General features: G+C 39.0%; 1 protein-coding gene and 1 pseudogene across 1 annotated transcript; both read right to left on the reverse strand.

The window, feature by feature from the left end:
• Positions 1–8,361: 8,361 nt before the first annotated feature.
• Positions 8,362–9,306, reverse strand: LOC102965709 (olfactory receptor 1002-like). Its single transcript, XM_007088840.1, has one exon. The coding sequence runs from the start codon at positions 9,304–9,306 to the stop codon at positions 8,362–8,364; it is 945 nt and encodes a 314-aa protein (XP_007088902.1).
• A 9,147-nt stretch (positions 9,307–18,453) lies between these two features.
• Positions 18,454–26,740, reverse strand: LOC122231506 (annotated as a pseudogene).
• Positions 26,741–72,089: the final 45,349 nt, after the last annotated feature.

The raw sequence follows: 72,089 nt of genomic DNA on the forward strand, positions 1-72,089 counted from the left end.
TCATTCTTGGTTTTATTTATTTGAGTCCTTTCCTTTTTCTTTTTCATCAAACTGGCTAGTGGTTTATCAATTTTGTTAATTCTTTTGAAGAACCAGCTTCTGGTTTCATTGATCAGTTCTACTGCTTTTTTGGTTTTGATAGCATTAATTTTTGCTCTTATCTTTGTTATTTCCAGTCTTCCGCTGGTTTTGGGTTTTATTTGCTGTTCTTTTTCCCAGCTCCTTAAGGCGTAAGGTTAGGTTGTGTATCTGAGATCTTTCTTCCTGGATTGCTTTATACTTTCCTCTTATGACCACCTTTGCTGTGTCCCAGAGGTTTTGGGTTGTGGTGTTATCATTTTCATTGACCTCCATATACTTTTTAATTTCCTCTTTAATTTCTTGATTAGCCCATTCATTCTTTGGTATGACATTCTTCAGTCTCCAAGTATTTGTTACCTTTCCAATTTTTTTCTTGTGGTTGATTTGAGTTTTATAGCGTTGTGGTCTGAAAATATGCATGGTATGATCTTGATCTTTTTGTACTTACTTAGGGCTGGTTTGTGTCCCAGTATATGGTCTATTCTGGAGAACGTTCCATGTGCACTGGAGAAGAATGTATATTCTGCTGCTTTAGGATGAAATGTTCTGAATATATCTGTTAAGTCCATCTGGTCCAGTGTGTCATTCAAAGCCATTGTTTCCTTGTGGATTTTTTGATTAGATGATCTGTCCATTGCTGTGAGTGGGATGTTGAAGTCTCCTACTATTAAGGTATTACTATCGATGAGTTTCTTAATGTTTGTGATTAATTGATTTATATATTTGGGTGCTCTCACATTTGGCGCATAAATGTTTACAATTGTTAGGTCTTCTTGGTGGATAGACCCCTTGATTATGATATAATGCCCTTCTGCATCCCTTGATACAGTCCTTATTTTAAAGTCTAGATTGTCTGATATAAGTGTGGCTACTTTGGCTTTCTTTTGTTGACCATTAGCATGATAGATGGTTCTCCATCCCCTTATTTTCAATCTGAAGGTGTCTTTAGGTCTAAAGTGGTTCTCTTGTAAACAGCATATCGAAGGATATTGTTTTCTTATCCATTCTGTTACCCTATGTCTTTTGACTGGAGCATTGAGTCCATTGACATTTACAGTGAGTACTGAAACATATGAATTTATTGCCATTATGATACTTGTAGAGTTGGAGTTTCTGGTGGTGTTCTCTGGTCTTTTCTAATCTTTGTTACTTTATATATATATATATATATATATATATATATATATATATATATATATAAATTCATCTTTTCTCCCCTCAGAGAGTCCCCCTTGAAATTTTTTGCAGGGCTGGTTTAGTGGTTACAAACTCCTTTAATTTTCATTTGTCTGGGAAAATTTTGATCTCTCCTTCTATTTTGAATGACAGCCTTTCCGGATAAAGAATTCTTGGCTGCATATTTTTCTGATTCAGCTCATTGAATATATCCTGCCACTGCTTTCTGGCCTGCCAAGTTTCTGTGGATAGGTCTGCTGCAAACCTGATCTGTCTTCCCTAGTAGGTTAAGGACTTTTTTCCCTTGCTGCTTTCATGATTCTCTCCTTGCCTGAGTATTTTGTGAATTTGACTATAATATGCCTTGTTTATGGCCGGTTTTTGTTGAATCTAATGGGGGACCTTTGTGCTTCCTGGGTTTTGATGTCTGTGTCTTTCCCCAGGTTAGGAAACTTTTCTGTTATGATTTGCTCACATAACACTTCTACCCCTATTTCCTCTCTTCCTCTTCTGGGACTCTTATGCTTCTGATGTTGTTCCTTTTTAATGAGTCACTGATTTCTCTAATTCTTAAATTGTGCTCTTTTGCCTTAATCTCTCTTTTTTTCTGCTTCATTATTCTCTATAAGTTTGTCCTCTATATCGCTGATTCTCTGTTCTGTCTCATCCATCCTTGCCACCACTGCATCCGTCCATGATTGCAGCTCAGTTATAGCATTTGAATTTCATTCTGGCTATTTTTTTACTTCTTTTATCTCTGCAGAAAGGGAGTCTAATCCAGTTTTGACTCCAGCTAGTATTCTTATTATCGTGATTCTAAATTTTGTTTCAGACATCTTGCTTGTATCTGTGTTGGTTAAATCCCTGGCTGTCATTTCTTCATGCTCTTTTTTGGGGAGTGAATGCCTTCGTTTTGTCATTTTGAAGGGAGAAAAGGAATTCATGAGGTAGAAAAATTAAAATGACAAAATATTAAAATTAAAGAAATATTAAAATTAAAAAATTAAAAACACACACATACACACAAAAATCAAATAAATGACGCTAAATTCTATGTGTGTTTTGTCTCAGTGTTGAAAGTGATTTGACAGATTAGAGAAAAAGAAAAAATAAAGAAAAAAAGGGGGGGGAAGAGAAAAATTAAAAAATTTAAAAAAGGAAATGGTTTGAGAATTTGAAGAACGAATACACTGAAGTAGATGAAAATGAGATGATGGGAGTAAAATAGAATTTGAAAAAACATATGAAAAAGTAAATAATAAGGTAGAAAAATTAAAGAAAATTAAAAAAATTAAAAATAAATATGAATATTTTCTTTTTCTATATTCAAGAAAAGAAACAAAAGAGAGAAAATAGATTTTTAAAAAGAAAAAAAAGGAAATCGTTTGAAAATTTGAAAAAGTGATTACACTGTAGTAGACTAAAATAAAGTGATGGAAGTAAATAGAATTTGAAAAAATTTACATAAAACAAAAAATATCAAAAAAATTAAAGAAAAATATTTTTAATAGAAATTGAAATTAAAAATGAAGTTTTTCTCTTTCTGCATTCAAGAAAAGGAAAAGAAACAAAAAAGAAAAAAGAAGAGAAAAAAAGAAAAAAAAGGAAATTGTGTGAAAATTTGAAAAGGTGAATACACTGAAGTAGATTAAAATAAAATGATGGAAGTAAAGTAGAATTTGAAAAATTCACACAAAAGTAAAAATATGGTAATAAAGATTAAAGAAAAGTATTTTTAATAAAAATTGAAAATAAAAATGAGGTTTTTCTCTTTCTGTATTCAAGAAAAAGAAAAGAAGTGTAAAAGAGAAAAAAAGAGAAGAAAGAAAATTGAATAGATGGACCTGCTAACAGATTGAAGTAGGACTGAAATTATTTCATTTTCCCCTAGAAGTCAGTCTATGTAGCACTTTATAGTCCATAAACTAAGCCGGCGGTGAGACTTGTGTTCTTGAAAGTGAAGTTGGCCCAGGTGGACGGAGCTCAGTGTAACGGCTCTGCTCTCCACTAGATGTCGCTGCTAGCCTACTGGGGCAGATTGTTGCCCCGCTTGTAGATGCGTATGCACATGCGCGGGAGTGGTGAAAATGGCACCACCCAGCTACCCATTCTGTTTTCCCGGATCAGCAATCATGTACCCGTCCTCTGTCTTCAGCTTTCATCCACTCCCCGCTTTTTCACTCTCCATGACCAGGCCCCAGGCAGTACCTTCTCCCAAGTTTTGTCTCAGATGTGGCTGTTTTCTCTGGCCCCTTATTTCCGAAGGACTGCGGCTTTGACCCGTTCTGCCCCTGTGCTAGAGGGTCTCACCGAACAACGGCCGAATGAGCCATGGCCAAATTTTGGCTGCACCCAGGAACACTTGCTGGACCCTGCTGCTGCCGGTGCCCCAAAACTGCGGCCAGATGCCAGCCTGCCCCAGAAAAAGTTCATGAGATAATGTAGCAGCAGCGTTTGAGGGATTATGGAAAATCACAACACACATCTGGCACCAGGCTTCACCCTTAATGACCTTGTTCCAGCACTAGCGAATGTGGCCATTTTCTGGGGTCCGCTGGGGCCAGGTGGCTTCAACAGTCTCAACGGAATGTCCTTCCAGCAGTGGAACCGCTTTTCCCCCTGTGGCCTGAGAACCTCCCGGACCCCATTCTGCTCCTGGGGATTTGCCCTTCCTACCAGAGCACCGCCAGGTATTGAGCTGTGGAGTTGCAGACTGCTCTCCCCTTGTTTACAGTCTTAATGGAATTTAAACCCTCTCCTTTCTCCTTTCTCCCTTTTTATTTTAGTCACTGCAGCTGTTTCCAATTTTCCACTTTCTCTCCAGCTGCTTTTGGGGAGAGGTGATTTTCTGTATTCTCTCCCCCCCCCCAACCCCGTCTCCGTCCTCTCTCCATTCACTAAAGCACCTCCCTTCCTGTACCTTCTCACTCCCCAAGTTCACTTCTTCGTGCTGCATACCTGCTGAATTCTGTAGTTCAGGCTGTGCAGATTGTTGTGTTAATCCTCCAGTCAGTTTTCTAGGTGTGTAGGATGACTTAGTTTTGGTCTGGCTATATTGCATGGATGTGAGACACACAAAAAACTTCCATGCTATTCCGCCATCTTGGCTCTTCCCTCTATCATTTCTTGAAAGTGCACTCTAACTGAAATTTAAATAAAAACTTAAAGATAACACAAAATATGGGAGGAAATACAAAAAGAAAAAAGAAAAAAAAAGCCATAGTGAAATGTCATCTTGGGCTTGCTAGAAGGCTTGAAAAAGTCAATATTTAAGAAATATTTGTGAGGATATAAAGCAAAGGAAACTCTGTTATATTATTGATGGGAATGTGCATTTGTGCAGACATCTTGGGAAACAATATACAGGTTCCTCAAAAAATGACAAATAGAACTACCGTATATTCTGGCAATCCCACTTCTGAGTGTTTATTCAAAAGAATTGTAATAAGATTTCAAAACAATACCTATACTCTCGTGTTTATTGCAGTGTGATTCAAAATAACCAAGATAAGGGAACAAAATAAATGTCCATTGAAAGATAAAAATAAAAGAATTCTGTTTAAAGAACCAAAGGTTATCAGTTTTTCCAAGTTTTGCAGTACACTTTGGGAAGACAGTTTTTGCAGACTGGTTCTAATAAATATGTTTTGTGAATTTTAATGTATTTTTCTTTGGAAATGCAGGTACACTTTGAGTGGCTTGGTTGCCTGACAACAGGTTTCTCCCTACATAAGTAGCATCCTCATATACATGATGACTCAGAACATACAAGTATACACCTATAACTGACTTTGATAATGCCTGTTAAATCCTAAAATATGATAGTTGCCCTACCAACGTGTGGTAAGCAAAGGAAATAATGGAAAAACAGAATGATATACTATGGTGTCATTTCTAAGTACTACGTGGAAAACAAGTGGAATATTACCGCATTTCACAACACACACTAATGAACTCCTGCTGGCTGGAGATCAGATGTGAAAGGCAAGGAAGTAAAACAAACAGAAGATAATTACATGTATTTATGTGCATATATATATTATTCAGTTCAGATGCATTTTTAAATCTGCATATAAGCCATAAACTATGCAAAGAAACATGGCCAAAGTTGATAATTGAGCCTATGTCTGTCAAGCTATAGCATTCATGGAATAAAACAATATAGTTTTGACTATATATTTATTGTTCATTCAATCACCAAACATACATTGAACACCTATTACATGCCAGGCTGGGGCATCAAGCATTAAGTGATGACCATGAACATCCTTTTTCACTAATCTCGTCTACAGGGAGAGCCTGACACAGAGCCTGAACTCGCAAACCACAAGATCATGACCTTGAGCCGAAGTCAGATGCTTAACCAGCTGAGCCACCCAGGCACCCCAGTAGGGTTTGTTACTATTTTGCTGGGCCCTTTCTTCATTTATGATCCAAATAGTGACCTCTGGACTCCTTGGAAAGCCGTACTGTAAAAATAATTTCTTTCATCTTTCTCAATCCCTACTTTCTTTAAAGAGGCTTTTATTTTTTTATTACCCTGGCTAAAATATTCTGTTACATTCTCTCTTGGTTCCTTGATTATCTTTATCACCGAAATAACCATGGGTATATAACCATTTTTAATCTCTTTGTTTGTCTTTCAACTGCACTAGCCTGACCTTCAGGAGGACTTTGCCTCTCAATGTGAACAGTACCCAGTAAAGTGTCAGGCACGTGAGAGGCATATGTAAAAATTTGTTGAATTAATTATTGATTGTAACATTCTTTGAGTCCCATTTCCTATTTATTAAATAGCATCTTGACCCATGTCATAACCCAACACAGGCACAAAAACTGGCAGAAATCGTGATGAAAACAATAAAGACAAGCCAAAATATTCTAAGGTCTTAGAGGCAATTGACCTCCTTCAAAGTCAGTGTACTAAAATTAAATGCTTTTTTAAAGGTTTTATTTATTTAAATTCAAGTTAGTTAACATACAGTGTAGTATTGGTTTTAGTAGTAGAACCCAGTGATTCATCATTTATAGAAAACACTCAGTGCTCATCCCAACAAATGCCCTCCTTAATGCCCATCATTAAGCTCATCCCTCTACCCACCTCATTTAGCTCATTTAGCTCATCCCTCATTTAGCTCATCCCTCTACCCACCTCTCCTCCAGAAACCATCAGTTTGTTCTTTGTATTTAAGAGTCTCTTATTGTTTGCCTCTGTCTCTCTTTTTATTTTTTCATCCCTTTCCCTTATGTTCATCTGTTTTGTTTCTTAAATTGCACATATGAGTAAAATCATATGATATTTGTCTTTCTCTGACTGACTTACTTTGCTTAGCATAATACACTCTAGTTCCATTCATGTTGTTGCAATATCTTCTTTACCACATCTTCTTTACACATTTATCAGTCGATGGATATTTGGGCTCCTTCCATACTTTGGCTATTGTCAATAATGCTGCTATAAACATTGGGGTACATGTGTCCCTTCAAAAGAGCACACCTGTACCCTTTGGATAAATACCTAGTAGTACAATTGCTGGGTCATATGGTAGTTCTACTCTTAATTTTTTGAGGAACCCCCATACTCTTTACCAGAATGGCTGCACCCCTTTGCATTCCTACCAACAGTGCAGAAGTGTTCCCCTTTCTCTGCATCATTGCCAACATCTGTTGTTTTGAGATGTTAATTTGAGCCATATTAAATGCTTTTTTTAAAAAGGCCTTCAAAAGAAGACAGAGTGTGGCTTTCAATGAGTCATAGGTTACACAAAACATGGTTTATCTGCTAATTTCTTGGATTTGTTGCTACATTCCAGAAAACAAAACACAGAAGTATGGTTGAAAGAGTATTGTACCTGGAAAAAATAAGAGTGTGACCCAAGTTATGAGGTCATGGGCATTGATTCTTCATGTGTGCCAGGCTGAACATCTGTAAAAATAGAATTCACCTCCTTCTTAGGACACAAAAATCAATAAATCACTAGAGCATAGCCAACACTTTATTAAAGACTTGCAATGCATTCTGAATTTTACATGCATAAGTGTAAATACAGTGACAAAATCTCAGCAAGGTATTATATAAGTAGAGAGGATCAGGAATGTAAAAGGCCCTTTGTAAATTATCTACTCCAAATGGGAAGGTGCTATTAGAGAGTGCTATGGCTACATACTTCCTGAATAATTAACTTTTTCTCATTTTGTTGATACATAGTTGACATATCACATTGTATTAGTCCCAGGTGTACAACATAATTGTTTGATATACATATATATTGCAAAATGATAACCACAATAAGTTTAGTTAACATAAATAACTTTATGTAGTTATTAATTTTTTTCTTGTGAAGAGAACTTTTAAGATCTGCTCTTTTAACAACAAACGTACACTATTGTTAACTATAGTCACCATGTTTATATTACATTCCCAAGACATATTTACCTTGCAAGTAGAAGTTTCTATCTTTAACCATAATATACTTGTTATTGGCTTTTGTTTAAAGAGTCAAGGCTAAGCTTCCAGAAAATTGAGGGATCTCAGCACCTTGTGAGCTAAACAGAAGTAGCGTCAAGTCACTGATTATGATTCTAACATAATAATAATTTAACAGGACTTAGCAAAGAGCCTCTCATACCCTAGTCACAAACAAACACTGAGAATATTTTTTATTTTATTTTATTTATTATGACAGAGGAAAGAGAAAGAAGGCATGGGAAGGACAGAAAGAGAGGGAGAAAGAATCCCAAACAGGCTCAGCACTACCAGTGCAGAGCCTGATGTAGGGCTTGAACACAAACCATGAGATCATGACCTGAGCCAAAACCAAGAGTTGGAGGCTGAACTGACCGAGCCACCCAGGCGCCCCAACACGGAACGTATTCTTAAAGCATTGGGGTTCAATAATCCATGTACTTCAGTTTAACATTTTAAAACTCATTTCTGTTCAATAACAAGTGAGAAAATTGTAATCTGAAGATATATCACTTCTCAATGGCACACAGTAATAAAAATTGAATCTTAACACAAAAGTAGGACTCCCATCACCCAGCCCATGCCCTACATCTTGTGTCTATATCACCTCTCAATCTGTAGTACAAATGGTATCTAGTTTACCTACTCAGAGGAAGATTCTTCTTCTCACACGTCCTCCTGAATGAATCTTTGACCTCTTTGTTTCTCAGGCTGTAGATAAGGGGGTTCAACATGGGGATCACGGCTGTGTAGAACACAGAAACCACTTTATTGATGTCCAGGGAGAAACTAGAACTGGGGCGTACGTAGATAAAGAAGAGTGTCCCATACAGGATGGAGACAGCAGTCAGGTGTGAAGAGCAGGTGGAGAAGGCTTTGCGCCTCCCCTCAGCAGAGCGGATCCTCAAGATAGTGACCACGATGTAAATGTAGGAAACCAGGATGATCACACCACTGAGCACTCCTAGAGCTCCAGCCAAGATGAAAAGTAAAACCTGATTGACCTGGGTGTCTGCACATGCCAGGGAGAGAACAGGAAGAAGGTCACAGAAGAAGTGATTGATGGTATTTGGACCACAGTAAGGCAGGCGAAAGGCAAATGTCGTATGCGTTATGGCGCTTATAAGACCCATGGTATAAGGCCCTACCACCAGCTGCACACAGATTCGCCGGGACATAATGAGTGTATACAACAAGGGCTTACAGATGGCCATATACCTGTCATAAGCCATGGAGGCCAACAGGAAACACTCTGTCACTACAAACTGACCAAAAAACCATAACTGGGCAGCACAACCCAAGAAAGAGATTACTTTTTTTTTCACAAAGATGTCTGTCAACATCCTGGGACCAATGACAGAAGAGGAGCAGACATCCACAAAGGACAAGTGGCTGAGAAAAAAGTACATGGGAGTGTGGAGCCGGGAATCCATCCAAATGAGGGTGATCATCCCCACATTTCCCAGAAGAGTGACCAGATAAACCAAGAGAAACACCACAAACAGAACAACCTGGTGCTGGAAGCAATTTGTTAAGCCCACAAATAAAAACTCAGTCACCAAAGTTTGATTTCTAAATTCCATTTCTCTGATTTAATCTGTAATGAGAGAAAGATTTTTCATTACAATTAATTTATAATTAAATTGTTTTTAAAAATGAATTTAACTTCTTTGGGGCACCTGGGTAGCTGGGAGTTGGCTAAGTCGTTGGCTAAGCGTCTGACTCTTAATTTTGGCTCAGGTCATGATTTCATGGTGCTTGGATTTGAGCACCTAGTCAGGCTCCAAGCTGACAGCATGGACCCTCCTGGGACTTCCTCCCTCGCCTCTCTCTTGGCCCCTCCCTCACTCTCGGGCGTGCACCCTCTCTCTCAAAATAAACAAATCAATGTAAAAAACTGAATTTAACTCCCAACATTTTTCAAGTTCATAGGGTAGACTGAGAGATCACACTCTTGACTTCTACCTCCAAATGGCCATCCTCAGTATTTGCTATCTGTGTGATACTAAACACTGAACCTCTCTCAGCACTTGAGTTTATTCCCGATCACAAGATTTTTGAAGAAAATCACAGAAGTTTAGACCGAGATGTGACCTTTGGTGACCTTCTAAAGCAAGTCCTCTAACTGTGCCAGATCCCATTTTTTAAAATTCCTACATTGCACAGAGTATCCTTTAAGAAACATCTTCTAGACAGAAAGCATTATGTGAATTTTTATGAACTCAGGCAAATACCTTATCTACCCTAACTGTAGGTTCAGGGTATTAGAAATGTAACTTCTTTGCCGATTCCTTTAGACTCTAGATAAACAGTCAGTTGTGGTGTGTAAAAGACAGACTTGTGATTCCAAAAAGGAGGGCAAGCTCATACCTGGGAGGATGGCTTTGACCAGGGATTAAAATCTTCCACAGGATCTCCTTGGTGACACCTTACAAACAGCTACATTCCTCCAGCCATTGGTGTATGTACCCATTAATCTCATCAAAGTCCATCAAATTTGTTAGTTCATCAAAGAATAAACTACTTCTTAAATATTGAGTAAGTGTTGTAACCAATTAAGTACTAATAAGAGCTGGAAAAGAAAAACAATAATTTAGGGATGAAAAGGACACACATGAGCATTTATCCCAAAGAAAAGAAAATTTATGCCCACACAAAAGCCTGTAAATTTTGTTGACACAAGCTCTATTCATAATGGCCAGAAATCTGGAACAACGCAAATTCCTACCACACATAAATGGTTACACAATCTGGAATGTCCATACCAGGGAATACTATTCTGTCAGAAAGAGGAAAAAATATGATACAGATACAAGCTTGAATGGGTCTCAAGGTCATTACACTGAGTTGAAAAAAGCCCATCTCAAAGTTCAGAACTCTATTTTTACATTATCTTCTCAAAATGGTAAAATTATAGAAAGTTAGAACAGGTTAGTAGTTGTCAGAGATTGGGAAAGGCAGGGAGCGTGAAGGTGCGACTGTAAAGGTGTAGCACAGGGACATCCATGTAGAGATGGAAGAATTCCGTACCTTGATGGTTGAGTTGGTTAAACAAATCTCTCTCCACATGAAGTAAAATGGTATAGAGCAATCCACACATCACACCAATCTCCATTTCCTGTATTTGATGCTGCGCTGTAGTTGGTAAGATGTAGCCATTGGGGAAACCTGGGTGAAGGGGATGGGAGCCTCTCTGTACTACCTTTGAAGCTGCTTATGAAAATTTATCTCAGAATAACACTCTTTTATAAAAGAAAAGGGGGGTGAATGAACGGGAAGTGAGAGAAACATGAAGTAAGGGTAATACCCAAATAAAACGGGAAACTGAGGAAGACAAACGCACATTCTGGATGTTGAAATAATCATCATGATTACAACAGCACAATCACACAAAAATACCAATGGGCTGTGCGGCAGGAGAAGTATCGACAGAATTCTAACATTTTTCCCTGGTAAGAAAGCTTGAAAGGGCTTTTGCTTAACAGGAAGTTGAATAACAGGAAGTAATGAAATGAAAACCCACTCCTGTTGTCCCAGAAGCAATGGAGCTTGGAAAGGAAAGGCCTGGTGGGGCAGAATTTAAGAATAGTCAGAAAAGCTATACTGTAGTTAGTGACATGTTTCCAGAGTTTAGTATTTTCTAAACATGCAAAGCCATTGCAGGTCATTTATGTGTGTATTTGCTATTTACTCAAAGAAGATATAAACAAAGTGTTTTCAGTGCCACAGTAGATTTGGGTTATGAAGACATTTTATGAGGATGAAACTAGAATTTCCCCATCTATGATCTCAACCAACTCAAACTATCGTGTGAAAACCATAGTTTCTGACTGTCAAAATGCATATTGCTTTCTTTCTTCCAACCTTGCTTAACGCAAAAATTCTAGCTTAGAGCCATCGTGATCCTAGATATGCGTGTGACTTCGGGTAAGAGCAGCATGGAATTCAGGTCAGCAGATTCAGTGGTTTGTTTTCTACTTCTCAAACTCCATGTAGGTCAAGCGAAGAAATTAAAAGCCAAAGAGGCCAAGGCCTCTTCTTCGTTCCCCTGAGCGTCCCATTCGCCATAAATCTTGCAGCACATTTCACTATCTCTATGCCAAACACAAAATTCAACCGACATGTTCATTCAAGTTAGGTCATTTAAAGCAAGAGACACGGATGGAATGTTTCCCTTGCACCAAATTATTCTTCGTGGTAAGCTTAGAGACGATGCTTTTCCAGACATCTAAAATCATTTTTTGATATTTTTTGATACCTACGCTCCTGAAAGCCATTTAGGAATTCACTCAATGTACCCATCTGAAGAAACATCCCTACAGCCGTTGCCTGCTTATGTCATAGTAAGTTATGAAAGTAGCATTCCCTGACATGAAAATGAATTACCCTACAAACGTAGTAGACTGGTCATTCTTCTCAGCTTCTTCAGGTGTCTAGGGAGATAAACAACACAATGATACCATCTTGAAGCCTGGGCATTCCAACAGCGCTTTAAAACGGGGTTCATTGACTCCATTCTGCACAACACATCAGAGAGATTTTTCTAAAGGGCTGTGTGTAAATTGGAGCCAAGTCCCTCAGGGCATCAAAAGCTCAGGAGATTGGGCCTATAGAGAAGATATTAAAGTTCTCTCAAGAGAACAGTACTGTGACTTGAATCCATTGTCATTGTACAAAATAAACCTACCTCTCCCTTTGAGACTATCCCCTCACACACTTCCAAATCCCGTTTTGAGCCTTCCCTGTTGCATAATGAGCACCGGCCCTTGGTGCTGTGCAGGTTGGGGAATCTAAAATTAAGCCTGGTCTCAGAAAGTTTGTAATCAGAAGGTGAGTCTGGGCACACAGCAGCACGAGGGACCCCGTGGTCAGTCCATGACTTACGAGGATGGTAGGATCGTTGTGACCAGAGATGTTGAAAAGAGTCTCTTAGTTGTGACTAATCTCAAGGGAAGGAAGCTATAGGCACATAAAAATAAAGTGGATTGGGGTGTTATGCAGCAGAGGAGAGCTATCACTTGGGACAGAATTTTTGAGAGACAAAAGCAGTCGACATTGGAGGTACAAAAATTTCAAATACAAAGGTAGAAGACTGGGTTTGGGATCAAACTTCATAAACACTTCATGAAGCAAAGCAGTTTGAATTTATTTCTGTAAGCAGTAAGGAATCCTTCAAGGAATTTCAGAAAACAGGTGACATCTATTTATTCACACACACACAAGAAAAGTTGCCACAGAACGTCAGTCTTGTCACAGGAGAAGTTTACTCTATGCAAGGCATTCTTCAAAGTGCTTTGAGAGTATTAACCCATTTAGTCCTCCTAAGAGCTCAATGGAGGGGATGAATAGAAAGATCTAGATTCTCTTACCTGCCATCACCTCATGCAGTCCACTTGCTATTCTTGGAACAGGCAGAACAGGATTCTACCTCAGAATCTTCCTCTCTTTTCCTTCGGCTCCTGTTGTATTTTCCTCCAGGTATCTGTGCAATTTTCTTCAGATTTCGGCTCATCGTGGAGGCCACCTTTAATCATCCTTTGTAAAAGAGTACAGTTAACCACACCCCAACCCTCCTACACTTCCCCTCTTTATCTAGTTTATTTTTCTTCAATCAATTACCGTTACATACCATTGAATTTGTATTGCATCATAGCACTCTATCACAACAAGTATAAATTTTGTTTCGTTTTTCCACAATACACCTCCAGCTTCTGGAATAGTGCTTTAAGGAGTAAGTGTTCAATTAATATTTTTACACAAATGAGGACATTAATAAGTGGACACATAATTTTAAGAATGTGGCTGCAGGAACAGAAATCAGGAGATTAACTTCTTCTAGGTGTTGGGTAATGTGAACTTCCTGTGAGAATGGAAAGGAATTAAATTATTTCTTTGAGAGACCATCCTAGGGAGATCAAACCTGAATGGATATGTTTGCAGCTGGATGAGAGAGAGATGAGCCAAGGTTCAATTCTAAGAGCGAGATTTGGGACAATGCTTATCTATCTTCCTTGGCCTCAACTGCCTAGCTGAACTTTGACTTCTTCCCTTATACACCTTCTGGAATTATTTTCCACCAAGATCACGACTGGCCCAAAAGACCAAAACTTGGTCTCACCGCACAGATCACTGGGCTTTAGAGATACAAGTCCATTTCTACTGTCTTTGGAAAAGACATGGGACACTAGTCTCACTGATATGATTAGTGGTATCTCTTCTCTCTATACCAGACCGGCAGTAGGAGACAATGTTACAGAAATACAGAGATAACTAATGTCCGTGGTGATAATAGGATCCCCAGACAGTAAAGACCAGTATGTAGCACTAAACTACCAGAAAGCAGGCAGAGACGATCTAACTAAAAGAACATAAATCTTTTATTCTCCCATCTTCTCTAGTATTTACTTGAATGCTTTACTATTTTCCTGCCATCCCAGTTATACTACAATAAGGAATTTGCTGCCACATTTCTAATTGCTAATGTGTTATCTTATATTTTCTATCTAATAGGGTGATTCTCCATAGTTATCTTTCCGATTGTCACGCCTGGTGTGAATTTCCTATACAAGAAAACTGAAAAATGGAATGTGAAGTGCTAAACATATCATGCATAAATTCCCAAACTACTCATCTATCTGTTTTTAGATATCCTTTTCTATTATATTGGGGTTTTTTTTTTTTTCGGTTCTACTATCATGACAGCTAGTGTCATGGTAAGGAATTCATTTTTATGGGAGAGAGTATCTTCTCTCACTCTCTACACTTTGATATTTCTTGCTTCGGCTATGTAAGGTTAACAGAATTTAATATATCTGAATTATGAGGTGTAGAATTCATGAAGCCATAGACAGCACAGTATGACAGCTGAGAACTCTGAGAATACCAGAGATTTCTGAGGTTAAATGACCATTTAAATGTATACATCACAACATATTGATGATAGACCAGATAATCTTGGAGGTTGACCCAGAACTTCCCCTCTTATTTCCCCTGTTGTCACAGCAATGAAGGGGACAGAGGTGGAAGCAGATTGAACAAGGGGTTAAGAGGAAAATGCTGGATTATATTTTGGCTTCATATGAAACCCTTGTATTTATTCATTCAATACATCAACATTTACTGATTACCCATGATGTAGCAAGCATGTTCCAGGTGCTTTGGATACATCAGTGAGCAAATCAGTTAAAAGGAAAAAAAAAAAAAAAAACCAAACCGTTGATGTGATTAAATCCTCAACATCACAGCCATGAAAATATTTGGGGCTCCATGTATGTTGAATGTGTCAGTCCTCGTGTCAGCATTCACAAAACCTCTTCTGAAAATATGATCAACCTCCTAAGAAACAGGACAACTAACTTCATCAACAATCACATGAGCTTGTTTGCGGCCTAGTCAAATTGCTGCATTAGATAAACATTGCATCACAGGTCCTCCTGTTACGACATCTAAAATAGGCCCACTCCTCTTCCCTGAAAACCCATTATTTTTCTTTATAGACTTAAGAGTCTATAAATAAATTTGACATTGTACATTTATTATCATTCCATGAACCATCAGAAGAAACAACCCATAAGTGTGACCCTGATGTGGAAGAAAGCAAGAGACTGAGTTTAAAACTCGATAAACGTATTTTCCGGTCCTTCCTAGATTTAGCCAGCCTACAAATCCACAGGCACTAATGCAAATAGCCATAGTATGCAAGTGATTTTTCTGAGAAGAGTGCCAGCCTCAAAGAAGAAGGGTCTCATGAAACACATGAGAGAGTTGAAGTCTAATCATGGACCATTTAGTGAGAAAACATGCTATTTTCAGGACATCAAAGGACAAAAAACAACAACAAAAAACGGGCGGGTGGGGGGGGGAATAAGATGGCGGAGTACTAGCAGGACCCTAGGCTTGCCTTATCCTTCAAACACAGGGAGATAAATATCAAATCATTCCGAATACCCAAGAAATTGATCTGAGGTCTCAGAGAAAACTTCAAAAAAGAAAAAACAAAAGAGTTTCCTCATAGGAAGATGCAAGATGCTGTAACATTAAAAAGAAAAATAGAGCCAATGATTTGGGCTATTTGTGGAGGACTCAGTTTAGAAGTGAGATAGTTCCTCAAAAGTCAAGGGCAAAAAAAAAAAAACAAAGAAAATCAAGGGCAATCTACATCATCTCTCATACACCAATCTCATGAGAAAGATCAGAAAGGGAAAGGATGGGAACAGAGGGAAAAGAGGCAGAGAAAAGGGAACAAAAGAAAGGAGAAAAGAACAAATGTTGCTTGAGGAGACGAATGGCCATGGCTGGCCTTTGAAGAGTGGAAGAAAGGACAGACAACTTTAGTTTCAAAACCCCACGTAAGAGCAGAGTAGGCTGCTAGTACCACGGCAGCTAGAGCAGTGGAAATAAAAGTCGTCAGGAATACACTCGACTGTAACCTAGAAGCACTTGCACGCAGAGTAATCCTGGCACGTGATCCTTCCCAGAGGAGTGATGAGGGTCCTCCGACAGCTTGGGTGCAAAAGACTTCAAAGGCACACACTTTCCCTTGTAACATGAATAAGGCCTGAGGATCTAATGGAAAACATGGTGACTGTGGTTGACAACACTGTATTGTATGAAGTGAAATGTGCCAAGAGAGTAGAACTGAAAGGTTCTCGCCACCCCCGAAAGGCAACTATGTGAGGTGAGGGATGTGCGATTTAACTCGATGGGGAGAATCCCGTCACAGGGTACACGTATATCAAACCTTCCTTATTACATTATTTGCAATTTAAATATCTTACAATTATATTTGTCAATATGCCTCAATAAAGCTGGAAAAAATTTAAAAGAGGTAAGCCATCAATGAGCAGAAAAAGAATGAGATGAAGTTGATGTGGAAAGACGTATGACCTTAAACCACACCTGGGTCCAGGTTGTTAAGAAAGATGATAATTAGGACTTAAAGTAACTATGTGCCTTATATTTGTTTTGTTCACTCGCTCACTTAACATGTATTCTTGAGAACTTCCTATGTGTTAGGTGCTCTTATATGTATCATCGATTAATCTGTGTACAAACCACACATGACATTGGCCTCCTTGCAATTTTCCACCTAAGGCCTCAATGTATTGTTGTTAAAGGGTTATAGTTTCATTACACTTTTTTGCGCTCAGTTATTTTTAACAAAGATGTGTGAGACTATAAGATACTGAGTTGTAAAGTCTCGCATTTGATATATTGAATCAAGGAATGGAAAGGGAGAACAAGTCCCTAGAAAAGAAAACTGGAAAAATGGGTGGTATCATTGCCAGGAAATTCTTTTTTTCTTTTCTTCCCAGTGTATAAAAAGATGGCATTCATAGGAGTTGGACATATTGTGTACAATCGCAGAACTTTAGATAAAAAAGTAATATAAATGACATTGAGTCTTTTACCCTCAGTTTACAAAGTAAGACGTTGAGAACCAGAAATGGTATAGAATTTATCCTCTTTTAATCCTTTTTTCTTTTTGAAATGCCAGAGAAATTTATTTTAAATGGCACGGTTTTAGTCTAAAAATTATTTCGATCTGAAAGAGAACTCCAGCATGTCATGATTCTGTACACTCTGAAATAAGAATGATTAAAGTGTAACTACCAATTAATATCCAGGCACACGCAAATTGAAGACTGTCGCATTACTATGTTGTACACGGGAAACGAACCCAACACTGCACGTTAACGTTTAATCCTCTTTCTAATGGGAAGAGTCAAGGTTCAAACTGTCAACTCCTTAAGTCTAGTCCACCTCTTTCTTAGTACACGTTTTGTAATTCCACCTGAACATTGGTAAAAGCACCGTCCGAATTCCCTCCCGAGCAGAAAACTCTTCCTAACAAATGTCCCTCTAAATGCCCCTTTTACTTCCGTCTTCCTCAGGCAGTAAAGGAGCAGACTCAACATGGGCATCCATGTGGAATAGAATGCAAAATCGAATTTATTAGCGTACTGAGATGAACTTGAACGAGGACGTATGCAAAGGAAGAAAAGTGTCCCATGCGTGATGGCCAGAGCAGCCAAGCACGAGGAGCAGGTAGGGAAAACTTGCTGCCTGCATTTAGCAGATTGGATATTCAGAAGGTTTGAAGGATAAAAATGCAGGAGGCCAGGATGTTGAGGGCACACAGGATTCCTATGAATCCAGCCATAATGGAAAGAACCAACTTACTCTTCTGGGTAGCAGCACATGCCAGGGAGGGAAAAGGGGGAATGTCACAGAAAAGGTGGTTGACCACATTTGGACCACAGAAGCCTAGGCAAAAGTGAAGATCTCATGGACAATGGCACTTTGAGGACCCGTGGCACAGGGCCCCGCCACCAGCTGCACACGGGCCCTTTGGCACATGATGACTGTACGTGGCAAGGGTTTGCAGATGGCTGTGTACCAGTCACATGCTTGGCGGCCATGAGGAAACAGGCTAGTCACTACAAGCTGACCAAAAACCACATCAGTACAGCACAGCTCACAAAGGAGATGACTTTTCTCTCCCGAAAGGGATCACACCACATCGACGGAGCAGCGGAAGAAGAGGAGCATACACCCACAAAGGACAACGTTTCAAGGAAAAACTACATGGGTTTCTGGAGTCAGGAATCCAGCCACATCAGGGTGACCATCCCCGAGTTCCCACCCCGCGTGACAACATAAAGAACACTAAGCAGAACAACTGCCAGCAAAGACCACCCCTAGGCATACAGTTTTTAAAGTACAGAAAATCAGAAATAAAGAAAACAGTCTTCAAAGAAGGCAGGATCAGAAAGACACATCACCTGCAGAGGAACAAAGGATCACAGTTGATCTCTCAGAAACCGCACCTCCTAAAAGTCAGTGGCCGTCTACTGGGCGCCAAATTTACAAATCGGGAGACTTCAGTGAGTGGAGGCCTTAACTGACAGGCAATTTCCCTCTGATACTGGGACTAACTGGCGATTGTTTACAAAATAGGCAGAACCATTTAACGACTTCCGGGGTGAACAAACAAATGAACGGCAAAATGCACCTGCACTTGAATTTCTGTCCCTGCCCTCTAGGAAGAATCAGTTGGGAACATTTCCTACTAATAAAAACAAAACAAAAATCTATTTTAAGATGCACTGTGTTACAGCTATAAAGTCTAAGGGAAAAGAAGATGGTGCTGTAAGAGGACAATACACGGGCTCTAACTGACACTGTCTCTAATCATCCCTTAGGATGAGTCCCCAGTGGAGGTAACACTGAAACATATATGAAAAGCAAGTAGTTAATCCACGTGAATATGGCAGGAAGAGAATTGTAGGCAGAATACATGAGCAGATCAGAACAGCAATAACCAGAGCTAGAGGAAGACAGTTGGTTTGAATATATTTGCATACACTTAGACAAGGACCTTACAGCAATTCAGGAAATTTATAATTATCACTTGCCTCCTGCTGTTCTCCTCCCAATCCCCGTTCAATAGCACCTGCATCACGAATGTTTACCAAGCAATTAGGACCAAAGAAAACACTTCAGCTCTCCTACTAGGCAATGCATATCTCAATAGGTGACAGATCTGACACCTGTCATATAATGAAGACGCAGGATAGAGTCATTTTAAGGCAAAGTGTGACCGGGAAGAAAGTGTTGATCTTTCTAGATGAAAATACATTTCCCTTTGGCTCACCTAAGCCCAAGTTTTATCAAGTCTTAGTAAAATGGTGCTGGGAAATGTCACAAAACTGGCAACTAACAAATTATAATTTTTTTAATGTTTATTTAGTTTTGAGAGCGACAGGGACAGAATGTGAGTGGGTTGGGGCAGAGAGAGGGAGGCACAGAATCTGAAGCAGGCTCCAGGCTCCGAGCTGTCAGCACAGAGCCTGACGCGGGGCTCCATCTCACGAGCTGTGAGATCATGACCTGAGCCGAAGTCGGACGCTCAACCGACCCAGCCACCCCGGCGCCCCCAACAACTGACAAAGTTACTCATTCATAATCTGGGACCTAGCTCTCTTACATTTGGAAATCTGTGCTACAGAAATATAAATCTCAGATACACATGTGGCAACATCGTTTGTAGGGAGAATAAAAGGAAACCAGCTGAAGGGGTATCACTAGGAGAAGCATACATTCTTTGTATGAAATGCTGTGCTACAAAAACTATAAAATTTACCTGAATATTAATAATTAATTCACTTAGTAGTTTACTTTTCAAATTGCATCATTTGCATTGTGTCATTTTGAATTCAGCATTTTTTTTTTATCATTTCAACGTGTTTAATAAGGAGAAAACATACCACCTTGTATAAAAATGACAGATTCTGGGGTGAAGGGTGAGGGATGAGGGGAGACACAGGTCCTCAGAGGGAAAAAGTGAGATGGGAGCAGAGAGTTGCTAAGAATCTCTCGCTTTTACTTAGTTTTTGACAAAGATTTCAGTCACCAGTAGGTAACAGTGTTTCATTAAACCAGAGAGTGTTAGGATGGAGAAATAGCTTCACCAGAAGTCATTGAGTCCATCTGCCTAAATCTATTTACTTATGGCTATTTTCATTCATTCACTTATTCATTCATTCAGTTTTGACACAGATGGCAGCTTTTCAAGAGTAAATTTTAGTTATGAAATTGAGCATATTTGTTGCAAAACAAGTCCGACCACTCAGACAAGCATGAAGCACCCCCACTCTCTGTGGCTCCTTTCAATGTCATGTTACTAAAGTAACCAATGTTAACAGCGTGGCCAGTGACTTTGCACAATTCTCTCTATGATCATGTCCATAGGCACACACCAATGTCTTTTACACATGAGGTGGGTTTTACCCCCCCCCCCTTGTTCACCTTTGTTTACATGTTGGGGGGTTGGTCAACGAGAAGATCTGACCTCTGGTTGATCTGTGATCTGGACCCTGGCAACTGGAGGCTCCTCTCCCAGACCCTGCCCTTGGAACGTGCATTCTGCCTGCCTTCTCGGCTCCCAAAAGCTGCCCCAAGGACACAGCCTTGAGACAGTGATGTGTTCTTGGACGCTCTGGACGGCATGTGTGACTGCCTCTATCTAATCTTTCAAGATTGGGCAGGAGGCAGAAGGGCTATGGTCTTACTGCTGCGCCCAGGACAACCTCACAAGTAAGTTCTCTTGTCTGGTCAACCTGCTCCCTACCATTCCGGAGTGGCCTGCTTCTCTCTTTGGTCTCTCCCTGCCTTTGGTGATGGGGGGCCGGTTGCGGATTTCAGCGGAAGCTCCCCAGGAAGTTGCAAACCCACGCAAACTGTGATCGGTTCTACAGATTAAGGTTTGACTTGATTTTTTTTCTTATCTATCAATGATTGTATCAGGACGTTTCTTCCGAACCAAAACATTAATATTTAATTTACTTTTTTTAATAATTAGCCACCCAACACTTCAAGGAGAGAATGTATGTTTCTCCTGATGATACAAATTGAGGTTGTTTCCTTCCCCCCCCCCCCCAAATGATGTTGCAGGATTTATGTCTGGTGTTGATATTGCGACAGCATAGATTTCCAAATGTAAGAGAGCCAGGTCAACGAGTATGTGAATTTTAACCGAAATCATCAAATTACTTTCTGAAAATGTAGCTGTTCTATACTTAGCCACTGTCGCTAAGTGTAATGTCGTGGTCAACATTCGTGGGCAACCTTACCAGCATTGCACAAATCGTTGTGATGTCTGCTAACGTGACAAATGAAAAAGAAACACTGTCTTGTCATTGTGATTTCATTTTTCCCAGCCATTGTGAAGTTCAGCAATTTTTAGTATATTTATATTTTTGGCCATTCCCATTTCCAGCTGTACCCATTGCTCATCCAGCCATTTATTGGTCCATGTCTCTACTGTGTGTCATACACACGTACGTTTGGGTTCAGGACTTTCTCATCGGGACATTACCTTATTGTAAGTCACCTATTTTGCAAAAGCCCTCTCACTTTCCATTGTTCAACAGAACAAGGTGTATGAACCTTTATTAATGAACACTGTTGACCTTTCTCTTACAACATTTGCTCTTCTAATCTGGAATAAATGTCCTCCCACATATGAGACTATATAAATGTTCCTCTGTACTTTCTGTTGGCATATAGTACATTTGTACCTTTAATATATCTGTAAATTATCTTGTATTTGTATTTTGTATTTTGTTCACTTTATGGAAGGGGAATGGAGAAGACTGATGAAAAAAATATAAGTAGTCTATAAGCAACCTGGAATAAAGGGAACTTCTAGTTCTCAGCCCAGTGTTCTTTTGACATGTTATAAACCAACGTCTAAGGTACAACACAACAGAGTTCTAATTACCAAAACTGCTGGAGAAGTTTTCCTTTTAAACTTCGTCCCAAATGTATATCTTACCTCCTTATTCCCCAAGCTGTAGACGAGGGGGTTCAACCTGGGCATTACCACAGTATATAACAGAGAAATCACTTTATTGATATCCAGGGAGGGACTTGAGCCAGGTCGAACAGAGATAAAGAAAAGAGTCCCATACAGGATGGAGACAACTGCCAGGTGAGAGGAGCAGGTGGGCAAAGCGTTCTGCCTCCCATGAGCAGTCTGGATCTTCCAGATCGCCACCAGGATGCAAACATGGGAGACCATCATGATCAGGGCACTGAGGATTCCTGTAGATCCAGCCAAAAAGAAAAATGTAAGTTGCATCACGGAAGTGTCTGCACATGTAAGAGAAAGCAGAAGGGAAATATCACAGAAAAAATGATTGATGATATTTGGACCACACAAGGGTAAGCAAAAAGTCAATGTCATATAGGTCATGCTCCTTAGAAGAGCCATGCCATAAGGGCCTACAACCAGCTGCACAGAGACCCTCTGGGACATAATGAGGGCATGCAACAAGGGCTTACCGATGGTCAAATACCAGTCATGTGCCATGGACGTCAGGAAGAAACATTCAGATACCACAAAGAAACCAGAGAACCACATCTGTGTGGTACCACCCTGAGAGAGCTGACTTTTTTCCCTGCAAAGATATCACACGGCATCTTGGGGGCAATGGAAGAGGAACAATACCTAAAAGGACGAGGGGCTAACAAACATACATAGTCTTTGACTGGTCAGTTGTAACCTGTGTAAGAAATTTAAAAGTACATTTTATTTTTACAATGTTAATTAGCATACACAAAATTGCTTCTTTTAAAAAATTTTTAATGTTTATTTATTTTGAGAGAGAGAGACAGAACACAAAAAGGGTAGGAGTAGAGAGAGATGGGGAACAGACAACCTGAAGCAGGCTCCTGCTTCCGCACAGAGCCTGACACGCGCTTGAAACCACAAACCATAAGATCGTGACCTGAGCTGAAGTCAGTCACTCAGCTGACTGAGCCACCCAGGCGCCCCATATTCATCATAGCTTCTTCAATGTATTACAAGTGTTTTTCAATCTGTAAAGGAGGCAGTTAGGAAAACAGCACTGGACTGGCAACGGTATTCCTGAGGAAAAGTTCCTGTCGCTTGGGACACTGTGCAAACTTGGGCAATTTATACTTGATCTTTTTGGATTCGGCACCCTCTGCCATCCAAAGAGCAGTCTAAGTATCAAATCTAAATTTCCCATAGGTTCTAAAATTGTATTTGAAACGAGAACAGTATCTGTATTTCATCTTTATCACATGATAGAATAACAATGCCTACCTAGGAATACCGTAACCAGTGAGACTGTAAGAAATGATGAAAAATTCAGACTCTGATAATAGACATTTGGGACCGGCTAAACAGAACAGAAATAAAGCCCTTTCAGTTCCTGTTTTGATGGAGAGGATACTGCCATTCAGATGAAATGAAGACAACATTCATATCTGTGTATATTAATCTCTTCCCCTTATAAAAGGCTTACAAAGAGAAATGTCAACAAATGTCAGTAGCATTCTTTACAAGGGGTAGTTCTATGGAAACTCATAATAGTCATTTTTATGTTTATAAAGGACAGGCCTGCAAATGAGAGATTGGATACATTTACTCTTTAACCATCATGAATACAGAAATGGCAGAAAGAAATAGGAACAGAGGATTCATGTTTGGGGTTAAATGAAGCGAAGAAATTTCCAGATCATGTAATTCATATAATCATATCATATAATTCAAAACAGAAATATAATGGTTTGGGAGGCACTGAGATGCCCTTCCTTTGAGATTAATTAATCTATCAAATATTGTATAGGAACTTTCCATGGAAATCAAAAGAAAACTAAGTATCCACTCTAGTCTCAACTGACTCGATCATTAGCGGCAATGTTACCATACATTTCCATGAATATACGAATGTATTTTGTTCATTGAAATAAAATTATTTCCCCTAATTCCCTGTAATGTTTATAAACCTATTTAAGGCATAAATTCTGACAGGTGATCTCTATGTTATTAACACAATGTGTGAAATGCTTACCATTTTTATTGTTACAAAATTTTTAAGTATTTTTCTGACTCATCAACTGAGTAAAAACACAGCAAGCTGTTTAAAATGACAGTAAGAAACACAAGGTGTGGGATTATCCGTAAGAAAGAGTCCAGATTCATATGTTTGTTACGAGGTCAAATAATTTCCTACATTAAAAAAAATATTCACACTTTGAAGATAGAGTGATTAAGATGTGAACCCTGAAATGCTACAGTGACAAAACAATAGTTAATATAATGTTTGTGCCCCCTGAGTTTATCATTACTTGAGAATTATCTGTGGAATGCATTTTCCACAGGGCAATTGCTTATTAATGGCGGCACTAAAATCAATCGCGGGAAATAGTGCCTGGGCATAAAAAGAAAGCCCACTTTTCAAAGCAGTGTTTGATAAATCCAAGACGACATATGCCGCAGCATTTCAGAGAAAGCTCCCTTCTTCACTGAGAGCTTAAGTGGTTGGAAAAACACTGATTTCGTTTCATGCCTAACAGTTCAAAATCTACGTGCAATGGCAGGCAGTGGTTGTGGACATTTGTGGACCCACCAGGGGAGGGCGTTTCGTGAGGGGAACGTGCTTCCATCCTTCCATTGCTCAGGACGCAAACAGGAATAAGACTCCGCCTCCCCTGTAAGGGGGACAATTTCTATGACCTTTGCATTTCTACATTCGGTGACCCGAGAATTTACCTGGACGTTGAAGTATCAGAGAAGAAGATCCGGCTTAAAATCGGGATCAAAACCTCAGTTATTTAGTGACCTAAAGAGCTGGACTAAACCAAAGACCACTCTCTCTGGGGTACCTGGGACAATGAGTTTATGTTCCCACAGATCAGGTTCATTCTGAAGTCTTGCTAGTGTATTTCAAAACTTGCTGTTAATCAATATGCGGGATACTCATTTCTTTAAGTTCATAGTACCCCTGGCTGAGTTCAAGGTAAATCAAAGCACAGACTTTTCAAAGAAGGAGATGTCATTGTGCACGAAAATGGTTGGGAAATATTTCATGGGCAGATTGGTTTGGAAAGGTGGACAAGTTTGAGATGACCTGAAATTGAGAGGAAAGACATTTCAGGTAGAACTAAGGAGATGAACAGAGGCAGGGAGGCAGGAACATTCAACTTGATTGGAATAAAGCTTCATGAAGGAGAAGAGAAAATATCACATTGAGGGAATAGCGGCATAGGCAGAATAATGGTCTCCAGTGATGTCCACCTCTTAACCCCAGGGACCGGTGATCATGTCACCTTGCATGGTAAAAAGTGACTTTACCCATGTTATTAACTTAAGGACCTTGGAATGAGGAGATTATCTGTGAGCCCTTCTCAGGAGATGTAAGTACGGAACATGGGCAGATATGCAACTTTGCGGGTTTTGAAGATGAAGGAAGGGGCCATCAGCTAAGAAATGTGGGCAAGGTTTAATAGCTGGAGAAAGCGGGAACATTTTCCTCTAGAGATTCCAGGAAGCAATGCAATCCTGCCAACACCTGATTGTAGTCTGGTGAGACCCATGTAGGACTCCTTAGCCTGCAGAGCATTAAATCAATACATTGTGTATACAACATTGTGTTGTTTTAGCTGCTGAACTTGTGGTAATTTGTCAGGACAGCATTGAGAAACTAAAACACATAGGTTGGATGACCTCAGTCACCACTTTCTCTCAAAAACCTTCTATGATCCCCTAAAAGGGTTATGATCTCCCACCTCTGAAACTGCTATAGCATTTCCCCAGTAGCTCGTCTCCACTGTCATCTGACTTTTAGAGTCAAGGACATGGTCTTACAATGGTCTATATCCTATGAAGTCCTGATGTCAGAGAGTTGCAGAGAAGACATATTCTGTAAGCATTTTTGAGCAACGTGTAAATTAAAGCAAAAATATTTCACAATCCGTAATAATTTGAATGTAGGATTTAAATTATCATACACTTTGCTTAAAGAAGGTAGAATAGGGGCACGTGCGTGGTTCAGTTAGTTAAGCATCTGATTCTTGATTCCAGTTCAGTTCATGACATCAGGGTTTGTGGGTTCATGCCCTGCATCAGGCTCTGTGCTAACTGTGGAGCCTGTTTGAGATTCTCCCTCTTTCGCTGTCCCTCCTCAGCTCTGTCTCTCTCCCTCTCTCTCTCACACTCAAAATAAATAAATGAACTTAATTTTTTTAATCAAGTAGTATAAAGCCATTTTGCCCCATTCTTCTACTTGAAACCAACCAAAACTGGTAAGGAAATGGACAATAACAACAAGAAAAGATAAAGAAAATGACACTTTATGAAACTTCAAGAGAAGGAAATGATATGATATGTAAAAGATGATAAAGCAAATTCTCTTACAGGAAAATGCTTCACTTTGACATTGAGAAAAATTTTCCCTCTGAAGGATGTAAACTCTAAAAAGAAAAAGATATAACTATTTAATATAATGGCTAGCTAACTGGCTGACTAGAGGTGGTCGTCAAGAGGATGTAGCTACCCATTGACCATCTAGCTGGACCTGGGCAATCAGAGGCTCTGAGGCCCCCACCCACCGTCCTTGGAATATACACTCTGTCCACTTGTCCCACAGCGGGAGCTGTTTTCAAGGAGGCAGCCTCAAGGGAGTAATGCGTTGTTGAGACCATCTGGATGGCATATGTGACTGAACACACTGAAGGCCCCTATATAAACGTTTAAGGGGGCGCCCGGGAGGCTCTGTCGGTTAAGTGTCCAACTCGATTTTAGCTCAGGTCATGATCTCATGGTTCCTGGGTTTAAGCCCCGCATCCGGCCCTGCACTGACCACATGGAGCCCACTTGAGATCTTCTGTCTTCCTCTCTCTTTCTCTAACCCTCCACTGCTCATGCTCTCTCTCTATCTCTCTCAAAAAATTAATAAACTTTAAAACGTTGAAGAATGAAATTGATTTTACGAAATCCTAGATGGGTAGGGAGGGAAGATGGCGGCGTAGGAGGACGCTGGGCTCACCGCGCGTCCTGCTGATCACTTAGATTCCACCTACACCTGCCTAAATAACCCAGAAAACCACCAGAAGACTAGCAGAACAGAGTCTCCAGAACCAAGCGCAGACGAGAGGCCCATGGAATAGGGTAGGAAGGGCAGAGAGGCGGTGCGCGCTCCATGGACTGGCGGGAGGGAGCCGGGGCAGAGGGGCAGCCTGCTGGCCAAGCAGAGCCCCTGAGTCTGGCTGGCAAAAGCGGAGGGGCCAGACAGAGTGTGTTCCGACAACAAGCGGGACCTAGCATCTGGGAGGTCTTAAGTTAACACCTCTGCTCGGAAAGTAGGAAGGCTGGAGGACAAAGGGAGGGAGAGTTGCTGAGCCCCCAGACGACAGAGCTCAGTTTGTTGGGGAACAGGGCACTAGCCAGTGCCATCTCCCTCACCCATCCCCCAGCCAATATCCCAAAGGGAACCAGTTCCTGCCAGGGAACTTGCTCGCTCCGCGCAAACACCCAACTCTGTGCTTCTGCGGAGCCAAACCTCTGGCAGCGGATCTGACTCCCTCCCGCTGCCACAGGGCCCCTCCTGAAGTGGATCACCTAAGGAGAAGCGAGCTAAGCCTGCCCCTCCTGCCCCCGTGCACCTTGCCTACCCACTGCAGCTAATACGCCAGATCCCCAGCACCACAAGCCTGGCAGTGTGCAAGTAGCCCAGACGGGCCACGCCACCCCACAGTGAATCCCGCCCCTAGGAGAGGGGAAGAGAAGGCATACACCAGTCTGACTGTGGCCCCAGAGGTGGGCTGGGGGCAGACAGCAGGTCTGACCGAGGCCCCGCCCACCAACGCAAGTTATACACCACAGCACAGGGGAAGTGCCCTGCAGGTCCGCACCACTCCAGGGACTATCCAAAATGACAAAACTGAAGAATTCCCCTCAAAAAAATCTCCAGGAAATAACAACAGCTAATGAACTGATCAAAAAGGATTTAAATAATATAACAGAAAGTGAATTTAGAATAATAGTCATAAAATTAATCGCTGGGCTTGAAAACAGTATAGAGGACAGCAGAGAATCTATTGCTACAGAGATCAAGGGACTAAGGAACAGTCAGGAGGAACTGAAAAACGCTTTAAACAAAATGCAAAATAAAATGGAAATGACCACAGCTCGGATTGAAGAGGCAGAGGAGAGAATAGGTGAACTAGAAGATAAAATTATGGAAAAAGAGGAAGCTGATAAAAAGAGAGATAAAAAAATCCAGGAGGATGAGGGGAAAATTAGAGAACTAAGTGATACACTAAAAAGAAATAATATACGCATAATTGGTATCCCAGAGGAGGAAGAGAGAGGGAAACATGCTGAAGGGGTACTTGAAGAAATAATAGCTGAGAAATTCCCTGAACTGGGGAAGGAAAAAGGCATTGAAATCCAAGAGGCACAGAGAACTCCCTTCAGACGTAACTTGAATTTATCTTCTGCACGACATATCATAGTGAAACTGGCAAAATACAAGGATAAAGAGAAAATTCTGAAAGCAGCAAGGGATAAACGTGCCTTAACATATAAAGGGAGACCTATAAGACTCCTGACTGATCTCTCTTTTGAAACTTGGCAGGCCAGAAAGGATTGGCAGGAGATCTTCAATGTGCTGAACAGAAAAAAATATGCAGGCGAGAATCCTTTATCCAGCAAGTCTGTCATTTAGAATAGAAGGAGAGATAAAGGTTTTCCAAAACAAACAAAAACTGAAGGAATTCGTCACCACTAAACCAGCCCTACAAGAGATCCTAAGGGGGATCCTGTGAGCCAAAGTACCAGAGACATCGCTACAAGCATAAAACATACAGACATCACAATGACTCTAAACCCGTATCTTTCTATAATAACACTGAATGTAAATGAATTAAATGCGCCAACCAAAAGACATAGGGTGTCAGAATGGATAAAAAAACAAGACCCATCTATTTGCTGTCTACAAGAAACTCATTTTAGACCTGAGGACACCTTTAGATTGAGAGTGAGGAGATGGAGAACTATTTATCATGCTACTGGAAGCCAAAAGAAAGCTGGAGTAGCCATACTTATATCAGACAAACTAGACTTTAGCTTAAAGGCTGTAACAAGAGATGAAGAAGGGAATTATATAATAATCACAGGGTCTATCCATCAGGAAGAGCTAATAATTATAAATGTCTATGCGCCGAATACCGGAGCCCCCAAATATATAAAACAATTACTCATAAACATAAGCAACCTTATTGATAAGAATGTGGTAATTGCAGGGTCTTTAACACTCCACTTACAGAAATGGATAGATCATCTAGACACATGGTAAATAAAGAAACAAGGGCCCTGAATGATACATTGGACCAGATGGACTTGACAGATATATTTAGAACTCTGCATCCCAAAGCAACAGAATATACTTTCTTCTCGAGTGCACATGGAACATTCTCCAAGATAGATCACATACTGGGTCACAAAACAGCCCTTCATAAGTATACAAGAATTGAAATTATACCATGCATACTCTCAGACCACAATGCTATGAAGCTTGAAATCAACCACAGGAAAAAGTCTGGAAAACCTCCAAAAGCATGGAGGTTAAAGAACACCCTACTAAAGAATGAGTGGGTCAACCAGGCAATTAGAGAAGAAATTTAAAAATATATGGAAACAAACGAAAATGAAAATACAACAATCCAAACGCTTTGGGATGCAGCGAAGGCCGTCCTGAGGGGAAAATACATTGCACTCCAGGCCTATCTCCAGAAACAAGAAAAATCCCAAATACAAAATCTAACAGCACACCTAAAGGAAATAGAAGCAGAACAGCAATGGCAGCCTAAACCCAGCAGAAGAAGAGAAATAATAAAGATCAGAGCAGAAATAAACAATATAGAATCTAAAAAAACTGTAGAGCAGATCAATGAAACCAAGAGTTGGTTTTTTGAAAAAATAAACAAAATTGACAAACCTCTAGCCAGGCTTCTCAAAAAGAAAAGGGAGATGACCCAAATAGATAAAATCATGAGTGAAAATGGAATGATTACAACCAATCTCTCAGAGATACAAACAATTATCAGGGAATACTATGAAAAATTATATGCCAACAAATTGGACAACCTGGAAGAAATGGACAAATGCCTAAACACCCACACTCTTCCAAAACTCAATCAGGAGGAAATAGAAAGCTTGAACAGACCCATAACCAGCGAAGGAATTGAATCGGTTATCAAAAATCTCCCAACAAATAAGAGTCCAGGACCAGATGGCTTCCCAGGGGAGTTCTACCAGAACTTTAAAGCAGAGATAATACCTATCCTTCTCAAGCTATTCCAAGAAATAGAAAGGGAAGGAAAACTTCCAGACTCATTCTATGAAGCCAGTATTTTTTGATTCCTAAACCAGACAGAGACCCAGTAAAAAAAGAGAACTACAGGCCAATATCCCTGATGAATAGGGATGCAAAAATTCTCAATAAGATACTAGCAAATCGAATTCAACAGCATATAAAAAGAATTATTCACCATGATCAAGTGGGATTCATTCCTGGGATGCAGGGCTGGTTCAACATTCACAAATCAATCAACGTCATACATCACATTAATAAAAGAAAATATAAGAACCATATGATCCTGTCAATCGATGCAGAAAAGGCCTTTGACAAAATTCAGCAACATTTCTTAATAAAAACGCTTGAGAAAGTCGGGATAGAAGGAACATACTTAAACATCATAAAAGCCATTTATGAAAAGCCCACAGCTAACATCATCCTCAATGGGGAAAAACTGAGAGCTTTTTCCCTGAGATCAGGAACACGACAGGGATGCCCACTCTCACCACTGTTGTTTAACATAGTGTTGGAAGTTCTAGCATCAGCAATCAGACACAAAAAGGGAATCAAAAGCATCAAAATTGGCAAAGATGAAGTCAGGCTTTCACTTTTTGCAGATGACATGATATTATACATGGAAAATCCAATAGAGTCCACCAGAAGTCTGCTAGAACTGATACATGAATTCAGCAAAGTTGCAGGATACAAAATCAATGTACAGAAGTCAGTTGCATTCTTATACACTAATAATGAAGCAACAGAAAGACAAATAAAGAAACTGATCCCATTCACAATTGCACCAAGAAGCATAAAATACCTAGGAATAAACCTAACCAAAGATGTAACAGATCTGTATGCTGAAAACTATAGAAAGCTTATGAAGGTAATTGAAAAAGATATAAAGAAATGGAAACACATTCCCTGCTCATGGATTGGAAGAATAAATATTGTCAAAATGTCAATACTACCCAAAGCTATCTACACATTCAATGCAATCCCAATCAAAATTGCACCAGCATTCTTCTCGAAACTAGAACAAGCAATCCTAAAATTCATATGGAACCACAAAAGGCCCCGAATAGCCAAAGTAATTTTGAAGAAGAAGACCAAAGCAGGAGGCATCACAATCCCAGACTTTAGCCTCTACTACAAAGCTGTAATCATCAAGACAGCATGGTATTGGCACAAAACAGACACATTGACCAATGGAATAGAATAGAAACCCCAGAACTAGACCCACAAACGTATGGCCAACTAATCTTTGACAAAGCAGGAAAGAACATCCAATGGAAAAAAGACAGTCTCTTTAACAAATGCTGCTGGGAGAACTGGACAGCAACATGCAGAAGGTTGAAACTAGACCACTTTCTCACACCATTCACAAAAATAAACTCAAAATGGATAAAGGACCTGAATGTGAGACAGGAAACCATCAAAACCCTAGAGGAGAAAGCAGGAAAAGACCTCTCTGACCTCAGCCGTAGCAATCTCTTACTCGACACATCCCCAAAGGCAAGGGAATTAAAAGCAAAAGTGAATTACTGGGACCTTACGGAGATAAAAATCTTCTGCACAGCAAAGGAAACAACCAACAAAACTAAAAGGCAACCAACAAAATGGGAAAAGATATTTGCAAATGACATATCGGACAAAGGGCTAGTATCCAAAATCTATAAAGAGCTCACCAAACTCCACACCCGAAAAACAAATAACCCAGTGAAGAAATGGTCAGAAAACATGAATAGACACTTCTCTAAAGAAGACATCCGGATGGCCAACAGGCACATGAAAAGATGCTCAACGTCGCTCCTCATCAGGGAAATACAAATCAAAACCACACTCAGATATCACCTCACGCCAGTCAGAGTGGCCAAAATGAACAAATCGGGAGACTATAGATGCTGGCGAGGATGTGGAGAAACGGGAACCCTCTTGCACTGTTGGTGGCAATGCAAACTGGTGCAGCCACTCTGGAAAACAGTGTGGAGGTTCCTCAAAGAATTAAAAATAGACCTACCCTATGACCCAGAAGTAGCACTGCTAGGAATTTACCCAAGGGATACAGGAGTACTGATGCATAGGGGCACTTGTACCCCAATGTTTATAGCAGCACTCTCAACAATAGCCAAATTATGGAAAGAGCCTAAATGTCCATCAACTGATGAATGAATAAAGAAATTGTGGTTTATATACACAATGGAGTACTATGTGGCAATGAGAAAGAATGAAATATGGCCCTTTGTAGCAACGTGGGTGGAACTGGAGAGTGTGATGCTAAGTGAAATAAGCCATACAGAGAAAGACAGATACCATATGTTTTCACTCTTATGTGGATCCTGAGAAACTTAACAGAAACCCATGGGGGAGGGGAAGGTGGAAAAAAAAGTTAGAGATGGAGGGAGGCAAACCATAAGAGACTCTTAAAGACTGAGAATAAACTTGGGTTGATGGGGGGTGGGAGGGAGGGGAAAGTGGGTGATGGGCATTGAGGAGGGCACCTGTTGGGATGAACACTGGGTGTTGTATGGAAGCCAATTTGACAATAAATTTCATATTAAAACAAAAACAAAAACAAAAAACAACACACCTATGCTCTGGAGGGTGGGAGACACAACACAAACACACAAACACCTATTAGGATTCAGGAACTTGAAATGTTGGGTGAGTTTTACAGGTCCAGTGGTTAGGGGTATGCTAGAATACTCCATTCGAAGTAAAATTTATGAAGAAAGAACCAGAGGGTCCCAGTAGGCCTCTTTGGGTCTTGGAGGCAGCCTATTCCACAGCTAGGAATAGATCTCCAACAAGGATACCAAATGGCACAGAAAGCTGTAGGCATTAAGTGGGATGCAGAACAGGAGAGGCTCTGCAGCAGGTCCAGGTATAGTGCAAGCAGCCCTGCCCTTTGGGCCACGTGATACAACAGGATCTATAAGGAAAGTGATGGTCATGGGAAAAAAGCAACATGGAGCTTATTACAAACCTCAGTGGGAATGCTGCTGGTCCTGAGCTTCAGGAGCCATTCTATACCATTGGCAAAAAGAATGCTATGGCTTTTGAGAAAGAGCTCCTGGTATGTTTGTGGGCCGTAATAAAGAGCGAAGTCTTGCCCAGAGCCACCATGTGAGCATGTATCCAAGATTTCCCTAAGGCCTTGCGTCCCATCAGATACTCCAATAAATAAAGTAAAATGGGAAAAGCAGCAACCTATCATAAGATGAAAATGGTACATCCTAGTGGATCCCAAGTAGGACCCAAGGGATGATTAAGCTGCAATGCATATGTGTATGAATAAAACCTCCCCTTTCCTATCTCCAATGCAACTCCTATTGAAGTAATCAATGTCAACAGATTGCTGTGCATCCTTTAGAGTTCTCCCTATGCTCATTTACAACACCTGCATGCACATGCACATTTTATTATATATCTTTGGTCCTTGTTCTTAATGAGTATAGCTACACTTTGATCTTCAGCTTGATTTTTTTCCAACTAACAGTGACTACATATGATAGTTCTCTCCAGGTTAGTCCATTATTACCTAATCTGGTCTTTTAATTTGCTGTGCATTTCACACACACATACACATGAAAATTTACTTTTCTTATAATGATAGACATATAGACCATTTCTTTTATTTTAATTTTCCATGCATAATGCTGAAATATACGTAATCTTATTCTTTTGCATTTATATTTCTCCAGACCAGATTTCTAAAGAAGGATTTATAAGTTCCCATATAACTTTATACATATATATAAATATATATAAATATATATATAATATATAAATATATATAATATATATAAATATATATATTGTGTATATATATATATATATAAATTACCAGTTTCTTTGAGGAAATGGACTATTTGTACTATCAGCAGAAAATAAGAGTGTACACAGCCAAATAGGAACTTCACCATCATTGAAAATTAACAATATTTCATCTACATTGTCAGGCACTGCAATGACATTTTAATTTCATTTCCTTTACTTCACCAATGGTGATAGTGAAACTTTTTGACATACTTTTCTGACATATGGATCCCCATTTCTGTGAGTTGCCTGTTCATTTATTTGCCCATTTATCTAGTTTCTTTTTCTTTGAATTTTAGACTGTTGTCCAATTTATTAGGGATATTACCTCATTGTTTAGCATATGTGCACAAACATTTTCTCTTGCTTTATTATTTCCCTTTTTAATATCGTTTGTGGTACTCTGAACTGATGTCTTGGCTTTGATAACAAGTAATCTGGTAAATGCTGGACAGCAAAGTGGAAATGTGATGACAAGTGTATAGAAAATTAGACATCTGTTGAACCCAAATAAGATATTATTATTTTATGTGATTCCTATACATTATATAAACTACTTTTAAGATACCCTGAAGTCTGGTAAGAAATATTAATTATAGTAATAAGAAATAAAAAATGCCAAATACGGAATATTTTATACAGGGAGCACCATGAAGAAAATATTACTTTTTGTCTCATTAGTTCAGGAAGAAAATATCAAACGTTTTCGAAGGTGACAATCACTATGTAGGATAATTTATATGAAAAAGATCTGGTTTTAAATAACATTTATTATCACTTCAATTAATAATTACACAATAATTATATGTGAAGCTTGATATATAAATAGTGACTGTATTCAGGTGATTATTTTATCGTTGTCATGATTATTTGCTCTATGCTATACCAGTAAGTTTTCAGTAGTTACATAGACAATTCTAGGCTTATGTTAGGAGCATCAGCTATGGTATAAATGTCTTCATTTATGCCTGTCTAAATATACTAATATAGGTATGAGGGTTAGGGGCTAGTATAGAGAGGTTGCTTCTAGTTTTGATACAACCACTCTTTCCTTTTTTCTTTCTTTTCTTCTTTCTTTCTTTCTTCCTTCTTTCCTTCCTTCCTTCCTCCCTCTCTTTTCTTTCTTTCTTTCTTTCTTTCTTTCTTTCTTTCTTTCTTTCTTTTCTTTCTTTCTTATTTATTTGAATATAAGTCGTTTTGAGTCTTTTACAAGACAAGGAGGATGATCTTTATGCCCCTTTCATACCTACATTCTGTGATCTTAGAAATCCTCATGGACATTGCAGTATCTCTGTATTATACAAAAATAAACAGGAAATTCAGTTTTAAAAAAAGTCACACAAGCCACCTGTTTAGTCTCCTGAGAATGTGAGCAAAACGCCAAAGTCTGCTCTCTCTAGAGAGCCTGTGCTAGGAAGGTTATTTTCCTGACATTCAAACTCATCCTGATGTTCCTCCACCAGATTTCAAAAACTTCATACTATCCAAAATGCTATGTATTCACTTCTTTAAGGACATCCTTCATGTAGCTCCTTTACCTGCTTCAAAGGAAATTATCATTTTCTACAAGAATGGAACACTCAACTTCCTTCGTGGTGGTACCAAAAAAGTAATATAGACACTACATAAAGGAATCATGAAGATGTTTGAGAAGGTTAAAAAGATAAAATTTAAAAATAAGGTATAACTGAGGTGCCAGGTGGCTCAGTCCATTAAGTGTCCAACTCTTGATTTAGGCTCAGGTCATGATCTCATGGTTCATGAGTTCAAGCCCTGCATCAGGTCCTGTGCTGACAGCACAAAGACTACTTGGGATTCTCTCTCTCCCTTTCTCTCTCTGCCCCTCCCCCACTCATTCTCTCTCTCTCTCTCTCTCTCTCTCTCTCTCTCTCTCTCTCTCAAAATAAGTAAAAACTTAAAAAATAAGAATAAGCTACAAATTCAAAATATTTATGCAAAACATGATTACTAAGGAATAAAGGAAGATCTAACATACAAATATTTGATATCTCTGAAGAAGATAGATATCATATGTAAAAAAATTACTAAAACATAAGATAATCTGTATTTATGGAGTAAAAGTGCACAATATGTCTTAAGGAATAAAATTCTAGTAAAGTGGCTGGACTTTTTTTCTTAACTGAAGTGGAAAACAATCTGATTATTCTAAAAATGTTCCATAATTTCATTCCACCCTACATTCATTACAGTAAATAGTCTTATAAATGGACCCAATATTGGACAGCTGTTGGACTTATAGGAAATGGTGATATGACAATAATAATATAATCAATAATGACATCAATATGATTAATAATAATATAGTAATATAATTAACACAAAATTGAAATGAAAGAAAACATAGTTTTACAGGTTCTCTTGCCCACCAAACTCTTCACCTCAGTATAGAGAGTTATTAAATACTGATTAAATGTGATAATCACAGTATTTTATATGTAGGTATATTCTGCGATATAGGGAATTTGCCACTAGGAGTATTAAAGATAATAATATAATATATCAAATCAGCCTATGGAAGGAAAATAAAAAATATAAATATAAGAAAAGTCCCATATTAACTAATTAACTAATATTAACATCTTTAATACTGATATAGTTTTAAAGCAATAATTCAAAAAACTTCAGTGTATACAATTCTAAACATTAACTTCAGAAATTATGAAAATGAATTATACCACTTTAAAATTATTAGAATAAATGTAAATATGATGTTACAGATGCCTCAAAACATGAAAAGTCATACTATAAAGTAAAATATTTTTAAAGAAATATTAAAAGAAGAAAGTCTTAAGAATGGAATGGCACAGCTAACATGAAACCTCTTTATTGTTGCATTAGTTAAAATAACAAAAGATTGGAAATAACTCTTTATCAATATTTCAAAGGTTACCTACATAATTTTTTAAATAAGTTAGAGCTATGTGTTTTGAAGTGACACATACCTATAAAATATTCAACTTAAAAAATCAAGGAGCTAAATCACATGATCATCTCATAAACTACACACACACACACACACACACACACACACACACAAACATTTCACAAAATACAACATCCTTTCCAAATGAAATCTCTTAACATATTTGTTACAGAAGGAACATACAGCAACATAATGAAGACCATATATAACAAACTCACAGCTAATATTATACTCCATGAAGAAATATGGAAAGTTTTCCTCTAAGATCAGGAATAAGACAACAATGCTCACTTACACCACCTTTATTCAACATAGTACTGGAAGGCCTAGTTATACCAATTAGACAAGACAGAAATACAAGACATCCAAATTGGAAAGGAAGAACTGAATTGTCTCTGGGTTTGTTGATTAAATGCCTTTATATGTAGAAAATCCCAAAGAGCCCATTAAAAAATTAAGAGCTAATCAACAACTCAGTAAAGTCAAAGGATACTAAAGCAACATACAGGAATCAGTTGAATTCCTTTACACTAATGAGAAACATGTGAAAAAGAAATAAAAATGTCCCATTCACAATAGCATCAAAAACAATCAAATACTTATGAATAAAATCAACCAAGGAGGTGAAAGATATGGCAATGAAAAAATACAAGACTGCCGAAAGAAGTCAAAGAAAATACAAATAAAAAGACATTCCATTTTCATGGATCAGAAGAATATTGTTAACTAAACTATGGATGCAGCCCAAGTGTCCATTGACAGATGAATGGATAAAGATGTGGTATATATATGTGCAATGGAATATTACTTGGCCACAAAAAGAATTAAATCTTGCCATTTGCAACAACATGACTGCATCTAGAGAGTATAATGCTAAGCGAATAAGTCTAAGAAAGACAAATACCATGTGATTTAACTTATATGTGTAATTTAAGACACAAAAAAATGAACAAAATAAAAAGAGAGACAAATCAAAAAAACAGACTCTTAGTTATACAGAATATTTACCAGAGAAAGTGGTATAATTCATTTTCATAATTTCTGAAGTTAATGTTTAGAATTGTATACACTGAAGTTTTTTGAATTATTGCTTTAAAACTATATCAGTATTAAAGATGTTAATATTAGTTAATTAGTTAATATGGGACTTTTCTTATATTTATATTTTTTATTTTCCTTCCATAGGCTGATTTTGATATATTATATTTACCCACCAGAGTGGGTGGGGGATGAGTGAAATAGGTGAAGGGGATTAAGAGTACACTTATCTTGACGAGCGCTGAATACTATATGGAATTCTTGAATCCCTATATTGTATACCAGAAACTAATATAACACTGTGATGTAAACTACACTGGAATTAAAACTTAATATAAATAAATAAATAAATAAATAAATAAATAAATAAATAAATAAAATTTTAAATGGGCATAAGAACTAAATAGACATTTTTCCAAGAAGACCACAAGTGGAAAGATGCTCAGCATCACTAATTATCAGGAAAATAAAAATCAAAACCATAAGCAGATACCACCTCATACTTGTTAGAATGGCTATATCATCAAGACGAAAAGAGGCAACAGGTGCTGGTGAGGATTAGAGAAAAGGGAACCCTTATACATTGTTGGTGGGAATGTAATTTGGTCCAACCACCAAGAAAAACAGTATGGAGGCTCCTCCCGAATTAAAAATAGATCTACTGTACAATCTAGAATTGCATTGCTGGGTATACACCTAAAGGAAATGAAAACAGGACTTTGAGAAGATATCTGTACTCCCGTGTTTATCGCAGCATTATTTACAATAACCAAGTTATATATGGAAACACCTAAATGCTCATCAATGGAATATTATTCAGCCATGAGAAAGAAGAATATCCTGCCATTTGCAACAACATGGATAGACTACTATTTTACCCATGCTCAGTATAATGAATATAGATAACAATGTCCTGCTATAATTATGTAATGTGATAAATAGCACCACATGGCAGTCATATTACAATATAAAAATGTATCAAATTAACACATTGTCCATCTTAAATTTATAAAATGTTATATGTCAGATTCATTCAATAAATTAAATGTGAGGAGTAGAGATGTGTGTAAGGTAAGCTTTCCTTTATATTATTTGTAAAAGTGCATACATATGTTCAAATATGCATGCTTTTATATGCAGAGAAAAATCTGTTGATAAGAAATCTCTTCATAGGAATCTGTTTGAAATGAAAGTGAAATTTACATTGATTTGTATTTTCATTATGCAATGTAAATTTTGCACTACTCACAGTCATATTTATAATTGGAAAATAACAAACCTTAGAAATTATGTTGGAAGGAATATTTAATCAGATGAAAAAACATTCATATTTTTATTAATCTAAAAAAGAATATAAAAAGTATATATAGCATGCATCATATGACTAAGGAATTACATTCAAATCTACTATTTTATCCATGTTTTTACCTCTATACCTCTATACCTCTTACCTCTATACCTTTATTATAATTTCAAATTCTACCTAAAGTTTTTTTAAAAAGTAACATGTAAGCCACTAGCCATAAAGCAAAAAAATTTACTTCTCTAGAAAATGTATATGTATTTCATCAGGAATAATACAGGTGTGGGTAACTGTGGTCTAACTTGAAGTGGCTTCGGATTATTAATGTCCCACCTACCTTCTTCAATTCACTGCTGCATAATCCCTTTTGTGTCCACCATTTAATCTTTGGGATGTAGCAAAGAGGTAGATTTATAAGGTACTGCTGTCTCGATAAATGAAAATATAATACCTTACCCTCATATTCCCAGCTGTTGAGTCATATTTGTAGTTTCCCCTGACCTAGAAACAGTCATTTAAAATGAGCCTTAGCCACTTACTCACTGGGCAATCCTACCGCATTATGAGATGGCCTCTCCACTACCGTCAGCAAGAAAGAGGCTTTAAAGACACATCTTCACTAAGCTTTAGGCACCTCAGAAAGTGTAGTGTGTGCACTGTTTCTCTCTGTTACACTGCAGAGCGTGGCTGATTCTGTTGTGTCCCACTCTTACCAGCCAACTTTCACTGCCATCACCTGCATTTCTTTGCCTGAAGACGTCTCTCTCTACTACTTTTGTACTACCCAGCAAGCCAGAAGTGACCCCTAAAAATTAGCACTCCCTAGGAGTAGTTTTCAACCAAAGACCGATTCAAAGAAATGAGAAAAGGAAGCAAAAATGTATAAAAAGCAAATGAGACAGAAAGAAAACAAAAAGCAAGATGGTAGGTTTTAACCCAAGCATATCAATAATCACCCTACATGTAAATAGCTCCAAATAAAGTGTAATAAATAAAGTGTAAACTTGATATTGTGCACAAAGCAAGATCAACAATATGCCACCTATGAGAAACCTACTTTAAATAGGAAGACACAAATAGTTTAATATTGAAAGGCTGGAGAAAGATAAGCATTGCTAATACTAACAAAGGTAGCATGGTACTAACAAAGTTAGATGGTGTGGCTGTATTATATCAGACCAAATATATGTTAGAGCAAAGAAAATTACCAAGATAAAGAAGGTAAGTTCATAATGATAAGGGGTCAATTTATCGAGAAGATATAGCAACTGTATACATTTATGCACTTGATAACATAGCTTCAAAATACCTAAAGTGAATACCAATATAACTAAGGAAATACGAATGAGTTCACAATGAAAGTTGGGATTTCAACACTGTTATGTCAGTAATTGACAAAATAAGTAGAAAAATATCAGTAAGGGTATAGAAGACTTAGACAACACCATGAACACAAAAATTAGCACTTGTAGAAGACTCTGGCCAGCAATAGCAGAACACATATTGTTATTAAATGTACTTAGAAAATTTACCAAGATCCATTGCCACAAAAAGTCTCAGATTCATCACAGAAAGTATATTCTCTGACCTGAATGTAATTAAATTAGAAAACAAACTAAGATCTTTGGAAAATTCCCACATATTTGAAAAATAAATAAAATAATCTATGAGTAAAAATAACCTCTGAGTTAAATTTTTAAAAATAACTGTAGCAATTATTTTTAACAGAATGAAAACAGCATATCAAAATTAATAAGATAATATAAAGTTGCACTTACAGGAGATGTCTAGCACTCACCACCAACAAAGAACAAGATGAAAAGTCTTCAATCAATGACTTCAGATTCTACCTGAGAGAAGCTAGAAAAAGAATTGAAAAAAAAAAAAACAAAAAAAAACAAGTAAGCAAAATGTGGTAACTAGAATCATGCCCCCTCCCAAAGCTTACAAGTCCTGATCCCTGGAAGCTGTAAATGTTTCTTGATTTGGTTAAACATTTTCTCTGGTATAATTAAATTGAAGACCTGAGATAAAGAGGTTATCCTGGGTATCTAGGTGGGACCTAAATGCAATAAAGTATTCTTATAAGAGAAAGAGATGTAGAGGAGATCAGAGAGAAAGGGAAAAAGAGAGAGACAAGAAGGCAATATGCAGACAGAGGTAGCATGGAGCGGTGTGTTCCCTGAGCCAAGGAATTCTGAGAAAACTGGGAGAAGCAAGAAATGAATTCTCCCCTAGAGCCTGTAGAGAAAGGGTGGCCCTGCCGCCATCTTGATTTGGACCCGCTTCGTGGCAATGTGTTACAGTAGCCACAGTAAACTAAGATACAGAAGAAAAGAAACAATAAATATTGGAGTGGGAATCAAGTAAAAAGCAAAAACAAAGAAACACTTTCTTTAAAGCAGTGGAATCAAAACCAGGTCCTTTGAGGAGATCAGTACAATCAATAAACTTACCATACTGATCAGGAAAAAAGAAAAGAAACAAATTACCAACATCAATAATTAGAGAGGTGAAAGCACTATAGTTTCTACTACAAGTGGACATGGTCTGAGTTAAAAGTACACTCAGACTTCTGAGATGTTGCAAATGGCCTGTTGTTCAGGAACCCAGAAGATGAAGATTGGAAGAACACAGACAAAGAGCTCTGGGAAAGAAGGACATGGATGGAGTTATGGGTGTGTGTTCAATAGATGCAGATCTTTGTGTATTATATCAATGCCACAATATCACCTGCTGCAGACATCACTGACCAGGTAGACAGGATGTCAGCCAGCCTGTGTCCTCAGTCATTTCAGTGCCAGCACGATGGACCCATGAACAGAGCAGCCATGGTACAGGGAAGAAGGCTATGCAAAAACCCAACAGCTTGAGCTCTCCCTCACCATGGCTGATGGGATAACCTTGCCGTTACTGCAATGCTGGGGCTGCTACTGCTAAATGTTTATCTTGTCACTGAGAAACTGATCCTGGGCCATTGATGTGGCCCCATCCCTTGAGGAACCTAACCAGCCACATGGTACTAAGTTGATTATATCAGACACCTTCCATATTGTAATAAGCAATTAATGTTTTGATCTTACTGGGATTAACACAAGTTTCAAATGCAGATTTGCTCTCTGGACTATAATGTGTTGGCTATTAGTAACTTACAGGTCACAGAATGTTTACTTTAACATCATGGGTTTCTGTCTAACAGCATTTCAGGCTAAGGGACACACTTATGGTGACTGGGGAGAAAAATCATGTGACCATAAAGCCAACATGACCTCCCATATGTCACATCATCCAGAAGCTACTTGCTGACTGAATGTTGTAATGGTCTCATGAGTAGTGTACAGAAAAGATTTTGGAGATGATACCTGGCATGGTTAGGACACCTTTTCACAATTCTCTGTGTACTTTGAACCAATGGTCATTATATGGTATGCAATGTCCCTGAGAGCTAGAATACCAACATTGATAGTGGAATCCAAAAGACGAAAGAAGTAGCCCCTATCTTAAACACAAAGACCCACTTGGTGAGTTTATGTTTCCTACCACTTCAAATTGAAGACTGATGGACGTTGCATTTCTTTGCCTGAGAGCATTCACTGCTACCTGCCTGGAAGGCCCAAAGTACTGGGGGAATTAACAACCCCCAAAAGCTGCCTTCAGCCTGTGACTGATAGGAACTGGTATAGAAGTACCCCAATCCCTCCCTGGTCACTCAGGTAGATCACCTCTGACGTCTGTGTTCTGAACATGCTTTCAGAGTCTCCTCAACTATTGCAAGCTCCAGGTGTCCACAGTAGTAGCATTTTATTGGACAACCTCCTTTTTCTGTCTCAGTTCCTCACTCGTTGGTGTTTCCTTCACCCCCACTCAGTTCCTCAGTTCCTCACTGATGTTTCCTTCACCCCAGATAAATTACTCAAACTTAAATCCCTGTTTTAGGTTCTGTTTCTAAGAAACACAAACTGGGAAACCAACCTGGCCTAAGAAGCAAAAATATTAGGGTTATGAAGAAACATAATATCTCTGTTCTTTTTCTTTGCTAGGATATGTCTTACATCTCTCTTCACAACCAAGAGACAGGTGAACATCTTTTCCTTGACATTTAGAATAAAAAGAAGATTTGGTCTATACATGCGTCTGTGTGTCTGTGTGATTTTAAGCATTTTAAATCTGCTTGTAAGTTGATGTTGTATTTTGGGTTTTTTGTTTGTTTTAATTGAATAACTGACATACAGTATCCTATTAGTTTTAGGTGCACATCATATTGATTCTGTACTTTTATACATTACACAATAATTCTCACAAGAAATCTAGTCACAATCTGTCATCACACAAAGTTATTACAATAGTATTGACTATATTCCCTATGTTGTACATTACATACCCATGACTTACTTATTTTATTACTAGGAAGTTTGCACCTCTTAATTACCTTACATATCTTACCCACCCCCCTCATCTCTCTTCTCTCTGGTAATCAACAGTTTGTTTCCTGCATCTGCAAGTCTGTTTTTGTTTTGTTTTGTTTATTTGTTTTGTTTCATTTTTTATATTCCACATATAAATGAAATTATATGGTATTTACCTTTCTCTGTCTGACTTACTTCACTTAGCATAACGCCATTAAGATCCATCCATGTTGTCGTAAATGGCAAGATTTCATTCTTTTTTTATGGCTGAGTAATATTCCCGTGTGTGTGTGTGTGTGTGTGTGTGTGTGTGTGCATGTGTGTGTGTGTGTGTGTACCATACTTTCTTTATCCATTCATCTATTGTTAGACACTTAGGTTGCTTCCATATATAGATGATATAGAGATAGAGATAGAGATAGATATATAAACGTTTATATATACCTCAGGATGTATTAGCAGCAATTAGCAGCATCCCTCATACTGGCGTGTAGAAAGTAGAAATTGTCTATATAGTTAGGAATAGAAATAGATGCTTGGGTGCAACAGATGTGGCTCAGGTGGCTTACAAAAGGCTCGATGGGCTTATGTCCCAGCTGCACAAAGCTGGGCTCATAGTTACTCAGAGTGCCAGTGCTTAGAGGGTGAGTTTACTGTCATCTTTGCCATGAAAGTTTCCCCTGTTCCCATATTTCTATCATCTCCCAGGCACTGAACTCTTTGATGTTCTAGCTAGACCCTTCTCACTGCAGACATCACAAGGACACATAATAAACCATATTACAAGGCACCGTTCTGTTCTAGATAGAAGTCCCCTTCAGGACTGGGTCTATACTGGAATAAGTTCTATATTTCCCCTCCCTATGCCTCCTAGTGCAATTATTTGTACAAAAGAAGAAGAAGAAGAAGAAGAAGAAGAAGAAGAAGAAGAAGAAGAAGAAGAAGAAGAAGAAGAAGAAGAAGAAGAAGAAGAAGAACTCACTAAGATATGTATTCTCAGGTGCTATCTTTAAAAGCTTGATGGCACAGTAATGTCCACTGAACCAGGAAGAAAAACTAAAAGTGGGCTACTGTAAACAATTAAGGAATTCAGGAATCAATGAATGTAAGACTTAGTGTTCTGGTGTATAAAATGGGAATAATAACAGTATCTGCTTCATAGAATAATAACGATCTAATGAGAGAACTTGTAAAAATCTTAGAATATTGCCTGTCAAATAGAAATTTGTCAATAATCGCTAGCTATTATTATAATTTATTTATTTAGGAAACAAAATGAAGAAAAACCAGAGCCAGAAGAAATATTTTTAAAAATATTTAGCATCATGTTCAGGGATATGTGCCCTTAAATCAGAACTTCCTAAGATCAAACCCCTTCTCTGTCATTTGCCAAATAGTTTACTTGCTTTCTGTCTCTTTTCCAGCATCCTCATTTGTAAGTGGATAGAATTGTTTGCCCTCAGTAATTCAATACATCTAAAGTATTTAATAAATGTCATTTGTAAGCTCAATAAATATTTGGCTATCAAAATCAATTTTTTGGCTGTTTTGCAAATGAGAAAACCACCACCCAAAGCAGCTGGGAATTTGGCACTAGAATCCAAGTTTCCTGAATGCCACCCCAGTGGAAAAAAAAAACACACACATATTAAAAAGCCTGCTAGGATTTCAAAACAAGAAGTCATAACTAGAATGAGTCTAGATTCAACCATTCTTAAGAATCCACAGGAGCAACCTTCTAAACCTGGCCAAAGACAAGAAAATACCAACAGGTGGCAGTATATTCATGTACAAAGAGGTTGGTTGTATTGATTGACAGTCTCTTCAAATGCTTTTCCTCTCCTGATGCAAAATCACAGCAGAAAATCTAAACTCAACTATTAATATGTTCCCCACACCACAGTGCCTCTTTTGCCTGTGAAAGCTTCAGATATCCCTAATTATGAACTCTACCACCAAATCAGAACAGAATTTCCCACACAGTGTTCCTGAAATCCTTATTGTTAATGAATTTATTTGTTGAGGCAAAAACAGGCTTTTTAAGAACTTAAAAAGCATCACTGCATATAAGGTTTACTCATTAAATCTTTCTAGTGATTACCAAGTAGAAAACATAACCTTATGCTGTACAAGCAGTTCATGGGGATAACATTAAGATGCCTCACTGCTACCTTCATAGCCCCTCCCCTCTAAAAAATAAGATATTTGAAATAAAAGGAAATTGAGGTTAACCATTGAGAGCACAACTATAAGTGAGAAATGTAATTGAGAAAAATAATTGGGAACAAAAATATACAAAGCCACTGTTGAAAGATCTGTCCTGAGACTGGTCAGAAATAAGATTCAATTACCTCCTTATCTAATGATAAAGTACATCCATTAGGAGGGGAGTTTGCTAGTAATACAATCACAAGAGAAAAGAAAGAAAGAAAGAAAGAAAGAAAGAAAGAAAGAAAGAAAGAAAGAAAGAAAGAAAGAAAGAAAGAAAGAAAGAAAGAAAGGAGGAAGGAAGGGAGGAAGGAAGGAAGGAAGGGAGGAAGGAAGAGAGGGAACTCTAAAAACAGAGGCTAAAATTGAAGTTCCTATTCAAATGTATTACATGGGGTAAGGAACTCTAGAGTATCATTCTTATGGCAGCTTAGCCAGCTGCCACTAAATATTCAAATTTTAGTCACAAATTCATTATTCATTTCCATATCCACCAAGCAAGCTTCAAACTAGTAAGTGACACCTCACACAAACATATGTAGATACTCTCTGGGGAGCCTGAATGAATGAGGCCCATGTGAGTTTCACTATCTATGGAAACTAAATACCTAATGATAAAATCATAAAGTGATACCCTCCTTTTATCTGTCATTCAACACGAGCTTTGGGGGGCTTTTTGTATTACTCTCTTGCGATACCCTTTAGTTCAAATCAGAACTCATCAACCCATTGCCCTTGAGGCCAAAATTCTGTACTTGAAAACCTAACTAGATCCTGGACTAGAAGAAGTGTCCAAAGTCTATGGGCAACCTCTTAGCTTACTCTATGACACTATAAGTCCATAGACTTAACTTTCAAACATCAACAAATCTTCTTCAGTGAATATTCAGCTTACATACATATATGCTCCTGTTTTTGTTCTCTGCAGTGATGGAAATAAGTGGTCGCCTCGCTATTTCATAGACTTAATGATGGCTCACACAGTGCCATGTAGCCTCTTCCTCAGCCATATGTGCATTCGGATAATTAATTGAATGATATCAGAAAAAAATACTAAGGTCCATTGGAGAAATATATCCCAAAAAGGAGCAAATTTGATGTAATATTGTTTTAGGTGAAATAAATTGACAACTGAAAATCTGTTATAGTCACACATCTATTTTCCAATTTAAAGGTGACTTATGAATCCTCCCTGCCTCAGCCCCTCCCTTCCATTAGCCAAAAAAGTAAAAGGTGATTGATCTCACTAATTTCACACAAAGCACTGCCCTTCCTAGTCAAGTATATTTGGGTGGTTTATTTATTCATGCTTATATAAAATATTTAGCTGAAGGGCACTTTAGAGATCACTTTAGAGACTTCTTATGTTACAAATAAGGAAATGAAGGTCTTGCACATGCAATGTGACTATTTGGTGAGAGTTCCAGGCTCACCATAGGAGACACTGATGCCATGCTAGAAATGACCTCAGTAAAAATAATATTGAGGTTTAATGGGGGTAAAACTGACCCCAACTCAAACAAGTGAGTATTCATTGACCTTTCCATGTTCCAAAGTGGATCCATGGCCACAGTAATCTACATGATATCATTTCAAGTTTCTTGAAAATCCCTGGTGCCCCATTTAAGAACATTTGCAAACACCTGATCATTTGACTCACCTACATTCTGGCAATGTCTGACAAGCTGTGATTAAAATAACATTAGTTTAGCTTAAGGTCTTATCCACCTGTTACATTTGGAATGCAAGTGCACCTGGGAGATACGTCACCAGTCAACCCTCAGTAACTCTTCAAAGTGAAAGAACTCCTTTCTTTTTAAAAAGTTATTTGTTAATTCATTGATATCTTTGATCATTTATTTAATGATTACCTGCTCCTATAAGAGACTGTGCCAAGAGCTGGTGGATTTCATGGAAATTAATAGACAGGATTGCTGTCTTCACAGATTTTACAGTCTATCAGGAGAAAAGTGGCCTGATAGGATGTGACATGTCACAGCAGTTCTGTGAAAACATACTCTCGCTGCCACAGAGGACTGAGATCTAATTTTATTTAAGGGGAATCAGGTAAGGGAGAATTAGGAAGGTTTCCTAGAGCAATCCACAGAATATTTTGATGGGGAATGTTAGAGAAAAATATGAGTGCATTCAGGGTCAAAGGGGGATGGAGGAAAAACAGTGTGAAGGGAAGAAGAGAGGAGAAAATCAAGTCTGTAGGTTACTCAAAGGCTGACTTTATCAATTGCTCATGTGACCTTGTCCAGCTAAACCTAACATTTGCTCTAGACATGAGCTGAAAATGTATATAGACTTTTCACTACGTCATATTCCAGAGTGAACACAAAACTAACATAAAGCATCAATTACACAGGGTTTGATAATTGGAATAACTCATGAGACACCAGTATAGCAGGAAAAAGGAAGCACAGGCAAACATCAAAGAGATCCAGACTTCCAGACACAGATGGCAGGGTGCTTCCTCAATCACATAGGATGCACTTTTGTATCTGAATCATGAACTACTAAGATACATGCAGGATACCTTGGGCTCAGGAGAGCCACAGTCTTCTCCATTGAGTGGGTTTCTACCCCTCTGCTTACATAGCCAAAAATTAGGCTGCATGACCAAGAGAAATAGAAGAAACCAAGAGAGCATAACAGAAGCCAAGTGCAAACCATCTATCTGTTTTTTATAAGCAAAGCTAATAAACCAGTACAAATTGTCCACCATGTCTCTCTTATACCCTAGAACAGGAATGTTTATCAGTACTTAGTTGCTTTCATTCTGATTTGGCCAAGAATCTGCACCTTGGCTCCGATCATCCCTGGAAATAAGCATATGATTCAACAGATCATCTGCTATATGTATCTACACATATAATCTACATTTCCTCAAACCAGAAGAGGACAATTTAGGGTAAAGTGCGAACACAATGGTCAGAAAAGCATCTTTTGGCTGTATTCCTACCCCTCAACCCTTCATTCTCCCAATTCAAATATTTCCTTTCAGCCCTTGTTGCCTGAAGGGCAACTGGCTGCAATTGAGACTGACACCTGCTCTTCCTCTCGTGGCCAGACTTAGTTTCCACTAAGTACCTCCAACTAGTACATCCAACTCATGGCTGACCACTCCCGGCTCTATTGCTGGAGGAAGTGGGTCCTCTCTCCAACCTCAGAAACTATGCTGCTCTCAAGCACAAGAGAGCGAATCACTGCTTTCTCCCTGCCACACATAAAACCATTTGATCGTCTATGACAAAAGCTAATCAAGTTAAGGCTGGATATTCTGGACCTTGGCTGCTGATGTGAGGTTGGCTACACATAAACTTTGGAGCCACTGGTATAAATTGCTTTCCACTGTCACATGGTTAACTTGCCAGTGATTGAAGTGGAAAGGACTTTGAGTCAAGGTTAGAACATAAAGCAGACAGTGCAAACATTCACGAGTCCAGAGATGTCTCTGTCTGTGAAGTTTCGTTTGTGAGGCCCTCTCCTAAGGGCTGTTGATGGATTCAAATCCACTAAAATTGATGCTTCCCTGAAAGACTGACGTACTTTTCTATAAACTGTGTTTATTAAGGTGGAAAGCAGGATCCAAATTAAAGGTTAGCAATTAAAGTCCTGACTTGAAAAACCACTACAGCATGCCATTGTCCAACCACAAATAGAATAATGCTTCGAAACTCGTAAGCAGCTGAGTTTTTTATTAAGTAATGTATAATCAAGACATTAAATAATTCTGGGAATTATCCCAATACCAAGAGCAAACTGGGTTTTTTTTCCAGTTTTATTGAGAAATAAATGACATACGTTGCTGTAAAGTTTAAGGCGTACAGCATAATGGTTTCACTTGTACGTATCGTAAAAGGATTAGCACAATAAGTTCAGCTAACATCCACCTTCTCACTTAGAAGAAATAAAGAGAAAAAGAAGGAAGATAGAGTGAAGAAAAAAACTTTTCTCCTTGTGATGAGAACTCCTAGGATTTACTCTCCTAACAACTGTTCTGTACATTGTATAGCAGTGTTAGCTACAGGCACCATGTTTTTAAGAGCCAATTGTTGGGGTGCCTGGGTGGCTCAGTCGGTTGAGCATCTGACTTTGGCTCAGGTCATGATCTCACAGTTTGTGAGTTTGAGCCCCACGTCAGGCTCTGTGCTGACAGCTCAGAGCCTGGAGCCTGCTTCAGATTCTGTGTGTGTCTCTCTCTCTGCCCCTACCCCGCTCATGCTCTGTCTCTCTCTCTCTCTCTCTCTCTGTCAAAAATAAATAAACATTAAAAACAATTTAAAAAAAGAGCCAACTGTTAATTGAATTGTAACTTGACTTAGCAACACAGGGAAGAAAATCTCATGAGAAATAGGATGTAGAACTGAGGAATGGAATTCAAGGAGGGCCCTAGAAGGTGGAGATGAGCAAATGTCATCCCCACCCCAAAGAAGCCTGGGTGTGGGCTAGAGACTCATGTCTCTGGCTGCCTCCCAGTGCAACACAGGCAGCCATAAAGGGATGGTCAGATCACCTAGTGATTTACACCCACCCTCTGACTAACTGTGAGTCCCAATGGGCATGCTCTAAATCTAAGTACTGAAGGGTAAAACATGGATATCTAGTGGTTGCTTTCCTCCTTATTCCCTTTCTTACTCATAGTAAAGAGCCTGGTCTTGGACAGAAAGACTAAATTCTAATTCTAATGAATTTGCTCCTGAGCAAGACTATTCCCCAGCCTCAAGGTTTATGCAGGAGGGACTGAGATGCCTTTGGTCAGGCTCCACTCAGCAGCAATTCCAGAATCATCAAGGATGAATTTACATTTCAGGAAAAAGCTAGAGGAGCAAGCTAGATATTGGACACCACTCCACAGGAATGCACAGAGATTGATCATAGTGAGAGCATCATCACATTTAGATTTACAACATTCTCTCCTCAGTTTCTCAATCCACCCACAGAATTTAACCACAGCCTGCTTAGTGTTGTGCCCCTTTTTTTCTAACTAACAAAGAGGAAAGAAGAGTCGGAAGTGGTTTGAACAGACACTTGCAAGAAAAGAAGTCAGAGCGGAGGACTAACTCCCCTTTCCAAGGAGCTGGGACCAGGGAATCTAGATATTAAGTGAGCAGTTCATCACACAGAAGGCAATACTTGGACAGGAAACTATAGAAGGAGAGGAGAGATCAGAGCTAGGATGGAAGAAATGAGAAGGAAAATTCTAAAGTAAAAACTAAATGGCTCCTGGAACCTGTAAGTGCTAGAAAATGACAGAACAGGACAGGGGAAGAATATTCACTCTAAATATGAATTTGCTAGGCTTTATGTAAATGTTAAAAGCACAGTTCTTTCCTTTGAAGAGCTAAAGAATATTTTTAAAAAGGAAAAAAGAAGATAAGTGAGATGTTCACAAAAGATTAATGGATACCTATTAACACACGAAAAATGTGTTAAAACAAAATTTTGTTAAAACAAAAAGAAATGTTCTAACAGCGAGGCAAACTTCTGGTACCAGTACAGACCCGAAATGACTAACATGAAAACCATCTCTACATTAGCAGGGGGAAAATGGACATTTCTAAAAATAAAGGACCCAATGTCATTTTGGGAGTTTGTGAGGATAAAGACCTATCATAAGTTTATGGCCTTTGACAGGGGATTGAGATCCTCAGGCAGTGTGCCCGCCTTACAATATGCAACTACCTTTTATTTTCTTATATCATAAATTTTGTCCCACTCTGTCTACATAAGCAGGATCACTTAGCTAGTGAGGAAGCCTAGACATACGCCCATATTTATGAAGCTTTGTCATTTTATCCTCATTGTGAACATGGTAACTCACCTAAATGGATAAACCCCCTTTTTGGAGAGAGGTGGATGTGATTTTTAAAAATGGCTCTATCAAGAAAGCCTGAGCCTAGTTTTGGAGATGGGAATGGAGATGCTGAGAAAGTAATGGTTTTCAAGTAACAGGGATGCTTCAGTCTAAGGGTGGAATATTAAATTTAGCAATGGCTTAGATCTTCACGTACCCTCTACACAAAAGCAGGAAAACTTAACAGAACTGTCTCAGCAAAAAAATTACTCATGAAATGAGAGTCAAAATTTGTGAAAGCTGAAAAGGTGGTTTACTTGTCACACAAGGATAAACTCAGGGGACAAATGCCTCTGGGTAGAAAATTACTTCAGGTAGAAAAGTCAGGAACTTGCAAGTACACATCCTTTAATTATAAATGGTGAGACTACTGTGAACCCGCCCATGTCTACCATTGAGTAAAGATTGGTGGGAAAATTTTAAGAACCATTTTTACTTGTTTAATGTACATTTAATAGAAGAAATGGTATCAATTGACTTCTCTACCTATCCATTATTTTTTAGTTTATTTTTGTCCTAACCTGAAAAGTGGAAGAGGCTCATTGTGGAGAAGTTTATGGACCAGGATAAATGTTCAACACAGACAAAATCTATCTATATGACATAAAAAATGCTTTGGGACACCAAGATACCAAAGGGGAAATGAGCTTCTGGGTTTGAAGTGGGTAAAGACTAACTCATATGCTTTGGGGAAATTATGCAGGTTTTGTTGATGGATTTGTTCTGCTCTGCTATGTTATTAAGTTTTTTGCTTCTGTCTCCACTTACTCCTTTGATGGACTCATCTGGTTCCACTGTCCACATGTCATCAATAACTCCTGAATTTATACGTCCAGTTAAGACCTCCCCCAAAACACAGACTTCAAACACCTACTCAGCAAATATTCTTAGATTTTTCAGAGACATCTCAAAATTCATACATTCAAAAACAAACTCCTGATATTCCTCTGATACAACCACAGCCTTCCACATCTTAATCACATTTCCATTTTTCTAGTTACTCAAGACAAAAATTTTGAAGTTATCCTCATTTTCCTCCTCGTCTTCTGCCCCACATCCAATCCACTCATCAATGCTATTGGCCCACTCCCTCCTTTGCTACCACTCTGGTCCAAGTCATTAATAAGCTCCCTCACTGGAATTATTGGTACATTCTCCTAACTGGTTTTTCTGCTTCCACCTTTCCCTCTCAGGAATGAAGTCAAATCTCAGAACAGCAATGACATGATCCTTTAAGAAAAGAAGTCAAAACAGGTAACTCCTCTGCTCAAGACCTCAGTGACTCTCATCTCACCTGGAATAAAACCAAAAACCCGTTCCATGATCGCGGTCCTTTGTTTCTCTTACCTTATTTGCAATTTCTTTTCTCCTGACTGATGACTTTCCAGCCCCACTGGTCTCCTTCCTGTTCCTCCAACACATACCAGATACAGTCCTACCTTCCACCTGGAAGTCTCTACTTCCAGATATCCACGTGACTCACTTCTTCAACTCCTTCCATTTTTGGTTCCAATTTCATTCATTTGTGAAATGTTTCCTGACCAGATCGACTTCAACTGCACCCCCACACTCCCTCTCTTCTCCTTCATTGCTTTGTCTGCAACAATCATCACCAGTTAAGGTACTATATATTTTGCTTCATTATTTTACTTATTATCTGACACCCATTTTTTTAATATAAACTCCGTGAAGATGGATATTTTTTTCTCCTCCTAACACCCCTACTCCCACTCCCTTGGTTTTTTCCTAGTGCCTAGAATAGTGTATGGCATATTGTAGATAATAAACACTCATTTGTATTTTAGAAGGTGCTATGAGAACTCATTCTAAGTTCTCATTTCACCCCAACCCTGAATTTGCAATAAGTTTTCCTGGGGTAAGTCAAGAGCCTCTGAGGTTCATAACTCTGGGTCAAAACTAGATGTTCCTCCCCAGCCAATATCCAGCCACTATCCAGGATCCAAAGGCCCTCGCAGCTAGCTATTTCACCTATATAGAGACCACCTCATCTATATAGGCACATGCTCAGAAGTTGGGTGATGGCTACTGGTGTTTTACAATCCTTTTTGTGAAAGTTTGAGTCCACTGGCCCTGGAGCCTTCCTTGGGATACTAATCAAATCTTTCTACAAGAACTGGTTACTACCCAAGATCTCATGATGAACCTGAGTTTTCACCACTTCTCCTCCGTTCAACTCTGTACAGCCGAGGCAGTTAACATGGAGAGAGATGTGATATGATAGGATGGGGGGTAGAGGGTGCTCTCATAGGCTCAACAGCAAGAGCAGCTGGAGATAGTTTGCTCTGAACACTTAAGGATACAGACCCCGTCTAGGTATCCTAGTACCTACAGACTCAATCAGTATGTACCCCAGAACCTTCACAGACCCTCTTTCACCTCTTCTTATAACCCATGACATCTTCACCAGCAAGACCAGAGTGAAGACTTGAAGACAAACAAGTCCACAGCATCGTTCCCATGTAAGAAAGAGACCCAGCAATCACTAGCTGAAGAAGCCAGCAGCCTCCAGATGATGAGAAAACAACCAGGTTGGCAGGAAAGTTACCACAGAGACTAGGATGCCAGAAGATAAGACAAGTTCCCACAGGTGATCCCAAGAGACTCCTCCCATGTCATTCACAATACAGTCTCCTGGGGCCCCTTCCCCATACTTCAAGAGGCTAACCTGGAGAGAAGCAGAGAAATGAGACAACTGAAAGACAGCACCTTAAGAGATTGGTTAATTAGCATTTAACAGATTGATCTGTATTGCATTACATCTGAGTGCAATATAAATGGATTTCCTCCTGCTGAATTTGCCACTTGTAATCCAACACCATAGTGTGGATTCCTCAAAGGGATCCTAATGGATCGTCTGTCTGGGTCCTCTCTGCCAGGCTAGCCTCTCCAATCCTGAGGCATTGCACACTACCCACGGCATCGTGCATTTAATCATTCATTTTTCTTTCAAGTATTAGAATAAATAAAGGCAGTTAAGACATAAGAAGAGTCCATTTAGAGATAAAAGAGCTGTTCCAGCCTTCAGAGCCATTAATGGCTACCTGCACCGTGACTTGGGCAGCACCTTAACTTCCCTGAATCTGTTTCCTTATCTGTAAAATAAGCATAATATACCCAAGTTTGAACTACTGGAATTTGTATTAAATAAAAAAGTAAATAAATATGAGTGAGATTGGTGCATTTCAAAGTGCTCTGTAAACTTAGGACATTGTTATTATGGATACTAAAAGTACCATCAGTTGGTTGCCCACTTATACTGTTACAGGGTGCAAATCTGAACAAGACAGAATCCCTGCCTCGAGTTTTTTATAATCTAATGCAGTCATTCTTTAGGTTCATCAGGCTTACCCTCTGAGTCTTACTCTGGCTTTTCAGAAATCTGTTCACTTCACGCTGAGAAGGGAGTAAAGTTTAGACTGAGGTTTGGCTCCAGTCTCTTATCCTGAAATGAGTTACTTGATTGTGTACAATTCCCGGATCCCCGATCCAGCACCTGCACAAAATGCTGTTTGCTCACACACCAGGTAGGCAAGAAATATGACACAGACACTCACACACAAGTGCAGAGGGACTGAAATGACTCTGCCTCTCTAAACTCCCACCTTGGACAGCTCTGTTAAACTCTCAAGCACAAAGGAAGATCTTTAAAGATTGCCTTGCATAAGTCTGTATCCGTGTAGTGGGAAATTGAAGTAACCAACCAAATAATGAACACCTGAAATTTTGCTATTGCCAGACCTGGAATTAGTCAGAGAAGCTGGTAACACAGGGCCAAGTGGCAGGAAACTAATTCACCTCTTCATTTTGTTAAAAGTATGCACACACACAACCACACACACAGATAGATGTATACATAATGTTATATTAACATATGTTGACCAAGAAGAATCTGTAAAACAACCAAAAGTGTTTATTTGGAGTTTGGGGCTTGCAATCTGGGAGATGCAGAGAGGCCAGAAATTGAAAGTGTGCTCTGAATTGCAAGCGGTGAGTGCAGGCTTAGAAAAGCAGAAACCACGAGGTTACATAAGTTGGTTTGAAGGAACTAAGATTGGTGCTGACAGGGTTAAAATGACTCTCTTAGACACGACTGGCCATTTAGTGAACAGATGTTGTATTATCTCTGTTTCAGTCCAAATTGGAAGGATGTGTTCCTGGAGGTGGTTGAGGTGCAGCTGACAAGCTGCAAATCACAAAATTCACAAGCCCGTGGTTTTTCAAAATGGAAGCAGGGGAAGTGGATCCGTCCTGCTTCCTCAATATCCTCCCCACCCTATTCTGAATGATGCTCCTAGTGATGCTTACTCCACTTTAGAAGCGTTTTTCACACATAATATACTTATTGTATTTTATCATTTTATATTAACTTATTTTCATGATATTTAATTAACATTAATTTTATCATTATTACACACATTGTAAATTAAGCACAAGATAAACCTCCCATAGGACCCACCATACGTGGGCATGGGGGGAGGAAAGTCCAAAGGAAAAAATATATGAAATAGAAAGAATTTAACTTACACCACTGCACACATATTGTATTTAAGGGTATAACTCCCTTCTGCCACTCTAAATACTTCTCTACAAAACCAGAAAGCCGGGGGGGGGGGCGGTAAAAAAATCAATTTGCACACACACATACACACACAAATAAGATGATATTTGTATAACTGGGTTTTTTTTCCCTCTCCTGCCTCCATCCCCAAGGTGAAATCAAGTTCAAAGATAGTACTTTTCTTAAGGAGGAAAAAGGAAAAAAGAAAAACAGACACTGAGCTTTCTCTGCAGAGATTTTGCAGAGGGAGATAATTAAGCTCCCTCTCTCTGATAAGATATGCAAACTAATTACGAGCAATTATCTGACACCAAGGTACAAGCAGCTGCAGGGCTGCTTTCACTGAGCCTACATCCTCGAGAGGGCACAGCGCTTTGGTTTCTGTCTGTTATGGAATAAAATCAGAGTGAGATTATAATGGGGCTGGGTGAACACCAAAAGTCTAATTAAATGTGAGGGGTCGATTCAGGGAGCAGGAGAGTGGCCTTGCTTTTAGAAAGTCTTTTAATTTTATTTAATTCTTACTCCATATGCTATTCATATAGTTAACTCTTGCTGTGAAGGTCAAACAAAGACATATATTCTCACAAGCTAATATTTGGCTGCAGAGGTGTGGCAGTAATGTCCAGCATGGCCTGATCCCTGATATGTAGCCCATGACAGAAATGGCTAAAATGGACCGGGTCTCTTCTGTGCATCTTGCATTGGGTACAAACATTTGGAATATTTGGAAAATATCTTAGACGTGAGACATGGCTCTGGGTTTTGGGAATTCAATACCCGAATGTTAAATAAACAAGTAAAAAAAGAGAGGAAAAGAGAGATGTTTAGCTAAGGATAGGAAGTTATGAGAAAACAAAATAGAGAAATAGTCCAGACGCTAATGAGTGGAACAGGGAGAAGGCTTTTGTGAGGAGGAGACTGACAACAGAGCAGAGTGTGGAATGATCAAGAACAGGGCTCTCCAAACCCCTAGTGACAGCACAGTCCACACAGAAGGCACACAAGTGTGTGTCCTGAATCAAGAAGAAGCTTGATTTGTGGGAACAACTGAAAAAAGGGTGTTAAGTAAATGCTGGTTTTCCCCATCTTGTAGCTGAGAAATCTGAGTTTAAACAACTTGCCCAAAGTTCTTTACAACGATGTTCCACTTCTGGGAATTCATTTAACTTTACTCTTCCTTTTGGGGGAGGCAAATTATTTACGTTTCATTGAAGCAATATGAAGCCACATTCATTTGGTGGTCTTGCTTCCCCTTCTTCCCTGTGATACCATCCCATCCCTCTTCCCCATGCCCAGCGCTAACCAAAAGGGGTTTAGTTTGGGTTTTGTATCACTCAAGTGTTAATGCAAATACAAGCAAATACATTTTCATATTCCCATCCTCCTTCATTATCCCCAAACGATATATACTACATAAAACATACGGCTTTTCTATTTCACTTAAAAACATATCCTGGCGACTGTTCCATGGCTACCTAGAGAGTTTCTCATTTTTCCATAAACTGCTCCCCCGTAGACAGAAGAACCATTTATGTAATGTCTTCTTTTGATGAAAATCTAGGTTGTTCCTAGCTCTTCGCTGATGCAATTAATATGTTTCATTTTGCTTAAGGGAGATCACCTGGTCGGAGTATTGCCAAAAGTTGCCATTTCACGTCCACTGGAGTAATAGATTTCTACTCCTACCAGTACCTCACAGAATGTTCTCAAACTCATTCAAACAGTGTCTTGTAAACTTTTGGATTTTTGCCCATCTGGAAAGTGAGAAATGTGATCCCTGTTGGTCTCAATTCATAGAAGCTGTCCTGATTTTAAGAAATTAAGCTTTTGTCTGAGACGGGAGCTGCAATTTTTTTTCCTCAATTTATCACTTGTTTTTTCATTTTACTTATGATGGTTCTTTTTCTTGCCATAAGGAAGACTTAATTTTTTCTTATGTTTTGTTCTTTAAGGTGATCAAGTTTATCAGTATTTCTTTTATGGTATGTGGGTGTTTGTGTCATAGTTAAAAAGTAGTTTACCAACTCAGGATTATAAAGACTTCACCCCTGCATTCTACAAACACTATTTTGGCTTTGTTTTTTATATTATTGCATCAGGTAGAGTTTATCCTTGTATATGGTAGTGAGGTATGAATCTAACTTCTAGGAGCTGGGGTATAAACTCAGATCTACTGAATCTGTCTGGCTGTGCCCTAAAATTGGGCAGTAGCCTCTAAGAGAAATCTACTCAAACTCCAAAATATGGATCTGACTAGTCAAAATGAGGTTGGAGGTCCAAGTGTCTGAAGTTTTTGCAGGGTTCTTGGCAGGCTATTTTGTGATACCCTGTTCGTTTCCAGCCTGTTCTAAGGGCTAGAGCCCACATGACTGGACTCCACAAAATAAGTCATGAAGGAAGGGACTGAACAACTGTTTTGTCAAAAGAAGGCAGTCTTCTTCTATGTAAAGTATAAGCTCATGATGGTGTGCTTGTGAGTCCATTCACTTTCTCTCAGGAAACCCGGGTCTGAGTCCTACCTTGGGCCCTTCCTAGTTATGAGATTTGGACAAGCCACTTCATTTCCCTTGGCCTAAGTTACATCAAGTATAGGAGAAGGAATTTGGGCCATGTGTGCTTTGTCTCCATTTACCCATGGGGGTACATCCCAAGACCTCCAGGGGATGCCTGAAAACAAGACAGTACCAAATTCTATATATACTCAGTTTTTTCCATACCTAAATACTTATAATAAAGCTGAACCCATAAATTAGGCACAGTAAGAGTTTAACAATGTTAATAATAAAGTATAACAATTATAGCAATATACTGTAATGGAAGTTATGCGAACGTGGTCTCTTTCTCGCTCTCAAAATATCTTATTGTACTGTACACACCCTCTTCTCGTGATAATGTGAGATGGTAAAATGCTTACCTGATGAGATGAAGACAGGTGAATGACATAGGCGTTGTGACGTGATGTTAGGCTACTACTGACCCTCTGACAATACATCAGAAAGAGAATCGTCTGATTCTTGACTCTATTGACCATAGGTAACTGAAAGTATAGAAAGCGAAACTGCAGATGAGGGGTGTGTGGCTACTGCATTAGTAAGTTACTCACAGACTTCTGTGGCTTGGCCAGAACTTGAACCCAGGGGGATGTCTACTGTTGTGTCTATTTCTCGGTATGGTGATAACAATAAAATAACAAGCATTTATTGCATACCGGTCGCTCACAATTCTAAGCACTTTGCATGTATAAATGTACTTAATCCTCAACAGCACTGGGAGGTAGACACTGTTATTATTCTTGTTTTGTGGATGAAGAAAGTGAGGCACAATGCTTCAAAAGCCACCCACAAGGAAAACAGTGACAGAGGGAAAAGCGAGAGAAGGAGGACAGGGTGGTCATAATCAATTGAAATTAAAATATCTTACTTTTGGAACTTTTGCAAAAACATACAATTGTGTGACACATTCCTGGGGTTCCACAGGCCTGGGAAGGGAGTGATCCAAAGTGAAGGGATTCCTGGAAAATTGGCCTCTAAAGGAAGGACTCCTTGGGAACCTATTTATTTAGAGATTTAAATGATGAGAAAGAAACAAGTCATGTGAAAATATGGAGAAACAATATCTTTGGAAGAGATTGCACTGGTTCAACCAGTGCAAAGGCTCAAAGCAAGAAGAGATTTGAGATGTCTAAGGCATTGAGAGAAAGCCACCATGTATAGGATGTAGCTTCATCTTTCTAGCAAACTTGGGAGCATGAAAGTGATAAGTAACTCAATGTGGAACTTCTGCCTGGAAACTCATGCATCATTATGACGAGCTTAAAGAAACATGTGAAACCATCTAATAATCTGCAATGCCCACTAGAATTCTGACAATGCCTCTTAGAGCCCCAGAAATTGGGGGCAGGGAAGTTTATAGAGAGGCCAAGCAAGATTCAAGCTTCTCACTCCAGCCTTACTTACCACGGCATGTTTCATGTATCTATTTTATGCCCTGGATTCCTCACAAGGACTTACTTGAAACAAGGGTTCTATCACTGGGAAAAGTTGTAAACATAGAGAACCCCAACCTTATCCTTTGATCTGAAGGACACTGAAGCTCAGAAAGAGTAAGTGGCTGTCCTAAAGCCACAATTAGATGGGGCAGACCATTGCAAGAACTCCAATCTCCTGGCTCCCATGCTAGAGCTCTTCCCAGTAGGCCATACCTCATCCATCTGTAATCTTCAGTAAGTTTTCTTTAAGAATTTTGATGTTCTTTTAAATGCACTATAGCTGTATTTTCACCAATTTTTATTTTCTACCCAGCTAATGAGACAAAGCAGAGATCTGTACAACCTGTTCAAGGTAATAAATGCTCCATCTGTCACAGTGGAAGTTGAGAAAGAGAAAATTGACTCTTCTACGGCTGTGAATTCTACCAACTGGAGCTGCTACTAGGAATATTATTTCTTGATATGTCGACAAGAGTCAAGGTATGGTGCATGTGGTTGTGATGAAAAGGCTAGGAGATGTCAGCTTCCTTCCCCTTCCACTCCCACCACCATTAACCTTTTTCAAATCCTCATTACATCTCAGCTTAAACCATTGCACAAACTATCAATTATTCTCTCTGTCTCCAGTCTTTCACCATTCTAGACTGCCATCCAGTCTTGCCCAATTCATCATCTTTCAAGTAAAGCTCTTATAAAAACATGCTCCTTCATGCACAATCTCTCCCATAAATAAAATTATAGAAATCCCAGAATCTCCAAGAATATGTGGATCCAATCCTCTAAATTCAGCATTCAAAGCTTTTTGTGATCCAAAGCTTTTGCAATAATTCCCATTTTGTCTCCAACTCCTGCTTTTATTCATGCTGTGACCCAGAAAGTTTGAGTGTTTTTCATTCCCACACTGTGCTCTTTATTTTTGCAAACATAGATCTTTGCTCTTCACCTCTGCCCACGTGTTCCCCCTGAGCACTGCCATTGGACAGCTTCTCTGTGTTTCATGGTCTAATTCAATGAGATCTCCGTTATGAAGGTCTCTTTGTTTATGGCAAGCAAATAAGAATTCTTCCATCTTTCGCTACCCACACTGGGTGTTATACCACTTTAATGGTAGTTCTAAGATGCTGTCTTGTGTTATTGCTATTTGTGAACTATTTTGTTCCCCTTATATATTGTAAGGGAAGAGCTAATCTATATATCTTGGTATCTCCTAAAGGGCCTCACACAATTCACAATTCCAGGGACACAGTGAGTGTTTGGCACCTGATTTGATGAAAGGACAGGAGTGGGAGATCCTCAGTATTCCATTCCCCCAGTTTGGGATCAGCCCACAGGCAATAGGTCAGAATTTGAAGAGAAAGTCCTCTATGAAATATTCAAAGGCTCTTCCCAAACAGAGGGGTAAAGATGGAGGGTCACTAGGATGCAGCTTGACAATAAACTGACATCCAATAAAGTTAGTTATAGACAGCTGACACTGTGACAAAATATTAAGAGCCTTAGATGAAGCCAGTTGGAGTCACGTCCACAGCCTGGTCAACTCACTTTCCAGCTCTGTGACTTTGAGCAGGTTCCTAACTATTCTGAATCTTTCCTGCAAAACCAGGCTAAGGGTCAGCTGTGCAGACTGCCTGAGAAATGGTAATTAACACTTTGGAACCTAATACTTCTGCCATAAAAAGTAACAAAACTACAAGAATCAGAAAATCAACTGCAGAGCTGAGTATTTATTACTGAAATCATTCCCCACAGGCATGAAACAGCCATTTGCAGCAGCAAACACTTGTTAGAAACCCAAAGTTTGGGTCTTTATCTTGTCATCTGAAGGGTTTGTTAGGCCTTCAGAAATCGCCTTTCCTCCTTTTTTGCAGGCTTCCCAATTTTCATCAGATCTAAAGATGATGCAGATGACACAAGACTGTGAAAAGCACATCAAAAAACAAAAAAAAAAACCAAAAACAAAAAAACAAAACCAAACAAAATGAACACACCTGGAATGAAAGACCTAAGGACACTTCTAATGAGAGTGGGAGAGAACAAGCAGGGACAGCACTGAAATGAGTCCCAAGGCCTGGCACTGCCAAGATGGGAAGGGAGCCAGGCGTTAACTGAGACTTGCCCCGTCCATCACAGAGAATATATGACAGAGGAGAATGTGAACATTTCTGAGTCTTTGTTATCCATCGAGCCACTCATTCACTCTGTCATCAAGTACTGAGGACTAGGCGGTGCCAGGTTTGAAAAATGCAGGAATGAAAATGGCTATCCCTCAAATGATTCACGGACTTGTGGAGGAAAGAAACAACAAAAACAGTGCAGTACTGAGCACTAGGCAGTGTCAGGTCTGAAAAATGCAGGAGGAAAATGGCTTGTCCCTCAAATAACTCATGAACTCATGGCGGAAATAGACAACAGTTCAGTCAAGACGCAACAAGAGCTACAATCACACTGTGCTGGAGGGACGGGGAGAGCACAGAGGGGATCCAGCTCTAGCAAGGTGGATCAGGAAAAACTAAAAGTGCTGCTTAACCCGAGTTTTGAAGAATTAACAGGAGTCCCCGGGTAGGCAGGGTGGCACGCGCCAGCATGCACAGTGTCCCCTTTGTGAGTCCACATATAGTCTAATGTAGGAGCACAGAAAATACAAAAGGGTAGCAGATGGTAAACCAGTGGTGAGCAGAAGTCACACATTCACCCTTTCTTGTGGATCCTCCAAGAATGCCTAGTTAAATGTTGAGAGAGTCCAAAGTTATACGCAGATTTTTTATGCATGCTGTTCAGAGGTCAACTGTATCATCATACAAAGGTTGGGGCAATTCCATTAGACAGAGATGATAGACAGATGATTTGATATATTTCAGCCACATTTCTCTGAAGGCAATTCATGAAGTTCAATGCATTAGCACTGTACCATTCATTTGAGTTGCTTGAAGTTTTCTTCTCTTTACTGTCTGAATTTTGGCTCTATTCAGATAAGTCAGTCATTGTAGTTATCCTTTCATATTCACTTACAAAACATTATTTGGCATCAACTTGGTCCTGATCCTGAGGATAAGAAAGAAGCCCAGTGCTGTTCCTCTTGGAACTCACAGTTTCATGAAGGAGGCAAACATATAGACACATAATGATAATTTAGTGTGGTAGAGGCATGTACCAAGTACCAAGGAAACATGAGACAGTTCGAAATCTTCACAGATTTCCTTTAAGTGGTCCTAACTGATACAGAAGAACATTCCAGGTCAGGTAGTGTGAGGAGGCTCCTAAACAAAGCATTTGACAAAAACAGAGTGAAGATCTGTGTAGCAGAAAGGAGGTGCAGTCGTCACTGTGGCTAAATTCATCACTGCATAAGTGATTTCCTAGCCCTACCACTTAAGAGCTGTGTTAACTTGGGCAAGTTTCTAGAACTTCCTGTACTGACCTCATAGGATTATTGTGAGGATTAACTTTTCTTTTGCATGTGAAGGGTTCAGAATAATGCTGGCACAACTTGGATGAGTAATAAATGTTTTATTACCATTTTCACCATCAGTGCAACTACCATTATTATTTCAAGCAAATGTGTGACTCCTCAGTGTGTTTATTTTACCTGGAAAAGGAGAGCCCATTTTGTTTACCATTGTATCACAATGATCAAGACTTAGACTTGGACTTGGCCCAGGGCATAAAGGAATAAGTTCAAAGATCACATGCAATAGTTTGCTGAGAAGGTCATGGCGGATCTCATAGAATTAGCAAGGGAAATCCAGTGTAACCTCACTTCCCACAAAACCATTTGTTTTGTATAGTTGCATACTTTGATCATGAGATGCCAATTCCACTTTGTTTGGTAAAAGACTCTTTACTGGATATACCTCTCTTCCAGCCCAATCCCTACCATGAAGACTGCAAACCAGAATCCAGCCACGTGCTTCCAGAAGAATGTTCCAAAGTGTGAGCCAACCTTGAAAACCACCATACCACCCCACACCAACAGCTAAATTTCTATGTTAGAATTATTTCCTGCATGTTCTTAAGGCCTTTGCTTCAAGCAATGAAATCAATGCTCCTTTAGGTTTTGGTAGGAATTACAGAATTCTTTCTATTCCTTCCTCTCCTTTATCTATCTTTTTAATCAATTACCAACAGTGAGAATAGTAACATTTTGAACCAGAAAATCCATCCCAGAACCACACTGTTTGCTAATTCTATTTACATTTTTCTCCAGGGTTGGCCAAGGACCTCAACCTTTTCAGGCTTTCTTCTTCTGCTGTTTCTGCTAAAATCTGCCAGTCACTGGGGGGGGATGGGAGGGGGGGTTGAAAATGCAGAGATGAAAGTCATGTTCTCTGCCGCTTAGTAGGGGGTCCCTGTGTGATAACAAAGTCAGGCAATTAAAGATAGACACAAACAACGTAGTAGGAATGAGCACAAGAGTGGCATAAAATAGACCCTCAACAAGTGCATGTTCAATTGATACTAGTTTATTTGTTACATGGAACCATTGAAACTAATGATGTTTGACTGGTTTGACATCCAAAAAAATAATAATTGTATATAATGCAATCTAATACACGTTCTGATAGGATTAATCATTAGACAATGTGAGAGAGCAGTGAAATAGATACTTAGACCAAGGAGCCGAGTTTTGAAAGTTCAACTTTTAATAGTTGTTTTCTGGTCAGAAAAGCAATATATCAGAGAAGAATCTTGAAGAATAAATGCAGTTGTCCAATCTATTTCCACAGTCACTGTTCTTATCCAATCTACCATCACCTCTTACCTAGACAAGGGCCACCAGGCCATCCTAACTGATCTTTCCACTTGCATTTATTCTCCCCATTTCTATTTTATTTTATTTTTTAAGTTTATTTATTTTGAGACAGAGAGAGAGCAAGCAGGGGAGGGGCAGAGGAATAGAGAGAGAATCCCAAGCATGTTCTCTACCATCAGCACAAAGCCCAGTGGGACTCAAACCCACAAATCATGAGATCATGACCTGAGCAGAAACCAAAAGTCAGACTCTTAACTGACTAAGCCACCCAGGTGCCCCAACTTCTCCCTTCTTTCTACGTAGTATCCAGATGAATGATCTTCGAAAAACTCAAATCAGATCGTGTTGCTCAGCTGCTTAAAACCTCCCAATGGTGACCAGTTATGCTTTAAACAAAACACATATCCCATCATGGAACTGGCATGACCTTGCATTTGTTAGATGTTTGATTCTCTACATGCTACCACTCCACTCCCCGTCAAAGACACCAGGCACACAAACCTTCATTTTCAGCTCCCCCCCACCCCCCCCCCCGACACAAGCTTCTTTTACATCTGTGCCTCAAGCCTCAGAAGAAAGTTGTTTCATTTCAAGAATAACAAAAAAAAAGTTAAATAAACTTCGACTTCATGTCCAAATTTTATTAAATAGGAGTTGTCATTACTTACGCTGTACCAGCAAAAAGCAAAATTCCTTTTTTATGAATCTGAGGGTAAAAGTATGTTTTCCTTGAGGCATTTTGAATTATGGAAGATAGCCCCACCTTCTCCCTTTTGTATTCTCTTTGCTCCAATGTTTGATGATTTCAGTTTGATTGCCAAGAATCAAAATGACAAAGGGCATTTAATGAGCTGTGGTCTGGTGATCTTTCCCTGCCCCCACTCCTCCTGTCTGACCTACAGTCTCCTTTGGGTCTCTTTCTGATCTCTGCATGGATGTATTGGCTGTCTAGATATCAGAACTCACTTCATATCCCCCTTGCATTCTGTAACATCATGTGCATCAATAAGTATTTATGGAAAACAGGCTATGGGTACATCTCCAAACCATGTGTCTGTGGTCCTTTATCTGAAATGAAGACTCACCCTCTAAGATTTTTTAGCTAAGTGTGTTAGGGAGAGGTAGATGAACACACAATGAACAATACAATGATTGGCCCAGCAAATATTGAGCACCTGCTGTATACATGAAAAGTCCAAAGATAGCCATCAAGGACAAAAGTCTTAACTGGCTGGTCCGGTACATTGATGGAGAAGCCGAGTCTTGGTGTCAGAGGCCTATGCTTGTGTTTTCATGTCAACAGGATGTGTGGATTAGCCAGGTGCATTTCTAAACCTGTTTCCTCATCTCTACAATGGTACCAACACCTACGTCCAAAAGCCACTGTGGGTTGGGAAGATTAAATGGATGTGAAAGAGTTTTCTAAACTCTGAAACACTTGCTGTGATGAGGATGAGGATGACAATGTTTGCAGGGGGCAAGTGCTGTGCCAAACAATTTAAGTACATTATTTTAATTAATCCTCACCAATGTATTTATGAATTAGATTCTATCAGTCTTCATTTCACAGATGAGGTTCAAAGAGGGAGCAAACTTTTGTCAAGGTCACGTAGCCTATTTAATTGTGAAACTGACATTGGAACTTAGATCTCTCTTAGCTCCATAATTAATACTCAGCTATCATGCTGTATGACTGATCAAATACCTTTGTCTTTGGAAAGTACTTTTATTAGAAGGTCACTGTTCCTGGGTTAGAGACCCTGGAGACAGCCTGGGTCTATAACTTATTCCATGTCTGACACTGGAAAGTACTAATTACCTGTTTGTGAGGAGGTTGAATTCTAGCCTCCCTCAGATCACTTAGGTCATTCTCTTTAGGTCTTTCGACCTATGGTCTTTGTTCTAGTTGATATGCTAGACATAGTCCATGAGGTGATTAACAATCAAGTCACCCTGGCTTTATGCCAAATGAATGAAGCAGACTACAGATACCAGAGGGGTTGAAGATGAAGATCTCCAAGGGCTATAAAGGTAGAGAAAGCTTTTTGTGGAGGATGTGCCTGAACCATTTATTATTTTCCTCCATAGTCACTGTATTTACAAATATTGTATTTTTATGTAGCCTAATGTGGTGGCATGACCTGGCAAAAGGGGGCAATTACAGCCCCTTCAGTGGAGAAGAGGAATCCCATAGGCCCGAGAAACAGTCAGGCATAGAGACAAAATTGGCAACTGCATACTTCCTGCAGGGTCACCACAGTACAGGGACAACATTTTGTTGTCAGCTAGGACTTAACTGGAAGTTGTTTGGAGTTAGGTCTTCTTTCCTTCACGAGGCCTATGGGTGTTTCATCCAACCACCGTCCTTGTCATTGTGGGAATGATCACATAAGGCAGTGATTCTTTGCTTTGGGTGATTCTGTCCCCACCATGAAAAACTGGCACTATCTGGAGAGACAGTTAGTATGTCATGACGTGGCAGAGGGGTAGGGGCGGCTTCCTACAGACATCAAGTGGGTAGAGGCCAGGAATGCTACTAAACATCCTACAATGCTCAGGAAAGGCCCACCTCTATACCCCAACCCAGCAATAGAGAATTATCTGGCCCAAGAGGTCAATAGTGCTGAGGTTGAGAAAGTGTGATATAAGAGAACAGGGATTACAGGAAATTCTATTCTTCCCTCTCCAACACCAGAGGGGATAGAGTTACTGGGCCAGCTCATGAGAGGTTTTTGGGAAGTATAGGAAAATCTTTAATGTGAATATGGGGTTGATTTTTAATGACTTTTTATTTTAAAATAGTTTAAGATTCCCAAGAGTTGCAAAAATTATACCATAGAGTTACCATGTACCTTCCACCTTGCTTCTCCCATTGATAATGTTATGTAACCACAGTCCATAGTCAGAACCAGAAAATCAACAATGGTACAATACTGTTAACTCAGGGACAGACATTAATTGGATTTCACCAGTATTTACATGAACTTTTTGTTTCTTTTTTTTCTTTTTTGGTATATAATTTTGTAAAATGGTATCACATGTGCAGACTCAGGAAGCATCACCATAATCAAGATAGACAATTGTTCCACTGCAACAAAATTCCCTTGTGTTACCCCTTGACAGTCACCTCTTCCCCTCAGCACTAATCTGATAGCCACTGGTTGGTTCTCCATCACTATAATTTTGTCACTTCAATAACGTCATAAAAATGAAATCATACAGTATATAGCCCTTCTTTTCACTTAGCATAATGTCTTTGAATGCCATCCAAATTATTGCATGTATCATTTTTTCCTTCTTACTGATGAAGAGTTTTCCTTTGCATGCATATACCATGGTTTGTTTAACCCTTTACTTATTGAAGGACATCTAGGTTGTTACCAGTTTGGACCTCTGCTAAATAAAGCTGCCATAAAATTTGTGTTAAGTTTTTTGTGTGAACATAAGTTTTAATACTCAGGAGCACAATTGCTGTATCATTCAGATGATAAGTGTGTATTTACCTTTATAAGAAACTACCAAATTGTTTTGCATTTGGATCTGTGCCATTTTACATTCCCCTCAGCAATGCGCATGAGATTCATTCATGAGACTGAAGTTTTAAAATGGAAAGTGCTATATCTTTACAACCATAATGAGACTTTTAATAACTAAAATGATTGCACAGCTAAGGCATCTGACTGCAATTGTATTAATGGATCTGCCTGCCCACCTGGAAAGGGGGTCCAAAGAGCAGAGGAGGTGGCAGTTATTAAAGAAAATATAACCTTTATCTTTGTATCTCAACACGTAGAGAGTCCTCAATCAAACATCATGTCAGCAAATATTATTTTCTCTGAAAGGCCATTTCTATTCCCAGGGTTTGTGTCTCAGCACATAGGTTAACTACCACTTAAAGCTTCTGATCACCATGTGAGATAAATAAATTCCAGCCACGTACAAAGAACCTGACTTTCAGTGAGTCTCCTCGACCTTAAATGAAAATGCTTTTAGTGAACTTGGAAGCAAATGGAGCTGCCAATTCATGATATGGATATATTATTAAAATTACTTTATCTTTCCAACCTACTGCAAATTTTAGCAAACAACAATTTCTACATTTCACTTCTTATGCAATTTGATAATGTATGTAAATCACTTAAAGCAATGCCCGAGACCTAGTGAAAACTTAATAAACGTTCACTGTTCATGGCATATGATAGGGTAGAATAAAAGATGATAGAAGTTTTGATTCCTGGTGACTGATAATGCATTAATATTAAAAGAGATGTCAGGATAAGGGGATGCTTTAAAATAGGGTTCAATTATTTTTGAGGCAGATTGAAGGTACTTTGCTCAGAGTTTTCTAGCAGGTATGGGGAAATAAATATTTAGATCAGTACTTATCTAATGCACTAGCCCCTAGTCACATGAGGCTACTTATAATTAAATTTTAATTAATTAAATGAAATTAAAAATTCCGTCTCAGTAACCTCATTTCAGCACTAACCACATTTCAAGTCCTCAACACTCATAGGTATTGGAGGGCACAGATGTAGACCTCCAAAGAGGTAGAAAGTTCTACTGAACACAGAAGACAGATCCTCATACCCTTGGTCATAGATTTAAATAGTTGAGCTTTCAGTAATACTGTGTATTTTGTTTTGTGTGTTTACAATATCTTTCCAAAGAGTGTTTCATAGCCTTCACCAAATTTCCAAATACGATTTGGAGCCACAGTAAAAGATAAGAAGTAGAGGTAGAGACCTTAAGACACCCTTGTGGTGCAGTCAGGAGAGTCAGTACTATTGCACAAAGAGAAAAGGTACACATAAAGGAGGCAGAACATCAGGAAGTGCTTACCCGATGGGAGAAGATGCTAATGAGCGATTGGAAAAGGCAAGGCTTCCTGCATCCAAAAGCCAGGTAAGTAGAGTGAGCTGCATAACAGGGTCAGATGCTGCATGAAATCCAAGGAGGTGAATACTGAGCAAGAACTCTTGGGTTGAGCAGTTAAGTAGCTGTGGTAACTCTAGGAGACGTTTCTGTGGATGGTGGGGTGGTAGCCAGCTTACTTGGAAGTCAGTGGGTGCTTAGGAATGGAAGCAGTGCCTGAAGACTACAGATAGGCTAGAACATCATGCTCTTCTAGCTTTTTGTCGTCATTGCTTCTGGTAAAAAAGTAACACTTGCTAGTGGTAAAATTTTCAAAAGGTAAAATAACTCAGAAAGTGGAAAGTAAAGGTGTCCCCCATAGACACTTAAGAGGCATTCACATTTTCTTACATAGTTACCTAAAATTATTATGTATTGAGGTGCCTGGGTAGCTCAGTCAGTTAAGTGTCTGACTCTTGATTTCACCTCAGGTCATGACCTCACAGTTTGTGAGTTTGAGCCCCTGTAGGGCTCTGCACTGGCAGCATGGAGCCGGCTTGGGATCCTCTGTCTCCCTCTCTCTCGGCCCCTCCCCCACTTGTGTGCTTGCTCTCTCTTTCTCTTTCTCAAAATAAATAAACATTTAAATAAATAAATAAACAAACAAACAAATAAATAAATAAAAATAAAATTATTATGTATATCTTGAGTCGTGTTGCTCAGGAGATATCTTCCTACACAGCAAAAAGACAAGCCTTCTTTCTTTCTTTAATATCTGCTCTGGTTCAAGCAATGTGTGCAGTGTCAACAGAAATAAATCCACAGGCATCCCATGAGCACCTACTAGAAGCTCCACACCACCCCAAACTCTGGGAAAGGGTATAGTCATCAGCCAGTTAGTCTTCCGGTAAGATGGAAAATTCTGGAAAGTAACCTAGCAGCAGATTTATGGCATTGTGAATCCAAGCTCTTACAAAAGTTCTCATATATTCCTTTGCCTTTGTAACTATTACACTTTTAATGAAACTGATAAGCATAAATTCTCAAAGTCAGTTTGATAGCAGTTGTCAAGAACTATAAAAATAGTCCACCCTTTGACCCTGTATTTTCTGTTCAAGGCATTTTCCCTATAGACATAATGCAGATAAATACTTACTTAAAGGGATTTTGTTATTATGTTATTAATAGTGGGAAAAAAATTGATAATTACCTAACCAATGTTAGGGATATTGCTAAGTAAAGGGTGGTACCTCCATAATGTGGAAAGTCACTTAGCCATTTGAAGTTGTGCTTTTCAAAAAATACTTTACAAAGAGGAAATGTTAGGGAAAAACACGTTAAATAACTAAAAGCAGGATATATAATAGCTTATGATTGAATTCAAGTTCTTTACTTGGGTCTCTTGCATTGTAGGCAATAACTCTCTGACACATCCCTATTCTGTCTTGATCCCCCATCTTCTGGATCCTTCTGCTGTCCCCACATCTTTTTATTCTAATTTCCCATAAAATTTCACCTTTTGCCACCAGCCTAACTGAATATATTTTTTGAACTCATATTTTATTTTTTGAACTCATTGAACTTTATTTTTGAACTTTTTGAACATTATTTTTTGAACTCACATTGAATCTAGTTCAAGATCCCAAACATTAGTAAGAATGCCTCAAATTAAGCATTGTTAGTGTTCCCCTTGCCCCTTGTGGTACAAGAGCCTCAGGGTTTACTTGGTACTGAGGAAAATGAAATGATAGAAGATGCCCCTTTTTCAAGCATAGCAGCACACTCATTACTTCTGCTACACAAAAACCATTTTCACTGGTCAATATTTATTGATTCTTCCACTGTGCCATGCAATGAGCTAAATGCATTTTCTTACTCATCACAACAACCTCCTAACAAAGGTGGCCAGTATCCCCATTTATCACTCGCTTGCAGTATAAC

This window comes from Panthera tigris, chromosome D1, assembly GCF_018350195.1.
Source record: "Panthera tigris isolate Pti1 chromosome D1, P.tigris_Pti1_mat1.1, whole genome shotgun sequence".
In the NCBI taxonomy this organism is placed as follows: Eukaryota; Metazoa; Chordata; class Mammalia; order Carnivora; family Felidae; genus Panthera; species Panthera tigris.

Coding starts and splice junctions, on each gene's coding strand:
- LOC102965709 (XM_007088840.1), bottom strand. CDS start 9,306: ATGGAATTTAGAAATCAAACTTTGGTGACTGAGTTTTTATTTGTGGGC.